Here is a 72,089-nt window from a genome sequence, read left to right as displayed (position 1 = left end):
TTTTCGAACCCATTCATAATATACACACTTCAGCGTTTCGAAAATGTATTCCCATAAATGATTTGGTATTTTTGACCAATGTAAATTAGACATTTTTCAACAATTTAGTTATTTTTGTCACACGAATCACTTATGTTAAGTAAGAGTTTAAAGAAACTTGATAAAATGGTCAAGAAACTTGAATTAAAAATCAGAGAGGGAGAAAAAAGAAAAACAAAATGGTCAAGAAACTTGATAAAGAAATAAAGAGTTTAAAGAAGGCAGTTGAATATGCCACCGCTGTTGAAACACGCATAGCGGCAAGCAACAAAAGATTTAGACATATTGACCCGGGATTTATCGTCCTCAGAGATGGAGAGATGCCATTCAACAGTTTCTACAATTTCGAGCTTGGATTTGAATAAAAAAAAAGATAAAAAGATATAAACAGGAAAAAATAAACACATTCTTAGAAGAGAAATAACTTATTAGGAATGTAAATATATTCACTCTTCACAAACATACACTTACCAACCTGTTATACTCAACCTACGATACTCATTTATGTTATCACGTATCTCTCACATAAGCGTCTATCTCTGGAGTACAAACGATATCATCTCACAACTAAGGTTATCTCTAACGCGAAGCTGCGAGAACATCTGTATTCTCGCGTTGGCGATCTCTCGCGCGCCGCTCAAACACGAAAGCATTACGTAAAGATACAAAAGGTGAATGCTATCTCTAAATCTATCTCTAGAATTCAGAACCAACAGATTATCATCCTAGATAAGGATTCAAGAAGTTTATCTCTAAAGCAACCAAAATCCCCAACATAGAGCAAAAATCCAGGATAACATCAACAAAGATATGTAAAGCAAGTTAAATATAACATTATAATCGGTAAATATACATAAGATTCGAGTAACTATACAAACAAACCCAACAAAGAGAATAAAAGAGATAAACCAAACATCTCGCGAGTTGTCAGCTCCGATTGATGAGAAATCCACCTCCGATCTTCCAAGTGCATGACCGGGTGTTGTTTTCTAAGCTAATCCTACTATAAGAATGAAGATGATGGAGTTGGGACCAAAAACTTTCCCAAAACCATAACCTAGAATGTGTCAAATGGAAGAATATAAAAGCAAAATCTGCTATGGTCGCTAAGCGCACTAACTCGTTTCGCTAAGCGGACCACCTTTATTCACAAATATCTGCAGCTGTACACGTAAGCTCGCTAAGCGGGGCTATCTCCGCTAAGCGGAACCAAAAATATGGTTCGTCTCTAGAAAGCACGCTGGACGGTCGCTTAGCGGACTGTTCTGCATAATTTTGCTTATTCAGCTCCAAAACTGCGCAATCGAAGCCGTGCCTTCGACCCTTTATTCCTCTAGGCTCCGATATGCATGAATACCTATAAAAACAAAGGAAAAACAATTAAACGATAAATAAAATAGTTGAAACCTAAAGTATGTGAATATATACACAAAAGTGGGAATTGTATGACAAAAACCATAGGAATAGAATTGTTTAGTGCCACAAATATATACTCAAAATAACGATATTTTGACACTTATCAACCAATACCATCAATAGGTTGAAGATGCATGTGAAGCAACATGCAGATTTGTTAGAGTCTGAACAAGGAAATTGAATATTCCACCACTATCATTATTAGTTTAAAGAGGCATGTGAAGAAGCATGCATATTTGTTGGAGAAGGCGAGGATGGAGACAGTTTTTGCTATGGAATAGGGCTTGATCATTAAAAAATTCAAGTGGAATTTTGTATCTTAAACTCTCTTTGATCGAGTTTTATTTTTTAACATGGTGGCTGTTTTGAAAGTATAATTCAAATTGTGTAACCCAACCCCAACCCCAAATCAATTATTTGGCTTGAAAGTTAGTTACTTATATATATATATATATATATATATATATATATATATATATATATATATATATTCAATAATAAACCCTATTTTTAAGACTTATACCCCATTCTTTTCTCACCCAAAGTGCCTCACGCACTAACAAATTGATATCTAGAGTTCCGGTTAAGTTCTTGATCGTGTTTTTAAGAAGCACACGTCGGTGATTATGTTTCCGAGATCGTGGATAGTTAATCAATTGCTACAGAGATGAATGACACCAATGACATTACAAATTCTCTTCTAATCCTCGATGGCAAAAATTGGAATCGATGAACCAAGCAAATTGTGTGAAAGATTCTAACCCGAATCTCGAGATACCTTAAGTATATGACAATAGACCAAGGAAACTGTACGGCATGTACCGATACGGTTGATCTGGTAGTCATCGTTAGTGCGATACTTTGGTTTATACTGATGTCCCTTGAAAACGATCAAGGAGTATATTAGGCTTCCGAAATGTCATTAAACACTAATTTGTCTTAGAACCTTTTTAGTTGAACTTGACTTATGGCCTATTAAGTGGCTAGCTTTGAAATTGATCGAAGTTAGTTATCCTTGAAGAATATTTTTGATCGGCCGCTCGAGCGCCGCATTGAGATGTTACTTCCAAGGATCATAGAACCCGAATACTATTCTAGGACAGGTTTTAACCAACTCAACTTCAGTGGGGAGGGTATCACCTATCAGCTCCATGCAAGCCTTTAAACCTAAGGCTATTGTTTGATTTGTTTTTGTGTGCCACATGTTTGCATCATAAGCATATCATTTTTGCACCAAACACTTCAAGGATCAAAGAGTTTACCTTTGTTTTTGCAGGTAATGGCTCCCGCCACCAAAGATTACATCCGAATCAACATCTCAACGGTACCATCTGAACTAAAAGACTTAGTGTCAGAATTCCCCAGGAATGTTCAATTCACCGAAAGGCATGGTCACCTACTCCATTTGGTTACCTCAAAATTTGAAGAAGACATGATACGGGTCCTGTTCCAGTTCTTTGACCCTGAACATCATTGCTTTACCTTTCCTGATTACCAGTTGGTACCCACTTTGGAAGAATTCTCTGAACTAATTGGATTGCCTGTTCGAAATCAATTACCTTTCACTGATTTAGAAAGGATTCCAAAACCTGAAGTCATTGCTGCTGCTTTACATCTGCGGAAATCAGAAATCGAGTCCAATTGGGAAACAAAGAGTGGAGTTAAGGGTTTGCTTGCCAAGTTCTTATTGGAAAAGGCTCGACTACTGCTAGAAAACAAAAGTTATCCAGCTTTTGAGGAAGTTATGGCACTTTTGATCTATGGGTTGGTTTTATTCCCTAATCCCGACCAGTTCATAAGTGTACACATCATCAACCTTTTCCTAATCCGTAACCCGGTACCAACCTTGCTGGGAGACATTCTACATTCTCTACACACTCGTACCATGAAGAAACGAGGAACTCTCATGTGCTGTATACCACTACTGGCTAGGTGGTTTACATTTCATCTTCCCCGATCAGTGTTGAGAAATGAACAAAGAATGCAATGGTCTCGCAGGATTATGTCTTTGTCTCATTCAGATATCCGGTGGAACAACTTCTTTCAAAGAGACATTACTATCATTGATCACTGTGGAGAGTACCCTAATGTGCCACTCCTTGGCATCAAAGGAGGCATCACTTACAATCCCTCTTTAGCTCTACGCCAATTCGGATATGCAAGGAGCAACGGTCCTCATGACATGATTATCCATGGCATTGTGTTTGATTACGAGAATGATTCTCATCGACACCGACGAAGGTTCATACATGCATGGGGCAGTGTCTATAGAATAGAAAGCAAAACTCTGGGGCAATGGAATTCTATTCCTATGGAACCCTACCTCAGATGGGTCCGCACTCATGCTCAGAAACTCCTTATGCCATATCCTGCTGTTCTACCTGTGACTATTGAACCAGAGGTCGAAGGATATGAACCTCAAGTTATTTTACACCCGGACATGCTAACTGACCTAGAAGAGTTGCAAAAATCTTGGGTTCAACTCAAAGAGGAAAGAGACACCTTCAAATCATACTGTCAAGACTATGAGAGAAGGATATTGGAGCTCACCGGACAGCTTCAAGAAGAACAGCAGATCAACACATTCCTGGGGGGCAAAGAGAAAGCGTCCACGGGAGACCTGAAGGATCATTTATTTTATTTCTGTCTTGTAAGCCCAAATGAGGCAAAGAAAAAAGAAGCAAAAAAAAAAGAAATGAATTGATTAACTAACGTTTGTTTCTTCTTTAACAAATCTAAACTCTAAGATCCTTGAAACATTGCACACACATTTCACTTCATGCATTGCATATACATTTCATACATTGCATTCATATACATTGCATATACATTTCATACATTGCATACACATGGCATCCAGTCATACACATTTCATAACAGGTTCTCATGACGGATTTCTCATCTCCTCGCTGTTTATTTCAGTCAGAAGAGATGGAATCCGAGGCAAGTATCAAGAATCTCGAAGCACAGAATGCCCAAGTGCAAGTGGCAATTCTGGAACTGGCAAAGGGGCAGCAAGAACTGAAAGCCCTGATAATCAAGAAGAAAAAGAAGCCCAAAGGATCTGTAGGTGTGAGTCACCTGAGAAGAAAGATCAAAATCCCAGTCAAAAAGTTCAAAAAGCCACCGATCCCTGAAACAGTCGGTGATGATGAACAAGAAGACAATCAAAGCAACCAGGGTTCTGCTAAACCCTCTCTCTCTTCAAATGAAGAAAATGATCATTCTTGGGACGAACCGGATGATGAAAAATACCAACAGCTGGAAGACCGTATGAAAGCTATGGAGATACAAAAAATACCTGGCTTAGATTTCAATGATCTAGGGCTCATCTCGGATGTTGTTATCCCTCCAAAATTCAAAGTTCCTGTCTTTGCAAAATATGATGGAGTTTCTTGCCCGAAACTACATCTGAGATCCTATGTGAGGAAGATACAACCTCATACAACAGATAACAAATTGTGGATTCACTTCTTCCAAGAAAGTCTGTCGGGTACACAACTCGAGTGGTACTATCAGCTGGAAAATACCAAGGTTCATACTTGGGAAGAATTAGCTGCTGCTTTTTACAAACAGTACCAATACAATGCTGATCTTGCGCCAACCCGTACTCAACTAAGGGGCATGTCTATGGGACCAAAAGAAAGTTTCAAAGGATATGCACAAAAGTGGAGAGATATGGCTGGAAGGGTTCAACCACCCTTATCTGATCGCGAACTAGTCGACATGTTCATGGGCACTTTAACTGGCCCTTTCTATAGCCATTTGCTGGGAAGCTCATCATCAGGTTTCACTGACCTGATACTGACCGGAGAACGTGTCGAAAGTGGCATTCAAAATGGAAAAATTCAAATAGGTTCCTCCTCTGGTACTACAAAAAGGCCCATCAGCGGGAGAAATGAGATCAATGCAACACAAATTCAGAAAAATCGCAAAAGTGAGCAGCATCAATCTGTAGGGGCAGTTCTGATCTCCACATCTGCACCTCAAAAAGATCAACAGCCAAAATATACGCATCGACCAGATGCACCAAGAAGAAATTTCACCAGAATCAACATGCCAATCTCTCAGGCATTGCAGCACTTGCTAAAAGCAGATCTGATCACATTAAAAGGTCCTCCAAAGAATGTCAACACTTCCTCTCCGAATTATCGTCCTGATGCGACATGTGCCTACCACTCAAACTTTCCAGGGCATGACGCAGATCACTGCTGGGCTTTGAAAAATAAAATACAAGATATGATAGATGCTGGTGAAATTGAGTTCGATCCTCCAGAAACTCCAAATGTCATCACAGCACCTATGCCAAAGCATGACAAAACTGTCAACGCTATCCTGGACACTGTTTACATCTATGATGTGAACGAATTATCAACTCCACTCTGCGAAGTCAAAGGAAAGCTAATCCGAGCTGGTTACTTTCCAGGGTGTGACCCCGACTGCTTTTATTGCTCATACCTGCCCAATGGTTGTGAAAATCTGAGGATGGGAATTCAAAAATGGATGGATCGCCGTATCATTATGTTTGAGAGGCTCCCTTCTATGGACGTGCTGTGCGAAGTCTTTACAAACGGGATGAGAATAGAGGATGCCTCAATGATCTCCAGCTTACCATTCAAAATCTCTGCCAAGGCTCCATTCAAAATTTCTGCTACACTCAAAGTGGCATCAGTAGTCATTGCTAGTCCAACTCCATTTCCATACTCCTCAGACAAAGCTGTCCCATGGGGATATGACACTAATGTTTATGTTCATGGATTTAAGCAGGGTACCTCGACTGAAGAGGCCGCAAAGTTAACTACTCCAACTGTGGGTAATATTGTGGGTACCAGCAAGATCACGAGAAGTGGAAGAATCTTTTCACCAGAAATTTCTCCAAATGTTGCTGCTGGTCCAGTCCGAGTCCCAGTTCCTAATCAAGATAACAACGCTCGAGGCAAAGAGCCACAAGTTGAACAAGTTCAAACCCCGGTGGAGATCACTGCTGAGGATCCATCAAAGCAAGAAATGGAGGAAATATTGAAAATCATCTGCAAGAGTGATTACAATATTGTTGAGCAACTGGGGCACACCGCTTCAAAAATCTCAATGCTATCTCTGCTAAAATATTCAGAAGCTCATGCCAAAGCTCTGATGAAGTTCCTTAAAGCTGCGCATGTGCCTCAAGAGATCTCAGTCGACCAATTTGAGAATTGTGTTGCCAATCTAACCGTGAGCAATGGTCTCGGTTTCTCCGATGTGGATCTAACCCCTGCTGGAAAAAATCACAACAAAGCCTTACATATCTCCATTGAATGTAATGGCACCACTCTATCTCATGTGCTAGTAGATAACGGTTCTTCTCTGAACGTGTTACCGAAAACAGTACTAGAAAAGCTTGACTTCGAAGGAATTGTGTTACAGCCAAGTGATGTTGTGGTAAGAGCCTTTGACGGGTCAACCAGAACGGTATACGGAAAAGTGAATCTCCCAATCAGAGTGGGTTCTCAGATCTTTGATTCTATCTTTTACGTAATGGAAATTCACCCAGCCTACTCCTGTTTACTTGGACGTCCTTGGATACATGGGGCAAACGCTGTAACTTCTACCCTGCATCAGAAGTTAAAGTATCCAGTAAAAGGAAAGATTGTCACAGTCTATGGCGAAGAGGAATATGTGGTTAGTCACCTAAGCAATTCCAAATATGTCGAGTTGGAGGACGAATTCATCGAAACTCCATGCCAATCATTTGAGGTGGTCTCCCCAGATGTCTCTACCACCAAGCATATTCCTGCCACTCCAACTACAACTATGGCTTCTCTCAAAGATGCCAAAGCCATGATTGAACAGGGTGATTGCACAGTATGGGGACAGCTTCCTGATATACCCTACAAATCTGACAAGCTAGGTCTGGGCTATGATAGTGAAAATCAAAAGAATGATCAAGGTCCTCGTTCTGAAGGATTGATGTCACACTTCGTCAGCCAAGAAGTAAACGCTATTGAAGATGAAGGAGTGTTCATGAACCATATCCTTCAGCCATATCCAGATGAAATTCCACCTATTTCCATGGGAATGTGGGATGATGTGGGAGAACCAAACGGCGGGTATAACTATAAGTATGCCGCACCTCAGAATTCTTATATTGCTATGGAAGACCTTACCCCGACTGGATGGGGTGATCAAATTGGAAATAACGAAAGTTTCACAAGTCCCGTCACTGAGCAATATCAAAATCCACCCAAAGAAGTATGGGACACGCTAGGAAAACCCAGCGGCAAATATGACTATATGGTGAAATACTCCGCTCCTCCGAGCTCACAAATTGCTATGGAGGACATTGTCCCAACTGGATGGGATGAACAGTACGATGACAATTTCGCTTTCGAAGAAGCCAGGGAAATACCAAATAACGAAGGTTGCTTTCTGTCAGAATACACTCCTTATCAGGATGCACAAGTCTCTATTCAAAACATCATCCCGACTGCATGGGACGGCCTTATCGAGCATCTCGCTCAGCCAACAGAGATATCTCAGCCTGGGCTCTCGTATCCAGCAGAGTATATCCCTTATCCCGAAGGATCACCGGCTCATTTTCCCACTAATGAAATCAATGCTGTGGAAGATGAAAAAGACAACTGCAACTGGAACAGCTGGGTACCCCCTGCTCACAACAGTGGATTGAACAACTGGAAAGCTGAGGATGTGATCTCCTTTGACCAGGAGTAAATGCCATTTCCTGTTTTCTTTGTGTATATTGTGCAAAGATAAAAGTGGTTCCTGAACAATCGAACCATGAGCTTGAAAGCCGTGTGCCTTAGCACACCGGTCCTTCTACAAGGGCTTATCATATCATGATCATGTGCATTCAATAAAATCATGGGACGCTTGCATATTTAAATTTTGTGATCCTTTTTCCTTCTTTCTTCGCTTTCAAATAGCTATGTTTTTTCTTCACACATACTCACATAACTAACATGCAAATTCACATACACTCTGGATCCAGTCAACAACGATTCTGCTATTGCCCGTCATGACTTTGAAAATCCGATCTACCAAACTGAGGACGAAAGTGAGGAAGATTGTGAAGTGCCAAGAGAACTTGCAAGGCTGCTAGAACAAGAAGACAAGGCCATACAGCCTCACGAGGAGCCAATTGAGGTCATCAACTTGGGCAGCAACGAAGAAATGAAAGAAGTCAAAATAGGGGCTGATTTAGAACACAGCGTCAAGCAAAGACTGATTCAAATGCTGCGAGACTACGCCGAGATATTCGCCTGGTCCTATGAAGATATGCCAGGCCTTGACACGGACATTGTAGTTTATCGCCTGCCAATCAAAGAAGGTAGCACTCCAGTCAAACAGAAACTACGAAGGAGTAGGCCTGATATGTCAAAAAAGATCAAAGACGAGGTTGAAAAACAGTTCAATGCCGGATTCCTAAAAGTTGTAAGTTATCCTCCTTGGATAGCTAACATCGTGCCTGTACCAAAAAAAGACGGGAAAGTCAGAATGTGCGTGGACTACAGAGATCTGAACCGGGCAAGCCCCAAAGATGATTTCCCTTTACCACACATCGATGTACTGGTTGACAATACCGCACAATGCAAGGTATTCTCCTTTATGGACGGATTCTCAGGGTACAATCAAATCAAGATGGCACCCGAAGACATGGAAAAAACAACCTTCACAACACCCTGGGGAACCTTTTGTTACAAAGTAATGCCCTTTGGTCTGAAAAACGCAGGAGCAACCTATCAACGTGCAATGGTAGCGCTATTTCATGATATGATTCATCAAGAAATAGAGGTGTATGTCGATGACATGATTGCAAAATCCAACACCGAGGAAGAACATTTGGGTCATTTACACAAGTTGTTTGACAGACTCAAGAAATACAAGTTGCGACTGAACCCAAATAAGTGTACCTTTGGAGTAAGATCCGGCAAACTCTTAGGTTTCATCGTCAGCAGCAAAGGTATTGAGGTTGATCCCGCCAAGGTTAAAGCCATTCAAGAAATGCCTATACCTCGTACCGAGAAACAAGTCAGAGGATTCTTGAGACGTCTAAATTACATCGCCCGATTTATTGCCCACATGACTACTACTTGTGTGCCGATCTTCAAACTGTTGAAGAAAGATCAAGTGGAAAGGTGGAATGACAAATGCCAGTTAGCCTTTGATAAAATCAAAGAATATCTCCAAAAACCTCCAATCTTGTTGCCACCTGTGGAAAGCAGACCTCTGATAATGTACCTAACTGTGTTAGAGGACTCAATGGGGTGTGTACTAGGACAACATGACGAATCCGGCCGAAAGGAGCACGCAATCTACTATCTTAGCAAAAAGTTTACCGATTGTGAAACAAGATACTCACTACTCAAAAAAACTTGTTGTGCCTTAGCTTGGGCAGCTCGCCGGCTAAGACAGTACATGCTAAATCACACCACTTTCCTAATCTCCAAGATGGATCCCATCAAATACGTGTTCGAAAAACCTGCTCTCTCTGGAAGAATAGCGAGATGGCAAATGATCTTAACAGAATATGACATTCAATACACTTCACAAAAAGCAATCAAAGGAAGTGTGGTAGCTGATCATCTGGCTCATCAAGCAGTGGATGATTATCAAGCATTGAACTTTGACTTCCCAGACGAAGACATTATGCTAGTCAATGACTACAAACAACCAGGACCAGAAGAAGGACCCGAGCCAGGATCCCGGTGGACTATGGTTTTTGACGGAGCTTCTAATGCACTTGGCAATGGCATCGGAGCTGTGATCATTTCCCCCGCAGGAGGTTATACACCATTCACTGCCAGATTATGCTTCAATTGCACTAACAATATAGCCGAATACGAAGCATGTATTCTGGGTCTTAAAGCTGCAATCGATCTAAGAATCAAATTCCTGGAAGTCTACGGAGACTCGGCCTTGGTAATCTACCAAGTCAAAGGGGAATGGGACACGAAGCACCCAAATCTAATTCCTTACAAAGAATATGTGCTGAGTTTGATTCTTTACTTCGAAGAAATCACTTTCGAACACATCCCACGCGAGGAAAATCAACTAGCTGATGCTTTAGCTACCATGTCATCCATGTTCAAAGTCAGGTGGGACAACAAGGCGCCTATGATCACCATTTACAGGCAAGATGAACCATCCTATTGCAATGAGATCAATACCGAAGGAACCGAGGAAAAACCATGGTTCCATGAAGTAAAAAGATATCTCGAAGCTCAGGAGTACCCTGAAGGGGCATCCATTAATGACAGAAAGTTTCTAAGGAGGTTTGCTGCCAAATTCTTCCTAAGCAATGGAACCCTATACAAACGCAACCATGACTCGACTTTACTTCGCTGTGTAAACAAGAAGGAAGCAGAACAGATCATGGAAGAAATACACAATGGAACCTTCGGTACTCATTCCAGTGGACATACAATGGCTAAAAAGATCCCGAGAGCAGGTTATTACTGGTCTACCATGGAAACAGACTGCCATCATCACTCCCGAACATGTCACAAATGCCAGATATACGCTGACAAAGTACATGTACCTCCAGTTCCATTAAGCGTCCTGACGGCTCCTTGGCCTTTTGCAATATGGGGTATTGATATGATTGGAGAAATCAAACCTACTGCCTCCAACGGACATCGCTTTATCCTGGTCGCTATTGACTACTTCACAAAGTGGGTAGAAGCAGCTTCATTTGCTTCTGTCACCAAAAATGTGGTGGCCCGGTTCATCAAATACAATCTCATTTGTCGGTACGGCATCCCTGAACGGATTATCACGGCCAATGGCACAAATCTAAACAACAGAATGATTACTGAACTTTGCACACAGTTCAAGATCAAGCATCATAATTCCTCTCCATATCGACCAAAGATGAACGGCGCGGTGGAAGCTGCCAACAAGAACATCAAGAAAATCATACAAAAAATGACAGTAACCTACAAAGACTGGCATGAGATGTTGCCTTTTGCTCTTCATGGTTATCGCACATCTGCGCGTACTTCAACAGGGGCAACTCCATTCTCCTTAGTCTATGGTATGGAGGCAGTTCTTCCAATTGAAATTCAGATTCCTTCCCTAAGGATTATGAAAGAAGCCAATCTAGACGAAGACGATTGGATTCAAACACGGTTGGACCAGATAAACTTGATTGATGAGAAAAGGCTCGCAGCTATTTGTCATGGACAGCTATACCAAAAGCGTATGATCAAAGCCTTCAACAAAAAAGTCAAAAGTCAAGCATACCAAACTAGTGGCTCTGTTGTCAAACGCATCATCTTACCACAAGGTGATCCCAGAGGCAAATGGACTCCCACCTACGAGGGACCATTCATAATCAAGAAAATATTCTCCGGCGGCGCCATGTTGCTTACCACCATGGATGGCGAGGATTTCCCACACCCTGTGAATGCGGACATAGTCAAAAAATACTTCTCTTAAAAAGAAAAAAAACAACTCGCTAAGTTGAAAACCTGAAAGGGCAACTTAGGCAAAAAAATGAGCGTCTCGGTGGATTGAAAACCCGAAAGGGCGGTCCAGGCAAAAGTTAGAGACTAAACAAATACTATCCCGGTAGGCTGAAAACCTGAAAGGGCAGCCTAGGCAAAAGTTAGGGAATGAATCATACAACTGTGTTCCGTTCAGCTGCCTACTCGCCATCAAGATTCAACACCTCAAAGACACCGATCAGTCCAATCACTTTCTTCCAACAAGTGAGGGATGAGATGCTCGAAGACAGATTGGCAATAGCAGAGTTGAAACTTGACTGGGATCGTTTTCACATAGCTATTTATCTTCATAAATATTTTCCAAAACTTTCTGACAATTTCCTACTTCTAGGATTGTTGTCTCCCTGTGCTAACCAGCCTATCATGGCTCTTTTTCAAAAATCAATGCAGCTTAGGCTCAAAAATCACTATTTTCACTTTTTTCTGTTTTAAATACGTAAACGTCCCAATGATAATTTTGAATGAACATGTGCATTTGAATATGATTGATGTTTACCAGGAAAAACAGGAATAGCATTCAGGAAATGTCCCAATTATCTGGACATTATTCCATCAGAAGAAAATCCCCAAGAGGAGCGCATTTCTCAGCAAATTCCTCAAAAAGATTTTCTCTTCAAAAGAAGTCTTATCCCCCAGCAGGGTTGTTCCAGATTACTATCTTCAGAAGGTGTGATCCCCGCACCCGGACTTGGTCAGATAGTGCATCGGAGGATTATGCATCTTCCTCATTCCCATTTGAAAGGGCATCAGAAATTCCAGCTACCTTTCATTCTCAAGAGATATTCAAAGATCCTTCAACAGAATACCAGGGTTCTCAAAGAATTTCCCCAGCCAAGGGTACTCAAACAAGACAAAAGATCATCAACGATCACAATATAGTCATATCCAGATGACTGGCGGAAATTTATTTTCCCAAATAGAAGCTCGACATCACATATTCATACATCACACATTCATATTCACATTCATACATCATGCATCATGCGCATATTCATACGCATATTCATACACAACATAACATGCATATTTCTTCGGGAATATCTCACATTACATGCATCATAAACATTGCATATCACTAACTTGATTTTTCAGGCAGACGGATATCTTCAACAAAGATGTTCTCAATCACATGCAGTGTTCACCTGAATTCCATGAACAGTTCTCTCAGATATAATCAAGCCGAAGATTCATTCTGATCACTTACCAACTCAAAAACAGACATTGTAGATCTAAGTCGATACCTCAGACGGTTCCAAAACAATCTAACATTGCAGATCTAAAGTGATACCTCAGACGGTTCCAAAACGATCAGGCATTACAGATCTAAAGCGATACCTCAAACAGTTCCAGAACGATCTAGCATTACAGATCTAAAGCGATACCTCAGACGGTTCCAGAACGATCTAACATTGCAGATCTAAAGCGATACCTCAGACGGTTCCAAAACGATCTAACATTGCAGATCTAAAGCGATACCTCAGACGGTTCCAGAACGATTTAACATTGCAGATCTAAAGTTGATACCTCAGACGGTTCCAGAACGATCTAGCATCACAGATCTAAAGCGATACCTCAGACGGTTCCAAAACGATCTAACATTGCAGATCTAAAGTTGATACCTCAGACGGTTCCAGAACGATCTAACATTGCAGATCTAAAGTTGATACCTCAGACGGTTCCAAAACGATCTAGCATTGCAGATCTAAAGCGATACCTCAGACGGTTCCAGAACGATCTAACATTGCAGATCTAAAGCGATACCTCAGACGGTTCCAGAACGATCTAACATTGCAGATCTAAAGCGATACCTCAGACGGTTCCACAATGATCAACTTCCAAAATCTAAATCGGAAAAACTTTGGATAAGTTCCGTAACGATTATCTTCCAAGACTTAAAGCGGTAACCTTGGACGGTTCCGAAACAGCCAACACAAAGACTTTCAAATCCTTCATCAAGATATAATCAATGAATTCATTCTGATGAACAAACCATCAACACATTCACCAGGTGGCATCTGAAAGCCCATCTCAGGTAATGTTTCAATCTGCCAACAACATTTCGCAGACGACATTCAAATGCAACTTCCAACATCTCTTCTGATCAAGGTAAGTGCAAATTTTCAGGGCATCTAAATATTCAATCATCTTCTACCTTCAGATTTCAGACAATCTCTTCAGGTTTAAGAAGATTGAATAGGGGCAACTGTTGTACCCCAAAATTTGCCCACATCTTTTTTCAAGAAAACTCCAATCTGAAAATTAAGAGTCTCATATAATTATGGATCATTTCAACAAATATCCTAACATATGAAACACTTAGTTTTTAGAATTTTTCTTATACAGTGATTTGGCCTGCAGTTGAATTTATTCTTACGCAAACGCCAAATACTGTTTATTACTCACACATGCTATTTATTTATTTACAGATAAATAGTACTGACACAATTGGTACAGAGTTAAATCTTTTTGCAGGCGCAGAATCAGGAAACTCAGACTGTACTGGTAACAAGTAGATTATTATTATCTTTTGTTTCCCACTAATTTTTGTACTATATTCCATTATTTTCAAAAATCTTTTCAAATCTCTTTTTCAAAAATCAAATCTCTCTTTTTCCAACACTATCTCCACTTTCTTTCAAATCTTACTTCCACTCAAATTTTCCTTTTGTACGGAATCACATCATTCCCCAACGTCTCTATCCTTCTTTCCATTCTATAAATACCTCCCATTTTCTTCCATAAAATCTCACATCAAATTCTAACTCATCTTTCAAATTCCTACCTCATATCTATTTTCTCTTCTTCCCTGACAAGAATGGCAAAGTGGATAGAGACACTGTTTCTTACAGTCATCACCATTGCTACGGTGATCATGACTTTCTTCTGCCTACATAGTCCTGAAGAGTGTGGACCTGCAATGGTTGCACTCCCAATCATCTACATGTTATTGTTCATAGCATGGGTCATTAACCGTCATTCCTAAAATTTGCCGTATTTCTTATTTCTTAAATGTACCGTTTATTCGTCGTACTGTTCAATATAGTATGTAATATTTGTACTGTCAGTATTAAATGTTGTACTATTTGTCATAATATTGCTTAATTACTAAGATAATATTTTGTGTGTTTTCTGCCAGTCAAATATTCCTATTTCTGTGCATTAAATGATTTTCAGGGTTATTATCGGTAATTTTGCCCGCATACAGTAAATATTAAGTTATTTATTATGTCTGTGTTTTTAACAATTCATGTAAATAAACTTTCATTTTTTACATAAAACAAAAACAAAAACAACAAAAAAGAAAATTAACTTTGACTGTTGATTTTTCACTCTAACTGCTACGTCAATACCTGGACAGTCAAATGACAGCCAAACTGCTGGCAATACAATTCTCAGTGTTTTGTACCATCAATCAAATCAATCTTTCACAATTCAAAATTCCAAGATCTTTTGTGCTAGAAGTCTTCTGAATATCACGCGATTAGCAGAAACTCAACACTGCACAAAAATCAGGTACGCTTAACTGTCTCCTACATAAACAATCCCTAATCAGGGTTTTTCTTGTTTTTACAGGAGCAACAAGTTTTTGAGAGCTCAAATGGATTTCATACACATCCATATATCTCAAAGTACGATCATACAAATTTTCAAACTTCAATTCACTCAGACGCACCGTCAGCAGCTCAAACAGTCAACAGACGACCCGTTTGACCAAAAAAGTCAACAGACAGTCAAAAATGAAATTTTTTGTCAAAGTCCATATTTTGTCAAAGGATTCATCATTTTATCATTGGATGATCATAATTCATCAAGGAAAGATAAAAAATCAACAAAACCCTAAGATTCAAAATTAGGGTTTTTGCCTGAAAAGTCAACTCAACTTTGACTGATCATAACTCTCTCATCCTTCATCCAAAAAATTCAAACCAAAGCTCATCTTGAAGGAAATTCAATTATCTTTCAAATTACATTGATCCCATGGTCATTGGATTCACCATTTGAAAAATATGATCAAAGACATTACAGGTCATTTTCAAAGTCAACAAAAAGACACTTTTTTCAAAAGGACACACAAGGAGCATCAAAAATCATTTTGACATGAGACCAAAGACATTGGTTAGAGGACTCTTTGAGGTTTCTAAAAAGTGCAAGATCTCCTTCATATGACAAAAATTGAAGGATTTACACCTTGTTAAAGTTGGCTAAATTTTGGGAAAATACATGAAATCAACATTGCTCAAAAATGTATTTTTTCCAAATGGGGCCAAGTTTTCAGCATTCAAACATCATTTCCATGATGATATGGGCCTCCCACGACCAAGACTAAGCCCACACCTTTTTTTATCCATTTTTGGCATAATTTTGTCTTATTTTAAGATTAAATTAAAAGAAAAATGGATGGATAAATGGTAGCTTAACTTCCAAGCATGACTCACCCAAGGAATCTCTACCTTTCTGCAGAGAATTGAAGAGCAAGGCAGGTGCATTGAAGGCAAGGGGACTTGGTCAAGAATTCAAAGCTTTTTTAATATTAAAAAATGCAAGATTTCAACAAAGGCAACTAGTTGCATATTAGCTTCAATTCTAAGCACTCAATGCTTATAAATAAGCTATCATAGTTCAGTAACAAAAAGGGGGCAAGTTCAGAAGCAAAGCTTAGCTCATACACACTTGTAATCACTTGAAAAGTTTCAAAGAAAATTCAAATTCGAATTTGTAATTTCAGTCCATTTCAATACAAACTAAGCATTCAGACACCTTCCTTGAACATCACTGAAACTATCCCAATCAATTACAAGCCTTGAAGCTCACTGAATCGAGCTATACAGGTCCAAATTTGTTCAAACTAAAATCAATTCGTATCTGTTTATTCACACATGCTTAACAAGATGTAGACATACTATTAAGTTTGGTTTGAGGTGTAGATCATTTCTGGAAACTTAATTGAAGTTTGAACACGTATAAACGAAACTACCATTTTAGGGTTCATAGCTTCAAAATTAGGGCTTTCCAAATTAGGCAAAATTAGAGGTTCTAAATAGTACCATTAGATTCGTATGGACAAAACGAGTTGAATGGTACCATCGCGCCAAATTTATGTGCTTGTTTACCCCTATTCGTTATTTTGCAGAATTAGGGCTCACTTACTATAGCGCTTTTTTACAAAAGCGTTGTTAAAGGCCTTGTCTGAAGGTTGAAGACGAAGACGTGTCTTCCTCCTATTGGTTCAGCAGCGCGCGTACTTTTTTAAACTTTCCACTAATCCAGTGTTTTGCAGGTGTAACGTATACCACGTGCCTCAATTTCTGGACCACCTGATCTTGCTTAACAGCTCATCCAACGCTTCAGAACGCGCGTGCACATCATACTCCCTCAAGCAAACCACACAGGATCAGTATCCTTTTATTTTCTATTTTATTTTCTATTTTATTTTAATTTCTTTGTTAAATTAATTAAAAATAGTTTTAAAAATCCAAAAAATACACAAAAAATATTTTTAGACTTCTAAAATAATATATTATTTTCTGAAATAAAAATATTTTATTTTTCTTTAAAATTTCAATATTTTGCATAATTAATTAGTATATATTTATATATTTGCTTTTTAATTATTCTAACCAATCAAAAAATCATAAAAAAATTTGTTCTTTATATAAAATATTGTTTATATATTATAAACTAATTTTGTACATATTTTGAATAATTTTCTTTTTAAGTTTTAATTATTTGTATAATTATTTACATAATTATGTTTTAATTAACTTAAATCAATTCCAAAAAATTCCAAAAAAAATTAGTTTTGTTTAAAATTAATTAACAAATATTTTGTACATATTTTAAACTTAATTTCTAGGTTTAAATCTATTTTCATCTTTTTCTTTATTTTAATTTAATTAATCATGCATTAATTATAATTAAAATCAATCATAAAAATCCAAAAACAGGCCTTTTATTTTCCTTGCAATTTAAATTCCTAGATAAATGTATAGGATGTCAAATTCATGTAAATAGGCTAGTTTACATTTCCTGCACAATCGATGTAATAGCGTAGATTTACTTTCCGCACTTTACATTTCCGCATTTTAATTTCCAGCAAATATAAACTGCGTGTATGTCAAAGATAAAATTGAACCGTTAGATCACTAACTTCAAAGATAAAATATCTGAATCCAATCACAATCACACTTGCACCTCTTAAGGTAAATCCCTTCTCATTCTTTTCAAAATCAAAGTCAAAATTCTACTATTTTGAGTACAAAATCGAACCTTGCGTTTATATCCGGTGAAAGGATAGATTTTTAAAGGAAATAGGATAAAGACCTTACAACTCAGGGTAGACCTCCTAGTTTGCTTGCTCAAATCAAAACAAACAAAATTCTCATACACTGTTGTTTTTCAAAACAAAACTTTCCAAAAAGACAATACTTTGTATACATCCAAACACGGATTATTACAAAGTTAACGTTCTTTTCAAAACATCTTTCGAAAGATAAACAAGCATTTTGTATACATCCACATACAGATCATTACAAAATTCAATTTACAAAAGTATTTGAAACCACATATGAGCATTCTAAAGCAATTGAAAAGTGATTGAAAAACAAGTGAGCTAAGCAAACTTAAGAGCCCATGGATAACCATGGATACAAAGGGTGCTAACACCTTCCCTTTGTATAACCTACCCCCTTACCCAGAATTTCTTAAAGGTCTTTTTTCTGTTTCTTTTATAAACCTTTCCTTAATTGGATAAAATAAAAGGTCGGTGGCGACTCTGTGAATTTTCAAAATGCGAAAGCATTAAGCGATAAAAAAGAGTCAGTTCACGTATCTCTACAGAACAGAGGTATGGCCCGGGATTAAAAAATCGGAGGTCCACACTATGGAATAGGGTTCGAACATTAAAAAATTCAAGTGGAATTTTTGTATCCTAAACTCTCTTTGATCGAGTTTCTTTTTCAAGATGGTGGTTGTGTTGAGAGTATAATCCAAATTGTGTAACCTAAGCCCAAATGAGTTACTTGGTTTGAAAGTTAGTTACTTATATATACATTCAATAATAAATTCTATTTTCAATACTTCTATCTCACACCCAAAGTGCCTCACGCACTAACAAATTGGTATCTAGAGCTCCAGTTAAGTTCTTGATCGTGTTTTTAAGAATCACACGTCGGTGACCGTGTTTCTGGAATCGTGGGTAGTTAATCAATTGCTACGTAGATGAATGACACCAATGGCATTTCAAATTCTCTTCTAATCCTTGACGGAAAAAATTGGAACTGATGGAGTAAGCATATGAAGTCTTTGTTCGATTTTCATGAAACCCTTGAAGTGGTCAACAATTGCATCCTTGAGCTTTCTAATAATGCAACCGATGTTTAGAGAGTCAGTCACAAAAATGCGAAGAAGAAAGATTGCAAGGCTGTGTATTGAAGGTTGTGTTCATTTTGTCTTGATAGTGTTATCGCGATACATTTGATGTGGAGCTGGTTTTAGTGGTCTTTGAGTAACCATTGCATATTTGTAGATGCAGCATGTATTGGACCATGCCTACCATGACAGAATGAATCAAATGAATAATTTATGTTTCAGAAGGTGTCAGTGTTGAAGTTGGTCCCGAATTTACTCAATATGTACTTTAATACTAGCGGAAATGGTCGTTGTGAGAATGACAAATGAGCTCAGAGTGGTTCTTAGCCGTGCATAGGTTTTCTGCTACAAGTTATAGAAAATGGTTTGTAAATAACTATTGTCATTCATGGACAATTGTTCTTTTTTACCATGTTCCATAATGTATTTATTATTTTGATCTTCTACTAGTAACAATGACTGGTTAACCCTAACCCCAACACCTCTTCCTTCCTTTAAAACTCTTCTTCATATTTACATATATAAGATTTCTACCGAATGATGAATACATGATGAAAAACGCAGAATAATGTTGTTTTAAAACCATATATTCCCTTAATTTCCAAGCTGTAAGCAACAATATCTGGATTAATAGAGGAAAAAGCAATCATTCATCATACATATAGTTGTTAGTTAGGTGAGATTATTGCAAAGTCAATTATCAATGAGTCATATATTTTGAATCTTTTGATTAATTATTAGTCATCTATGGAATGTATTTATTAGAGTATCCATGATTCATAGTTTTGAGCTAATCTCATTGTTTTAATGACAAAAAAACCACAAGTAAATGTAGCTTTAAAGCCATATTTTCTCTTTATTTCCAAGTTATAAACAAGTTCATATCAAAGTAAAAAATAAGCCCACATCGAATATTTACTACTAACGTAAAAGGTTTATAAACTATTGAGGCAGAGAGTTGATTGGCCAAATTCAAAAGATTCAAAACTCAAACAAACTCTAAACTTGAAACTATTGAGTCTGGCTTTTTGATTTTCACAAACTATTCATTTTTTTTAACAAAATTGTATTCAAATATTATGTTTTAGTTTTACTTAATTACAATTTTTATTTTGATGTTACTTTATTTATGAAACTAATTTTCTTTTTTTAATTTGAATTTTTTTGACATTCTTCTTATATGATAATTTGTCATATTTTATGTTATTAAAAAAATGAATATATAAATTATTTTAAGCGTGAAAATATGATAGAAGATCAAATTATTTGAATGTGAAATATAATAATTAATTATTTAAATGCTTTAAAGTAAGAAACCTAAAATTGTAATTAAAACTTATTTTATTTTTTAAAATAAACTGTACTTGCAATATTGAAGGAAAATAACTAAATTTATTTTGCCGGCTTTGTAACATAACATTTTTCTGTACATATATTAATTCATATATAATATGCAAAAATAATGAAAGAAAATAATAATATTTTTATTATAAGTGTAATATTTTTCTTTATATAATAAAAAATAAAAAAACTTCTGGTGCAATTGTGTATTTTATGAATTGCTATATGAAATATTAAATTTGTATTAGAAACTTTTTTATTGTAGATTTACATTTGAAACTTAAAATAACAATTTATATTCCTAGCTATTACAATTTCTCATAAATATAAATTTCACCTAACCCGAAATTGCATATTTGCAGATGCCACATGAGGCAAATCTTTTGATTAATTGTTGTTAGTCATCAAGGCCATTTTTCTAAAAGAGATAGAAGTCTGTTATATGTGTGAGGCACATGACAAGGTCGTCGAGTGACTGCAGCTACGGTAAATATGGTTCCAATTCCAACATATTCAGAACATTGAAGGCTAGGTTTGAGTCCCACATCGAATAATTACTATTATTATAACATGTTTATAAATGATTGAGGCAATTAATTGGTTGGCCAAGTTTAAGAGATTCAAACTTGAAAGACTCTCTTACAAAGAGTCAATTGGATTTGGCCTTTTGTTTTGTATCATTAATAATTATTTTTTTTTTGTTTTGCATCATTATTGTGAAAATATAAAAATATATTTTCGAACCCATTCATAATATACACACTTCAGCGTTTCGAAAATGTATTCCCATAAATGATTTGGTATTTTTGACCAATGTAAATTAGACATTTTTCAACAATTTAGTTATTTTTGTCACACGAATCACTTATGTTAAGTAAGAGTTTAAAGAAACTTGATAAAATGGTCAAGAAACTTGAATTAAAAATCAGAGAGGGAGAAAAAAGAAAAACAAAATGGTCAAGAAACTTGATAAAGAAATAAAGAGTTTAAAGAAGGCAGTTGAATATGCCACCGCTGTTGAAACACGCATAGCGGCAAGCAACAAAAGATTTAGACATATTGATCCGGGATTTATCGTCCTCAGAGATGGAGAGATGCCATTCAATAGTTTCTACAATTTCGAGCTTGGATTTGAATAAAAAAAAAGATAAAAAGATATATACAGGAAAAAATAAACACATTCTTAGAAGAGAAATAACTTATTAGGAATGTAAATATATTCACTCTTCACAAACATACACTTACCAACCTGTTATACTCAACCTACGATACTCATTTATGTTATCACGTATCTCTCACATAAGCGTCCATCTCTGGAGTACAAACGATATCATCTCACAACTAAGGTTATCTCTAACGCGAAGCTGCGAGAACATCCGTATTCTCGCGTTGGCGATCTCTCGCGCGCCGCTCAAACACGAAAGCATTACGTAAAGATACAAAAGGTGAATGCTATCTCTAAATCTATCTCTAGAATTCAGAACCAACAGATTATCATCCTAGATAAGGATTCAAGAAGTTTATCTCTAAAGCAACCAAAATCCCCAACATAGAGCAAAAATCCAGGATAACATCAACAAAGATATGTAAAGCAAGTTAAATATAACATTATAATCGGTAAATATACATAAGATTCGAGTAACTATACAAACAAACCCAACAAAGAGAATAAAAGAGATAAACCAAACATCTTGCGAGTTGTCAGCTCCGATTGATGAGAAATCCACCTCCGATCTTCCAAGTGCATGACCGGGTGTTGTTTTCTAAGCTAATCCTACTATAAGAATGAAGATGATGGAGTTGGGACCAAAAACTTTCCCAAAACCATAACCTAGAATGTGTCAAATGAAAGAATATAAAAGCAAAATCTGCTATGGTCGCTAAGCGCACTAACTCGTTTCGCTAAGCGGACCACCTTTATTCACAAATATCTGCAGCTGTACACGTAAGCTCGCTAAGCGGGGCTATCTCCGCTAAGCGGAACCAAAAATATGGTTCGTCTCTAGAAAGCACGCTGGACGGTCGCTTAGCGGACTGTTCTGCATAATTTTGCTTATTCAGCTCCAAAACTGCGCAATCGAAGCCGTGCCTTCGACCCTTTATTCCTCTAGGCTCCGATATGCATGAATACCTATAAAAACAAAGGAAAAACAATTAAACGATAAATAAAATAGTTGAAACCTAAAGTATGTGAATATATACACAAAAGTGGGAATTGTATGACAAAAACCATAGGAATAGAATTGTTTAGTGCCACAAATATATACTCAAAATAACGATATTTTGACACTTATCAACCAATACCATCAATAGGTTGAAGATGCATGTGAAGCAACATGCAGATTTGTTAGAGTCTGAACAAGGAAATTGAATATTCCACCACTATCATTATTAGTTTAAAGAGGCATGTGAAGAAGCATGCATATTTGTTGGAGAAGGCGAGGATGGAGACAGTTTTTGCTATGGAATAGGGCTTGATCATTAAAAAATTCAAGTGGAATTTTGTATCTTAAACTCTCTTTGATCGAGTTTTATTTTTTAACATGGTGGCTGTTTTGAAAGTATAATTCAAATTGTGTAACCCAACCCCAACCCCAAATCAATTATTTGGCTTGAAAGTTAGTTACTTATATATATATATATATATATATATATATATATATATATATATATATATATTCAATAATAAACCCTATTTTTAAGACTTATACCCCATTCTTTTCTCACCCAAAGTGCCTCACGCACTAACAAATTGATATCTAGAGTTCCGGTTAAGTTCTTGATCGTGTTTTTAAGAAGCACACGTCGGTGATTATGTTTCCGAGATCGTGGATAGTTAATCAATTGCTACAGAGATGAATGACACCAATGACATTACAAATTCTCTTCTAATCCTCGATGGCAAAAATTGGAATCGATGAATCAAGCAGATGAAGTCATTGTTCGATTTTCATGAAACTCTTGAAGTGGTCAACAATGGCGTCCCCGAGCTTGCTAATAGTGCAACCGATGCTCAGAGAGTCAATCACAAGAATGCAAAGAAGAAAGATTGTAAGGCTGCATATTTTATTTAATATGCAGTAGATGCAGTGAACCTTGATCAGATTTCTCATGCTAAATTGGGGAAAGAGGCATGTGATATTCTTTTCAAGTATTTCGAAGAAGGCGGGAAGGTTATAGTCATCAAATTACAAACGCTGCGAAGGTAGTATGAATTACTACAAATGGGAGAAGAAGAAAAGATTGCAGGATATGTATATAAGGTGCAAAATCTTGTCCATATCATGAAAGATTGTGGTGAAACCCTAACTAATAAGATGATAGTTGAGAAGTTCAAGCGTACTTTGAACTCTCACTTTGATCATATTATCGTATCTATTCAAGAATCCATCAATCTTAAAACCCTAAAACTAAAAGATTTGGTTGGTTCGTTGGAGGAACATGAGATGAGGATTGTTAAAAGGAAAAGTTTTCAAGATTCAGTACAAACACTACAGACTCAGACGTGGAAGAAACATGGTGGTTCCAACAAGTTCAAGGGAAAAAGAGATAAGAATCAGAGCAAGAAGTCTTGGTCAATTTGTCAAAAGCATAAGGTCGATGATAGGTCTTCTGAATCCTTGAAAATAGGAGAAGGAAACTCCTATCAGAAAGATAAAGAAGAAAAAAAAGGTGTGGAGTGCTATAACTGTGAAAAGTGGGGTAATTTGGCCCAGAGTTGTTGCTACAAAAAAAAGACAAGGAAGCAACAAAAGGTAAGGATGAAGGAGAAAACCATGCACGACAAGATTCATATGATCATGAAGATTTGGTGCGCATGACTACAATTACAAATGAGCATGTCGATTCTAAGATCTGGTTCCTCGACATAGGCTGCTCGAATCACATGACTGGTAAAAGAGTGTGGTTAGCAGATTTCGTTGTGTCGAAGAAAAGCATGGTCAAACTTTCTAATAATAGCTTGTTGCAAGAAGAAGATACTGGCGACATAGTTATTCAAAGGAGCAAAAGCTATGATCAACGATGTATTATATGCACCTGGAATGAAGTGCAATCCTCGAAGTATTGAACAATTAGTCGAAAAATGTTTCCTAGTTGTTATGAAAGATGGAGCCTTGGAGCTGTTCGAAACTCAAAATAATTTGGTCTTGAAATCTCCCATGTCAAAGAATAGAACATTTAAGACCATGATCAGTTTGACTGAGGTACAATACCTGAAAACTTAAGTCTTTGATCGGTTATGGAATTTGAGGTTTGGCCATATGAACTTTAGGTCACTCAATCAACTGATCAATCAAGATATGGTAAATGGTATACAAAGTCTTATGATTCCCGACAAACTTTATGAAAATTGCTTGGTAAGGAAGCAGTCCATAAAGTATTTGGTTTTGATTATGCCGATGATATCCTCTTGTATATTAGTAGTACATTCATATGTATGTGTCCCCTTTGAGGATCATACCATTGTTAGAAACGTGTATTTTGTCTCAATTTTTTATGAGTATAGTCTAAAAAGTTGGATATATGTGATCAATAAAAAACAAAAATTATTTGAAATATTTAAGGGATTTAATATTCTTGCCACAAACTAGAGTGAAAAGAAGATTAAGGTTCTGCGAACAGATGGAGGTACCGAATACAAATCCAATATATTTGACGAGTTATGTGCAAAATATGGTATTGATCACGAGGTAACTGCTCCTTATACTCCTCAACATAATGTAATAACATAAATAAGAAACAAGACATATTAGATATGGAAAGATTCATGCTGAAGTAGAAGAATCTGCCAAAATCCTTATGGGGTGAAGCACTCACCCCTACTGTCTATATATTGAAGATGTGTCCTACAAAGAAACTGAAGAACAAGGTTCTTGAAAAAGTTTGGAGTGGAAAAATACCATCACTGAGACATATGAAGGTGTTTGGCTCTATTTGTTACAAGCATATCCCTGATGCAAGAAGAAGAAAGCTTCATGACAAACATGAACCTATGATTCTGGTAGGATATCAAAAAACTGGAGCATATAAGTTATTCAATCTAATTAATGAGAAGATCTTAATGAGTCAAGATATTATGATTGATGAGAATTCTACATGCGATTGGAATTCTAGTGATGCAATTAACAAGCCTTTGATGAGTTATGGCATCAACAAAGAAATTTTAGTCGATGACACTCATGTCGAAGTGGAAGTCAAAGAATTTGTTAACATTCCTAACACAGTCGAAGTCAAAGGGAAAGAGTCAAAGGGGACAAAGTCAAAGGGGAAATAGTCAAAGTCAAAGAGGGTGTAGCTATAGCATAAACCAAAAATCTTAAAGAACTAGAGTTCATCCAGCAAGACTTCAAGACTATGAAGTGGTTGGTGATGATGAAGTCGCACTAGATGGAGAATTAGTTCATTTTTCTTTACTTGCAGGTGCTGAACCAATCAACTATAGCGAGACTTTAAAGAATAAACAACAAAATTTATCTATGTTTGAAGCGTTACAAGAAATCAAAAAAACAAAACATGGGAGTTAGTCAAATTGCCATCACACACAAAAGTTATCAAAGTGAAGTGGGTGTTCAAGTTGAAGCATAATACTGATGGGTCGATAACAAGACATAAGGAAAGGTTTATAGATCAAGGATTTCTTCATAGAAGGATTACCCGACTACTCTGAAGTATATGCACCTGTTGCAAGATTGGAGACTGTCAGATTGGTGGTATTCTTGGCATGTGTGCAAGGTTGGTCGACATTTCACTTCGATGTAAAATCAACATTTTTGAATGATCATTTAAATAACGAGATATATGTCACATAACCTCCTGAATTTGTGATACAAGAGGATGCAAGGAAAGTGTACAAGTTGCATAAAGTCCTTATGGTCTCGAACAAGCACCTAGGGCATGAAACAAGAAGATTAACTCATACTTAGTTGAATTGGGATTTTTTAAATACAAGTATGAGTATGGTGTCTATGTTCAGGTTGTGGCACAAGATATAACTATCATCTACTTATATATCAATGACTTGCTGGTAATTGGAAATAGCATGGAGAAATTTCCGAAGTTCAAAGAGTTGATGATGACGAGTTTGAAATGTCGGATCTGAGAAACCTCATTATTTCCTAGGCATGTAATTTAAAATTACCAAGCAAGGTATGATGTTCCATCAAAGGAAGTATGTCTAAAAGATACCCAAGAGATTCAGAATAAATGTTTCGAATCCTGCATCTTCGCTTGTCGAACCATATTTGAAACAAGAGAAGCATGGAGAAGAGGACAAAATCGATGTAACTTTGTTCAAATAAATTGTCGGATTTATGAGATATGTGTACCAAAGTCGACCTGATATAGGTTTTTCTATTGAATATGTGAGCAAATACATGAGTGAACCAAAGATGTCACTCATGAAGGCTGCGAGAACAATCCTGGGATACTTAAAAGGATTAATAAACTGTAAAATTTTGTTTCCACAAGATTCTAAAAGCAAAGAAGCTATAACTAATTGCTATGTAGATGTTGATCGGTGTGAAGATAAGGAAGATAGAATAAGCATAACTGGTTACTTCTTTCATGTATGTGGTGCTACAATCCCATAGTGTTCGAGAAAGCAACCTGTGGTGGCATTATCATCATGTGAAACTAAATATATAGCAGGATTCTATGATGTGTGTCAAGCAATTTGGATCATATATGTGCTGGAAGAGATGGTGGAATGGATATGCTTAGACAGATTAAGGAGTTTTTTGTCAGGCCTCACCTTGTTATTGCTACTCCCGGGAGGATTAATGTCTTGCCTAAGGATAATCCGGAAATTGCTCCTGTTTTCTCCAGGACTAAGGTATTGCTCATGACGAATTTGGTGAATTGATGCAATTGATTTTAGGCCGATTTTAAATAAAAAAAGTTAGACTATGTTTGAATTGATGGAATTGAAAGAAGCAGAATGGAACAATTGGAACTGAGTTGAGCAGAGCGGAATGAAACTTAGATTCCATTCCATTGTTGTGTATTTTTTATAATTTAATTGAAGGGAACATAACAAATTAGTTCATTTTATTGCATAAATCCCAAATCAAATGGAGTGAAAATTGAAGGATTGGATGAAATAAGATAGAAGTGAATTTGATCACGTTCCGCTCCATCCATTATTTCCAAGTCTAAACAATATAATCTTATTATTTACCATTTCATTTCATTCCATACCACCAATTCAAACATACCTTAGTTGAACGTGTTTCGTAAACACTTATATATAGGCTAATTATTTTCATGTGATCATCAAGAGTTTATGGAGATAAACTTTAAAAACGTTTATGGACATGTTTATTTCAATAAGCTCTCTCAAATAGTCTCACCACAAGAGCTAACAACCTCTCACATGTGTTAGAATCTCTTTCACATGTGTTAGTAATCAAAATTGGATACTTTACTTGTATGATTAAATATTACAGATATTTATGCATTTATTTGTTTTAAAACATTCTAAGTAGATTAAAAATTGCTATGATTATGCTCTACTTGACACTTGCTTTTGTAGTTTCTTGTCTTGGATGAAGCAGATCGAGTCTTGGATGTTGGGTTTCAGGAGGAATTGAAATTTATTTTTCAGTGCTTACCAGAAAACCGGCAGAACCTATTCTTTCTGCACCCACAACTAGTAATTTGCAGAAGTTGCGTGAGCGTTATCAAGATAAGCTGTATGCGTTCCAGGCTTATGAAGGGTTTCAGAAAGTTGAAAAGCTTACTCAACAAGCTGCATTCATCCCTAAAAAGGTGAAGGATGTGTATTTGTTGCATATCTTGTCTAAAATGAAAGATATGGGAATTCAGTCTGCCATTGTCTTTTTGTCTCCACTTGCAGGTATCTCTCTAGATGTTGACTTTGTTATTAATTATGATGTTCCAAGGTTACTCATCTTTTCCAATTTTGCTATTTTTTTTTCATTTGTCTTTGAGGAATTTGATGAAATATATTTTAACTATTCACCTGCAGGATTCCACGAGATTATATCCATCGTGTTGGTCGTACTGCAAGAGCAGGAAGAGGGGGACTTGATCTTAGCCTTGTCACCCAGGTAAGCACATTTTATTTTTACGATATGATAATCATGTCGAGTCCTTGTGGCTATTTATCTTAGGCATTGTTTGGACAATGTCAATTGTGACCAAGGTGTTTCATATATTAAACAAGATCATTTTAGGACTTTGATATTTGTTTTGCATTGATTTTCTTTTGTCATCAAATGAATTTGACATTTGTTAAGAGTCCCACATCGGACAATATATGGTATGAACATGTCCTTATAAGTGGGGGTAATCCTCATCCTATAAGTCGGTTTTGTAGGGTTGAGTTAAGCCCAACCACATTTCTTAACAACATTTGCAGAATGATGTTGATCTCATTCTTGAAATAGAGGGGCAACTTGATTTGATTGAATACAAATAAAATGAGGTGCTTTCTCTCATGAGGTGCTTGTTTGTGGCTTGTCAATATTATAGGTTTTTTTTAAAATTATTTTAATTTTTTAATGACTTGTCTACTTTGATGCATTGTAGGTTTTCAGTGCTAAAAATGTCGCAAAAATCAAGATGATAGATGATGGTTTTGAAGAGAAAGCAAAAAGAGCGGAAAAATCAGAAACTGAAAAATGCTAGAAGAAAAAGGATTATTAAAGCAAAGAAGTAAGAGAAAAAGAAATAAATAATTTTTCAAAGAAAGGAAATAAACATGAAAAAGTGGAAGTCGATGCTTCAGCTGATATATCATCACTGAAGAAAAGGAGTAAGAAGAGATAGTAAATTATTATACCTAGGAATTAACTCATAGAATTATAATTTCTCTAAACACGGAAATGGATTTTGAAGAGTTCTTCTTAATACGAGGCAAAAATGGAAGATATGAGAAAGTTAGAGGTATATTTTCAAGAATTGGACAAAGATGGGCTAAATCATAGTAGTGTTGCATATACATTATGTATCTGTAAATTGGGTTTTTCTTATGCATCCCTGCAAGATAACTGCAAGTTTGGGATGCATTTTTTAGTTTCTTCGATGCTTGGTCAAGTTAACTTTGGTCTAAGCTCAAAAACACCAAAAGCACTCCAATCTCTGAGTGAGGATAATAAACGAGTGAGTATAAAAAATGAAGCCTTTAGTATATATGCTATTCACAATTGGTGATTCAATCTTTTATATAAATAACTTAAAAATGATAATTTATGGTATCTCCAATGTGTGTGAATTTGGTTGTTACTGTGATTTTAAATTTTTGTTACCAATATTTCTCAGTTTACTTTATTCACCCATCCCAAGGGGTGAAGGTGAACACACTAAAAATCTGATTTTATTTTTCTATATTTTGGATATACATCTCCGAATGCATCTAATACACACTAAAGTATTGAAAATAAGACAAATTCCATTTATACCAAAAATTGAACCGGAGATGAATCTCTGAAATAACCATTGATGGTGTATTTAGTTGATTGAGCTAGTTTCTTTAACAATTCAATGACAATTTTATAGATGCATCTCCGAAATATCAAAGCGGAAAACTGAAAACACCACTTTGCTCTCAAAACCTTTTAAAAACTTCCTTCCATTCTCAATCAACTTTTGCACCCCAAAATAACATTATTGTGTTTTATCACATCAAAAGAAGCAAAAAAACATGAAATTTAAGGTAATGTACATGTATTTGCTTTCTCATTGCTTGCATTAATCTAGTTTTTAATGTGTAAAAATGAACGCTACGTCCGGAGATGGATTTTTTAAGTAGGTTACATGTTATCCGAATATGCATATCCAAATCGTTTTAAAATCTTAATTTCAATATTAAATCTGCTTTTTTGTTAAGCTTGGTTGTATATATGGTCCACCCTGATACTTTTCACAAAGCTACCGTGTATATGGATGTTAAATTGGATGAAGTAGAAGATGGTGTTAAACTGAGTGATGTCGAAGATGATGTTAAACCGGTTGATATCGAAGATGATGTTAAACCGGTTGATGTCGAGGTGTGTGTTAAACAATTGTTGTCGAGGTAGATGTCCGTGAACAATTTACAACTAAATAAGTGTTTGATGATCATGAACATATGCTCTAATGAATCTCTATGGAGGCCGCCAAATTGGGGTTCAATGTTGTAATTGGGAGGTCTGATAATAGTTTTGATAGAAGACAGACATTTGTGACAAGGAGATGCGAAAGAAGTGGCACGTACACAAAACCTATTAGAAAGTTGAAACTTGATGACACCAGAATGAGAAAATATGAGTTTTCTTTTAAGGTGCAAGGATACCATAATGTGAATAATACATGAAAATTTAATGTCGTTTCTTGTATACATAATCATGACTTATGTTACAAGTTAGTTGACCATCCTATTGTAAGTCTCCTTAATATCGAGGAGAAGGAACTTGTTTTTGACATGACATTGAATATGGTGTAGCCGAAAAACATACCTGCAACTTTGAAACAAAAAAGACCTAAACATGTCTCAAATATTAATCAAATATACAATGTGTGTGTCGTAAACAACAAGGAGATAAGAGAACCAAGAAATGAAATGCCACAAATGTTGAAGCTTTTGGATGATGATCACAATATTTCTAGATACATAGTGTTTGAGGATGGAGTCACCGTTTGAGATATATTTTAGCCCACCTTGATTCCATCAAGTTGATCAACACATTTCTAATTGTGCTCATAAATGATTCAACATATAAGACCAATAAGTACAGGCTCCCACTTTTGAAAAATGTTGATGTTACTTCTACGAAGATGATTTTTTCAGTGAGTTTTTCATTTTTGAAAAGCTAAAAAGAGGATAATGTTATGTGATACGGTGAACTGACTTTTTTGAAATGTTGCGGATAGCAAGAGTCGCCACAGACTTTTATTTTATCCAAATTAAACGGAAAGGCTAAAAGAATAGGAAAAACCTTTTAAATAAAACACTGAGTTCGGGGGGTAATTTATGCAAAGGGAAGGTAAAAGGCACCCTTTGCATCCACGGTTTTCCATGGGCTCTTAATTGCTTTGCTCTTTAGTTTTGAGGTCAAATTTTTTAGAAAGGTAGAAGAAGAAGAAATAAGGACTTTAGCTCGTAAATGAGCGTAGCCTTATTGAAGTAATAAAAAGATTTTTAAACCAAAGCAAAGCAATTAGGGGCAAATTACCTGGTTAGATGAAAAATGTTCTTTTAGCCTTTCAGGGCAATCCATACCATAGGAGGGTAGGGAAGTCCTTTTATTTGGAGGTTGAAGGGTCGTCGAATTATCGTTCGCCACAAGACTGTCCCATGCCATATAGGGGCAGGTAGTATAAGGGAAGGATCAGAATAGCCTTTCGTTTAGGCAACTAGAGGATACCTCAGCACTTCGTAGGCAACTTCGAGGCAGCATCATTAGGGACTTATGATCTTTGAATAAACTGAGGGCAACATTGCTGAGGTATCCTCGTATTCAAGGGGCATGGCTATTCTGCAAAAAACACAAGGCAACAGACAAGAGGCAACAAGAAGGGTACCATAAAGGGTGCGTGGGTGCAACAATCACGTGATCGGATTCAATTATATTATCTTGTAATTAGGTGATTCTAATTCAATTCAGGGTTATCACTCCCTAGGATTACTAACCACACAATAATATAATATGGCAGATTTAAGTGCCTTCAAGACCACACAATACAACCTCGGAGCAGATACAAAAATATTATGGGAATTGGGGAAGAAAAGCAATAAAACCCCACAAGGCAGATAGTTCTGACATAAGCAATAATAAAAGGAAAACAAACTAAATTGAGTTTCAGAGTTACCGAACATTTGAGCTTTGACTGGTTTGTTAACCCTGAAAATTGGAAAAGGAAAAATAGACAGAAAAGGTGTGAGTGTATTGCTAGTTCATTGATCAAAAGGATACAATTAAATAATTGAAATTAAAAGGAAAAAAATAATTAAATTAAATTTAAAGACAAAAATAATTATTTAAAATGAAATAGAATCGGAGACTTAGCTTTGATCTGATATGGTTCGTAGTCGGAGGAAACCCTAGTGCTAACCCTGAAACTGCACAAAGAAACAGAAAATTCTTAGTGTAGGTGTGATCTTCGTAAACCCTGATTTAGGGCATAAGTTAACCATGGTTAATCGAATAAATAAAATCAATTTAATTAATTATTGGTTTTCAACCTAATTAATTAAATCGGTAAAAAAATAAGGTTTCGATTAAATATCCTAACCCTAATACGTAATTTAATCAATTAAATAAAAATCTTTATAATTAATTAAATTATTTAAATAATTTAAATCGAATAATCATGTACATCAAAAGAATAAAAATTATTTAATAAATAAACTTTTTACTATTTATATGTTTTTTGTGAGAAAGGAAAAAAATTTAGAATGATTTTTATTAAAACGAATTTTGGAAAAAAATGGAATATATAAACCAAATAAAATAAGTGAACAAAATAATGTTGTACAATTAAAATAAAAAAATAGAAATACTCAGCTTAAAATTCAGTGTGGCAGGCTCATGAAGGTTCACAGTGGATCTGATGGCATGATTTTTTTTAAAAAATTGTTGTGTCCTGGGGGATTCGAACCCAGGCTCCTCCTCTCCCGAGCGAATACCTCTTGCCACTTGAGCTTCCTTGTTAATCTGTTTAATATACACCAACATCAATATATAAAATAACATGTCGTATATAAATTCAAACAAGAAATACGCGCGCCCAACTTCATCTTCTCCATTCGTCCTGCTGCGAATCAGCTACGGATCTCCTACGACTCAGTCTCATAGCCAAACCTGCAAATTGTAAACTCACAAAATATATAGCATAAATTCATGAGGGAGACATGGACCTATTAGAAATTGTCCTCTGAATTCAATGGTATCAATAATTTTGCCTAATTTTGTCTCTAACTATGATTCCCCAATTTAGAGCTTAGGAACCCTAACAATGGCAACACCCTTAATCTGCAGCCAAACTCAAATTAAACAAACCAGAAAGCATCGTGGCATCATTATGAACATGGATACACCATTAAAACACATTCATAACGCGTAAACATTCATAATCGAGATTAAAAAATAACAACCAACCGGAGACGATATAGGTCGCGATTCTTGAGGCTGCGATCGAAGGAGAAGTTGCCAATGGCTTCGGAAAGTACCGAGGATTCTTTATGGATACGTGGGAGAACCTAAATCAGACTCAAAGTCCGTTTGCCATGGCCCCCTGCGTTCTTGTTTTTTAAAGCTCAAAATAGGATTTTCTCTGTATCCAAAATCCTCTTTAATGCCTTGTATTCCCTAAGTACTTATAGGACCTTGATTTAGGTTAACAAAATTGATCCATATCTTTTGATTTTGCAACATTGGATGCCATGGAATATTGAGAAAATTTTGATCAAGATTTGAACCCAATTTTACTAAAATTGGCCGACCCTCCCTTTTGCACACTCTTTTGAATCATTATGGACCATTGGATTGGATTTGGAGTTATGGAATTGATGGTGGAAATTGTCTTTCAAATATATCCTATTTTCATAACTTTTATTCACATTATTTGATTTTTTTAAAAAAATCAAATAAATAGGATATTATTATAAAAATAGATTTTAGTAAGCTCCTGTGCCTCCCTTAGTCGTGGGAAATAGGATTTAGCAAGCCCATTACTCGAAAATACTCTTTTGGCCAATTAAAGTTTTGTGCATTTTCACTAATTTTTCCACAACTTGCGCAGGTCATAACTCTTTAAAAAATTATCATATGGAGGCGTTATAGGACTTTCTGGAAACCTCAGGATGTCCTCTACAAGCCACTTTGGGTGCTTTTTTCCATTTGAAAATTTTATCTTGATGATATTGGCTTTGACAAAATACTGCTTTTGGTCGACCTTCAAAAAGGGCCTATAATCTTTTGATCCATATCTCTCAAATGAAGCATTTTTAGACTTGGCTTGTGAGATACAAAATTGTAGGGAATTCAATTTCCTTTAAAATGAGCTTTGGATGGAAAATTTCTGATATTCCATGTGGGAGTTATGGTCGGTCAAAGTTTAGTTGACTTTCTCCTACGAAAACCCTAATTTAGAAACTTTTGAATTTGTTGATTTCTGATCTTTCCTTGATGAAACATGATCAATTCTTGATCAAATGGTGAATTATATTTCATAATAAGGATGTTGACAAAAAGTCAAGAGTTTTGACTGTATTTTGACCACAGTTGACTTTTAGGTCAAACCAGTCGACTGTTGACTTTCTAAGCAATTGAGTGATCAATCATTTGAATTGAGACCTGAAATTTGTCATGGAGGTAGTGTGGAGTATCATATACCATATGGGATGCCTTGGAGCTTTTGGTTAATTGATTTTCTTCAGGAGACCATAACCCCTAGTTCTTTGAGCCTTTGCTTAGGAGGAGGTGTCTTTGAGCATTGTACCTTGGTATGAGTTTGAATGAGATGGGCAAATTTTGGGGTATGACAGCTGCCCCTGTTCAATTTCTTATATCTGAATATGTAGACTGGCATATGTGCCTGTCGGAATCTGAAGGTAGAAGAGGATTAAACACTAGAATACCCAGGAATTTGCCCTAGCTGAAGTAGGGGCTTTTGTCGGAGATGGGCTTAAAGATGCCATCCAGGCCTTGAGAGAAAGTTTATTGGAGATGGGCTTAAAGATGCCATTCAGGGGTATGGAAAAGATGTATGATTGAGATTAGCTTAAAGATGCCATCCAGCTCGATAGACTTGAGGGTCAGAATACGTCGTACGTTAGACCGTATAGACTTATTTAGAACGAGTCGTACGTTAGACTAGGTCTAGTTCGCATCAGCAGATGTCTGGAAAACCGTGCGTTAGGCTGAAGGATGTGTCGTGTGTTAGATCAGATCCAATTTGTATCCGTAGATGTCTGGAAAACCGTGTGTTAGGTTGAAGGATGAGTCGTGCGTTAGACTAAATCCAATTTGCATCTGTAGATGTCTGGAAAACCGTGAGTTAGGTTGAAGGATGAGTCGTGCGTTAGACTAAATCCAATTTGCATCCGCAGATGTATGGAAAACCGTGCGTTAGGTTAAAGGATGAGTCGTGCGTTAGAATAAATCCAATTTGCATCCATAGATGTCTGGAAAACCGTGCGTTAGGTTGAAGGATGAGTCGTGCGTTAGACTAAATCCAATTTGCATCCGTAGACGTCTGGAAAACCGTGCGTTAGGTTGAAGGATGAGTCGTGCGTTAGACTAAATCCAATTTGCATCTATAGATGTCTGGAAAACCGCGCGTTAGGTTGAAGGATGAGTCGTGCGTTAAACTAAATCCAATTTGCATCGGTAGATGTCTGGAAAGCCGTGCGTTAGGCTGAAGGATGGGTCGTGCGTTAGAACGGATCCAATTTGCATCCGTAGATGTCTGGAAATCCGTGCGTTAAGCTGAAGGATGAGTCGTGCGTTAGACCAGGTGCCATGTTTTTTAGAAGTATCAGAATGAGCCATACGTTAGGCTGCATCTGAGCTTAGAAGTGTCTGTTGGAGATTGGCTTACAGATGCCATCTGGATGTTGAGAGTATGAAGTGGGCTTTAAGATGCCACCTGTCTTGATGAGTTTTTGAAAGTCGGAATGAGTCGCACATTTAGACTATATCTGAACTTGAAGTGTTGAGAAGTGGTTGTTGAATGTTGATCGTGTCATCACCGTTCGTGGAGAATGAGATCTTGGAAGGTCGATCATGTCAGCACTGTTCGTAGTAATTGAATTAGATCTTGGAAAGATGATCGTGTCTACACCGTTCGTGATGATAGAATTAGATCCTTGTAGGTTGATCGTGTCAGCACCGTTCGTAGTAACTGAATTAGATCTTGGAAAGATGATCGTGTCTACACCGTTCGTGATGATGGAATTAGATCCTTAAAGGTTGATCGTGTCAGTACCGTTCGTAGCAACTGAATTAGATCTTGGAAAGATGATCATGTCTACACCGTTCGTGATGATAGAATTAGATCTCTTGTCGTGTCAGTACCGTTCGTAGTAACTGAATTAGACTGAGGAGGTAATTGATCGTGTCCACACCGCTCGTGATGATGGAATTAGATCTCTGAGAGCTGACCGAGTCAGTACCGTTCGTAGTAACTGAATTAGATCTTCGAAAATGATCGTGTCCACACCGTTCGTGATGATGGAATAAGATCTCTGAGAGTCGATCGTGTCAGTACCATTCGTAGTAACTGAATTGGACTTTGGAAAAGTTGATCGTGTCTACACCGTTCGTGATGATAGAATTAGATCTCTGAGTGTTGACCGTGTCAGTACCGTTCGTATTAATTGAATTAGATCTTTGAAAATTAGAGATTTTGTTCATCTGCTTGTACTTGTATCCTGAAAAAGTAAAATTAGTCATTATGCAATGTCATGATGCATGTATTATGTAATGAGTCCCTCAAAATAAATGAGAAACTTTGTATGTTATGCATGAGTTTATCATGAGATACTATATGTAATGTATGGATATGTATGCGATGTATGGTCATGATTCATATCATATGAAGTATCTTGATCGGGACCCTGATGTCTTTATCTTGTCTGGAAGATATACAACTGGGGATTTATGATTTCTGCTTAGGGATAGCCATTTAAATGATTGATCTTGATGTACCCTGACTAGGGATAAGAGAGATGAATAACCCTGTTTGGAGAAGAGAAAAGTGTCGGGGAACCGGCAGTGTCGAAGATGTAAACTCTGTTGAGGAACTAAGTTTTTGTGGGACGAGAACATTTGGAGATGATCACTCTGTGGGGATATGATCCAGTGAAACTGACTTTGTGGGAAAGCATGGATGTCTTTAATGTTGCCCCCAGTAATATAGTAACTGCCATTCCTAGATTTGTATTGATTAGGACACACCACTGAGTATTGATCAGGATGTCAAGTTGGACTCGCATAGATTTTCCCCTGCTAGTAGGGACTTTGGAAAGATTCGCCTCGCGAGGACTTTATGAGATGTGCACTATGGGCGACATGCCCTTAGTAATCATAGTCCCAGGACAACATCCCATGTTGATTGGGAAGTAGCTTCAGATCTACTTGGATGCATGCCCCTGATTGTTTTGGCACCCTTGAGAGATTCTCAGAATCTTGACTTGATTGCCCCAGATTGATCGGGAACTAGTTTGAAATCCACTTGGGATGTATGCCTTTGACTGTTTGGCATTTGAGAGATTCTTCGAATCTTGACCTGATTGCCCCAGATTGTTTGGACAAAGCGTGCCATGCCCCTTGTATACGTAGGAGACGTTGCTTCTCGAAGTAATCTTGTCTGTCGGGATAACTTTCAGTCATTAGTTGTACCCTGTGCAAATTCTTTCTGTTGCTAACATTTGAAATTATGTAGCAGAATATGTTTGATAATGAATTCATGAGATGCAACGCATACGTCTGTCTTGAGTTTTTTTTGAAAAAAATTAAAACATGAGATGTAAAAGCGTGATATTTGTAAAACGTGATGTTTGTAAAAGGAGATATCAACTCAGATTTTATGGCAAACCTTGAGGAGTTAGAATACCTTTTTGGTGACAGTATGCTTTCGAACTAACCATGCTTTAGTTAGGACTTTCAAGGGTTGTAACGTGGCTTGGTTCACGGTTTAAGAAATAAAGGATAACGGCTCAAAGTTTATTTGTACCCATCCCAATCTTCGTGATGTTCTTCGATCCTATGCTCAGTTAACTTTGCATTTAAGTCTTAGCAAAGCTTTGAAGTCGTAACATTGACATTTGATGATGGTTTCAGCACCGACAGTTTATTTGGACAGGCAGTCCTCCTTTTTTGTAATTCTTTTTTCTTTTTTTTCGAGGATTTGTAGTGACCTCTCTTTTGACATTGATTTTGTTATCCCTAACTTTTGCCTGAACTGTTTATTTTGAGGTTACAGTCAGCGGGATGTTTCGATTTTTGATAAGTCTCCTTCATAAGTTTTGACTTAATAGCTTTTTCTCTTTGGTGGATATTGACTGCCTGACCTAATGGTTGCGGGAACCCATCATTATTTGTGTAGACAACAACTAAGATAATTGAGTTAACTGAGTAACTACCCTGCCCCAGGTTACGATTAAGGGTTTTAAATTGTACAAGAAAGAAAACTTCTACTCCTTAGGCTCAAAGGGGTTGACGAGGGATTAACATCCTTATATCTCCACTGTTTAGGAATTGAAACAATGCATGTACATCGTCAGCATAGTCTGTTCAAAAGCATACTGTACGAGGTTGCGGTACCATTTTCGTCATCCTCCCTCAAAAGGCATACAGCTTTAGTAGGAGTTGAGTATCACAAAACATATGCAAAGTAAAGACGCAATTTAAAATGAGTGATAGCGAAATGATTTGTTCAAGACAAACATATGCAATGCACTGATGATGATTATTAAAACAGATGATATCTATCATGAGTCAAATGTTTAAACAAACAGAAAAAGAAACTTGCAAATGAAAGTAGATCTAATGATCCAAAAGTTCGTCCGTCTAGACGTCAGTCAGTCTTGTCATGACTAGGCATAGGAGCAGTGATCATCCCAGGAGTTTTCAGGATAGTTGAATTTGATTTCCCTATCATCGATTAGATCTTGAATCTTATTCTTCAATGTCCGACAATTTTTTGTGTAATGTCCAGGACTATCGAAATGGTATGCGCATCTCGCATTGGGTTTATAGCCAGGAGTGGAGGTGTTAGCATTCTTAGGAGGGTCCCTCAGAGTAATCAATTCAATCTTCAACAGATGTTGTAATGCTTAAGCTAATGACATATTGATCTTGGTGAATTGACGCTTAGGTACGTCTGGCTTTCGTCGTTATTGTAGAACTGGTGTAGAGATCATAATTGTCCCCACGGATTGGTTGCGTTCATTACGACTCTTCTTATTATGCACAGCATTAGTTATATGAGGTTCCTCATGTGAATTGAAATCAGTGATCTTGTCATCGATCAAATCTTGAATCCTATGCTTCAATGGTCTACAATCTTCGGTGTCATGATCCAGACTATTCGAATGATAAGAACATATTATATTGTACTTGTACCCTGGAGCCGGATTGGCAGGACTGAATACGGAGGCAATATAGTTATCAAGCTCCGACTGAGCAATTGTTGTAGAACTTGAAACAACGACATGTGCAATGGAGTAAACTTTGCCGCATATGCTGATCCTTTTTCTTCTGGGTTAACCAGGTTTTTCAACTCGTCTTGCCCCTTGTCCAAGTTCAGAATCAAAACTTGGAACCGGATATTCTGAGCCTGAAGATTTTTGACTGATTGCTCGAGGTCCATTTGTGCTGAAATAAACAGCGAGAGAGAATGAGAAGTCTATTGCGGGAACCTGTTATGCAATGTTTTCAAGGATCTTTAGGAAATTTAGTTTGCGACATTAGGAAATGATTGGTCACCGCTTCGTCTGAAGAATCTTGGTCTTTGTCTTTGAATGTCCTTCTTTGAGAATCAAGCTCACCATATCGAGTGGGTCATCGCCTCTGATTCGGGATACTTCTGAATTTGAAGGTACATGGTTAGAGGAAAATAAATCCTCTTGCCCCTTGATAGGTATGATGTCTCTGAACTGGAAGGCATATGGCAAGAGGAAAATAAATCCTCTTGCCCCTTTATAGGTGTAGAGTCTCTGAATTGGAAGACATACGGCCAGAGGAAAATAAATCCTCTTGCCCCTTGATGAGAATTTTGTCCTTTGATAAGGACACCTGAAACTGTGCGTCCTAAATTCCTAAGATCCTTGAAAGGGTTAGTTGACATGTGATTTTATGATGTCATGCGAATGCAATACAATAGGTAAAGCATAAGGTAATAAGGACGAAGTGCCCTACAAGCAGATCCTGTAGGGAAATAGAAGGGTTAGTAGTACACACAAACAAGTCACACAAATGTCCTTAGGTTTAAAGGCTTGCATGGAGTTTGACTAGGTAACTACCCTTCCCCAAAGGTACTTCTAAGGATAAGGATGATATCAGCAACGGGTTCTATGAGTTATTCAGAATTATCAGCCCTTCTAAAGTACCCTCGGACATGATGCATTTGCACCATGCAATGATACTTTGAGAGAGAACCTATCTGAATTGTAGCATCGGGTAGCGACTAGTTCTCAACATTTGTCAAAAGTAGTCCCCCTACTACGTGAAGGATAGAAAAACACTTAGAAAGGGGGGGGTTTGAATAAGTGTAGCTTTAAAAACTTGACAGATAAAAATAAATTGCACAGTTATTTTTATCCTGGTTTGTTGTTAACTAAACTACTCCAGTCCACCCCCGCAGAGATGATTTACCTCAACTGAGGATTTAATCCACTAATCGCACGGATTACAATGGTTCTCCACTTAGTCAGCAACTAAGTCTTCCAGAGTCTTCTGATCACACACTGATCACTCCAGGAACAACTGCTTAGATACCCTCTAAGACTTTCTAGAGTATACTGATCCACACGATCACTCTAGTTACAACCTGCTTAGATAACCTCTAAGACTTCCTAGAGTATTCTGATCCACACGATCACTCTAGTTCCTTACAACTTAATGTAATCAATTCTAAGAGTATTACAATTGCTTCTTAAAAGCTATAATCACAAACTGTGATATTTCTCTTAACGTTTAAGCTTAATCTCACTAATATATTACAACAGCAATGTAGTGAGCTTTGATGAAGATGAAGATTCTGAGCTTTGAATAGAACAGAGTTTCAGCAAGTTAATAGGAGTTGTTTTGTGCAGAATCGTTAACCTTGCTTCTCATCAGAACTTCATATTTATAGGCGTTGGAGAAGATGACCGTTGAGTCCATTTAATGCTTTGCGTGTTCCGTACAGCATCGCATTTAATGTTATACGCTTTTGTCAACTACCTCGAGCCTTGTTCACGCTGTGTCTACTGACGTAGCCTATAATAGCTTTTAACGTTCCTTTTGTCAGTCAGCGTAGCTTGCCACTTGTACTTCCTTCTGATCTGATGTTTGTGAATACAACGTTTGAATATCATCAGAGTCAAACAGCTTGGTGCAAAGCATCTTCTGATCTTCTGACCTTGAAGTGCTTCTGAGCGTGATACCATCAGAACTTTAGTGCTTCTGATCTCATGTTCTTCTGATGCTTCCATAGACCCATGTTCTGATTCTGCTTCGACCATCTTCTGATGTCTTGCCAGACCATGTTCTGATGTTGCATGCTGAACCCTTTGAGACAAAGCTTCTGAGCGCTGAATTATGCATACTCTTTATATATTTCCTGAAAAGGAAATTGCATTGGATTAGAGTACCATATTATCTTAAGCAAAATTCATATTATTGTTATCATCAAAACTAAGATAATTGATCAGAACAAATCTTGTTCTAACAATCTCCCCCTTTTTGATGATGACAAAAACATATATAAATGATATGAATTTGCGATCAGAAAGAACAGACGGCAAAAGACAAATTACACAGCTATAGCATAAGCATATGAATATGTCTCCCCCTGAGATTAACAATCTCCCCCTGAGATAAATAATCTCCCCCTGAAATAAATACTCGAAGAACTTTAATAAAAGACTTCCCTGATTATTTCGGTAGAGACGATCACATAAGCTTCTGTCTTCAGAGAATTCATAGCTTCTGACTTCTGCTTCCATTGGACAGCTTCAGAACTAGAATTTCTTTAGATCCCTAGAACACTCACAGCTTCTGATTCCTGCTTCCATCTAGGACAGCTTCAGAACTTGAGTTTCTTTGATCTTCAGAACATTCACAGCTTCTGATTTCTGCTTCCATCTAGGACAGCTTCAGAACTTGAATTTCTGGATCTTTAGAACATTCACAGCTTCTGATTTCTGCTTCCCTCGGATAGCTTCAGAGCTTTGAATTTCTACCAACATCACTTCATGCTAGATTTGTATCAGAACATTGTTGAATGTACCAGAGCATCATCAGAGCATCTCTACATCCTGAAATGTTACAGAACAAAAACTAAACGACAAAAGTCAGCATGAACGAGTCAGAACATAAAATGTATATTAGAACACATGATATGTATCAGAGCCATATAGGCTAAAATAATGTATCAGAGCAAATAGAATTTTGTCAGATCAAATAGACAAATATGGATCAAATTCTATTATCAGTGCTTCTGATTCTGAAGCTTGACAGCACTCAGCTTGCTTCAGTTTCCATGAGTTTATTCTTTTTACAGAATAACACTTCTTATAGTTTTGCTTCTGGTGTTTGCTTTGAAGATTCTCTTTACTTCTTTATACCTGCAAAACACTCTAAACCATATAGAACTTGCAGTTCTTGTTAGTAAATGTGTGGGAGCTCTACCCAGCAACTGATAGATTAATCAAATCATTTATCATTTATCTTCTCCCCCTTTTTGTCATAACATCAAAAAGAATATATCAAAAGATTCAGATGAATAAAACGACAAATAAAAATCCATGAAATGTAAAACAAGGAAACTTTTCATTTATAATCAAAAAAGATTACAAGAGAGGAATGCAGGAAAACAGATGCAACAAGGAAAGAAAACTACAAAGACCAAAGGACTAAGATCCTAGCCTACGCAAAATCCGCGCCAGAACATCATGAATCCCGTCGGTGCTTGTAGCTTGCCTTGCCATGAAGGAGCGAAACTCAGCAATGGCTACTTCTTGCGCGTCCAAACGAGAAGCCAGCATAGCTTGATTCTGATGAAGGGCTTCCAAGGTCTCCATCAGAGCTGAGGTTTCACCAGAAGAAGAGGCACCTGAATTTCTGCCAAAAGAGACAGCAATCTCAGCAGGGTGATCTTCTGAGAGATCTCCAGCTTGTGCATCTTCCATTTCCTTATCTGAGTCTGACTCGGAAGTAGCCTTAGCATATTCTGGTTCAGGCAGCTCAGAAGTTCCATCTTCCAACGCTTGAAGAATAGCTGCAAGGTTTGTTGGAGGAGTAGGACCAGCAACTTCAGCAGGATAAACCACTACTGGAAAGACCATGTGAGGTGCTTTTTCAGACGGGTTCATTCTGAACCAGTTAAACAGCCACTGAAAATCTCCAGTCAGCACAGGAAACCATGGTTTCCACACCACGATGTCTCTGCAGAGATTTTCTTCTTCCAACTCATCTGCAGGTATCTTCTTCTCAAGAACACTTCTGTTCCTGATGAGATGGTGATAGCTGCTTTCACCAACTTCCAACCGAAGACCACGAATACCAGGAGCTTCAGACATGATCCTTCTCTGAGTTTCTGTAGCCCTAACCAGAAAATCCTGACGAAAGGTATCCCAAAGGTTGCTTGTAGCATACTCATCCAGATGGTTAAGGTGAGCAGCACCCAGAATCTCCAACCAGCCATTTACATCAGAATGTAAAAGCTCCAGATATGATTGAGTGGTAGGGGTTGGAGGATTGACAGTAAACCTGGAGTCGGGAAGAACAACACTATAGGGATTAGGTGTTCTGGTGGGAAAAGGGTGTGAGAGAGATGACGAAATAACTGATGGATGGGTTGAAGGAGAGGAGATATCAGATGGTGAAGAAGGTGGTTCCGAGAGGATGAATGAGGAGGAAGAGGTGATCCTTACTCTTTTTGGCTTGGTTTCTGGTTCAGCAGTCGCCTTTCTCTTTTGTTTCCGATCATTATCTTGATTCCCAGAGCTTGACGATGGATTCATGATGAAGTTTGCAGATATTGGAAACTGCTAGGGTTTATAATATGAATGTAAAGAGAGAGAACGAAAAAGAAACTGAATGCAAAGTGAGAGAAATATAAGAGGGAAAAGAAACGTTTGAAGAATATAAAAAGAAAACTGAAAGAGAGTAAATGATGAAAAGCATTTAATGTTACGTGACGTGAGGAGAGATAATAATGACAAAAGACGTGATTTGCACAGTTACCTAAGTAGACGTCCCCTCAACTGCACGCACGCTTGTCCAGGAATAGTGAACACGTGTTTACCATCTGGATAGCCAGTTACAGCTGTTTTGCTTTTAAAGAGATTCTGAATCAACTTAGACAATGAAACGTTAGTAATAACTGAATCACAATTTCTAATTGATTTCAATCAGAACTTCTTAAAAGAAATTTCATTTCAGAAGATACTCATACATACGAACTTCTCATCTTCTCATTCTGGGCTTGTTTCTGAAGACCCATTTTGTACCTATTATATTGACTCCATCTGGTCTAGGAACAAGATCCCAAACATCATTCCTTGTAAACTGATTCAGTTCTTCTTGCATAGCAATTATCCAGTCTGGATCTTCTAGAGCATGATCAACAGAAGTTGGCTCGATCAAAGACACAAGACCTAATTGACAGACTGCATTGTTCTTAAGGAATGCTCTTGTTCTGATTGGATCATCCTTCTTTCCAAGAATGACATCTTCTGAATGATCAGAGATGAGTCTGGATGATCTTCTGACAGATGGTTCTTCAGAAATGCTTAGATTCTCCAGAGAAGCTGATACTTGATCTTCAGATTCTTTGCTTCTGAGAGGCTCTGCTTCTGATGCGTTGCTTCTTGGCTCAACAACTTCTGATATATCGATATCACAATCTGCAAAATTATCAAACTGCTTTGGTTTTTCAGAACCAAGCTTATCATCAAACCTGATATTGATTGATTCTTCTACAATCAATGTTTCAGTATTGTATACTCTGTAGCCTTTTGAGCGTTCAGAATATCCAAGAAGGAAACATTTTTGTGCTTTGGAATCAAACTTACCAAGATGATCTTTAGTGTTCAGAATAAAGCATACACATCCAAAAGGATGGAAATATGAAATGTTGGGCTTTCTATTCTTCCACAATTCATAAGGAGTCTTATTTAGAATAGGTCTGATAGAGATTCTATTCTGAATATAGCATGCAGTGTTTATTGCTTCTGCCCAGAAATGCTTAGCCATATTGGTTTCATTGATCATGGTTCTGGCCATTTCTTGCAGAGTCCTATTCTTTCGTTCTACAACTCCATTTTGCTGTGGAGTTCTCGGACAAGAGAAATCATGGGCAATACCATTTTCTTTGAAGAATTCTTCAAAGGATCTGTTCTCAAATTCACCACCATGATCACTTCTGACCTTTATGATTTTACACTCTTTTTCAGATTGAATCTGAATGCAGAAATCAAAGAACACTGAATGAGACTCATCCTTGTGTTTCAAGAATTTTACCCATGTCCAGCGGCTATAATCATCTACGATGACTAATCCATATTTCTTCCCTCTGACAGATGCTGTTTTGACTGGGCCAAACAGATCAATGTGCAAGAGTTCTAATGGCCTTGAGGTAGAAACAACATTCTTGGACTTGAATGCAGGTTTGGAGAACTTGCCCTTCTGACATGCTTCACAAAGAGCATCTGATTTGAATTTCAGATTAGGGAGTCCTCTGACAAGATCCAGTTTGTTAATCTAAGAAATCTTTCTCAAACTAGCATGACCTAATCTTCTGTGCCAGACCCACTGCTCTTCAGAAACAGACATAAGACAAGTCACCTTCTGACTCATAAGATCTTGCAGATCTGTCTTATAAATGTTGTTCTTCCTCTTGCCTGTAAATAGGATTGAGCCATCCTTCTGATTTACAGCCTTGCAAGACTCTTGATTAAAGATTATATCATAACCATTGTCACTCAATTGACTGATAGATAAGAGGTTATGTGTTAATCCTTCTACAAGAAGTACATTAGAAATGGAAGGAGAGTTACCAGACTTTATAGTTCCAGAGCCAATTATCTTGCCCTTCTGATCTCCTCCAAACTTGACTTCCCCTCCAGACTTAAGCACCAGGTCTTGGAACATAGACCTTCTTCCTGTCATGTGTCGTGAGCATCCAGAGTCCAGGTACCACGACATGTTGTGCTTTGTCCTTTTTGCAGCCAAGGATATCTGCAATAGGAATAATCTTATCCTTAGGTACCCACATCTTTTTGGGTCCTTTCTTGTTAGATTTTCTCAAGTTCTGATTGAACTTGGGTTTAACATTGTAAGCAATAGGAGGAACAGCATGATAATTTTTAATGTGAGTTTCATGATATTTCCTAGGTTGTGTCACATGCTTTTTGGTGTGTGTTATGTGAAAACTTTGAGCATGTGAAGTGTGCCTAATATCATGGGAGTGGCCATACTTGAACTGATCATACAATGGCTTGTATGTGAATTTCATTTCATCAACAGGTTCAAGTTTGTATGGGGTTTTACCCTCAAAACCAATGCCGACTCTTTTGTTTCCAGACACAGCATATATCATAGAAGCTAGCTGACTTCTGCCAATACTTCTAGATAAGAACTTCCTGAAACTTAAATCATATTCTTTCAGAATATGGTTTAGACTGGGAGTGGATTTTCTGAATCAGAAGGAGATCCAACATTATTGGATAATTTTAAAAGTTTTTCTTTTAATTCAGAATTCTCCAACTCAAGCTTCTTTGTTTCAAATTCAAATAGCTTTTTCAGCTTTTTGTATTTGAGACTGATCTGAGACTTGAGTTCCAGAAGTTCAGTTAGACCGGAAACTAACTCATCTCTAGTAAGTTCAGAAAATACCTCTTCAGAATCTGATTCTGATGTAGATTCTGATCCGTCATCTTCTGTCGCCATCAGCGCACAGTTAGCCTGCTCATCTTCAGAGTCTGAATCATCTTCTGACTCATCCCAGGTTGCCATAAGACCTTTCTTCTTATGAAACTTCTTCTTGGGATTTTCCTTCTGAAGTTTTGGACATTCATTCTTGAAGTGTCCAGGCTCATTGCATTCATAGCACATGACCTTCTTCTTGTCAAATCTTCTGTCATCAGAAGATTCTCCACGTTCAAATTTCTTTGAACTTCTGACGCCTCTGAACTTCCTTTGCTTGTTCTTCCAGAGTTGATTCAGCCTTCTGGAGATCAAGGACAGTTCATCTTCTTCTTCAGATTCTGATTCTTCAGGATCTTCTACTCTAGCCTGAAAAGCGTTAGTGCATTTCTTGATATTGGATTTTAATGCAATAGACTTACCTTTCTTTTGAGGCTCATTTGCGTCCAGCTCTATTTCATGACTTCTCAAGGCACTGATAAGCTCTTCCAGAGAAACTTCATTCAGATTCTTTGCAATCTTGAATGCAGTCACCATAGGACCCCATCTTCTGGGTAAGCTTCTGATGATCTTCTTTACGTGATCAGCCTTGGTGTATCCCTTGTCAAGAACTCTCAATCCAGCAGTAAGAGTTTGAAATCTTGAAAACATCTTTTCAATGTCTTCATCATCCTCCATCTTGAAGGCTTCATACTTCTGGATTAAAGCGAGAGCTTTAGTCTCCTTGACTTGAGCATTTCCTTCATGAGTCATTTTCAAGGACTCATATATGTCATAGGCCGTTTCCCTGTTAGATATCTTCTCATACTCAGCATGAGAGATAGCATTCAGCAAAACAGTTCTGCATTTATGATGATTCCTGAAAAGCTTCTTCTGATCATCGTTCATTTCTTGCCTTGTCAGCTTTACGCCACTGGCATTTACTGGATGTTTGTAACCATCCATCAGAAGATCCCATAGATCACCATCTAGACCAAGAAAGTAACTTTCCAGTTTATCTTTCCAGTATTCAAAGTTTTCACCATCAAATACCGGCGGTCTAGTATAACCATTGTTACCGTTGTATTGCTCAGCAGAGCCAGATGTAGATGCAGGTGTAGACTTTCCAGTTTCATCAGCCATCTTTTACTGAAGCGTTTTTCTCTTCCTGAATCTTTTCTAAACACGGTTAAGTGCTTGCACCTTAGAACCGGCGCTCTGATGCCAATTGAAGGATAGAAAAACACTTAGAAAGGGGGGGGTTTGAATAAGTGTAGCTTTAAAAACTTGACAGATAAAAATAAATTGCACAGTTATTTTTATCCTGGTTCGTTGTTAACTAAACTACTCCAGTCCACCCCCGCAGAGATGATTTACCTCAACTGAGGATTTAATCCACTAATCGCACGGATTACAATGGTTCTCCACTTAGTCAGCAACTAAGTCTTCCAGAGTCTTCTGATCACACACTGATCACTCCAGGAACAACTGCTTAGATACCCTCTAAGACTTTCTAGAGTATACTGATCCACACGATCACTCTAGTTACAACCTGCTTAGATAACCTCTAAGACTTCCTAGAGTATTCTGATCCACACGATCACTCTAGTTCCTTACAACTTAATGTAATCAATTCTAAGAGTATTACAATTGCTTCTTAAAAGCTATAATCACAAACTGTGATATTTCTCTTAACGTTTAAGCTTAATCTCACTAATATATTACAACAGCAATGTAGTGAGCTTTGATGAAGATGAAGATTCTGAGCTTTGAATAGAACAGAGTTTCAGCAAGTTAATAGGAGTTGTTTTGTGCAGAATCGTTAACCTTGCTTCTCATCAGAACTTCATATTTATAGGCGTTGAAGAAGATGACCGTTGAGTCCATTTAATGCTTTGCGTGTTCCGTACAGCATCACATTTAATGTTATACGCTTTTGTCAACTACCTCGAGCCTTGTTCACGCTGTGTCTACTGACGTAGCCTATAATAGCTTTTAACGTTCCTTTTGTCAGTCAGCGTAGCTTGCCACTTGTACTTCCTTCTGATCTGATGTTTGTGAATACAACGTTTGAATATCATCAGAGTCAAACAGCTTGGTGCAAAGCATCTTCTGATCTTCTGACCTTGAAGTGCTTCTGAGCGTGATACCATCAGAACTTTAGTGCTTCTGATCTCATGTTCTTCTGATGCTTCCATAGACCCATGTTCTGATTCTGCTTCGACCATCTTCTGATGTCTTGCCAGACCATGTTCTGATGTTGCATGCTGAACCCTTTGAGACAAAGCTTCTGAGCGCTGAATTATGCATACTCTTTATATATTTCCTGAAAAGGAAATTGCATTGGATTAGAGTACCATATTATCTTAAGCAAAATTCATATTATTGTTATCATCAAAACTAAGATAATTGATCAGAACAAATCTTGTTCTAACACTACGTTCCTAAAAGCCAAGATGGGTTAAAGGTGACTAAAGGTCCTTGAGCTCCGACGCACCCACAGGCGCATACATATACCTCCCTCATTTGAGAAAGGTGTGCATATAGCTATGAAGTCCTAACTAACTCAAGCGTGAACTTCATATTGACTCATCTCCCACATATGTGAAAGAGGTCGCCATGACTATGCCACTCCTATCTTAAGTGTACTTGAATCCGGGTATAGGATTCGTCCTTCATTTAATTCCCGAAACAGCCCTGAAAAATAAAGCAAGCAAAACAAACATTAAGTGATCTTAAGCTTTAAGGTAACCCCTCTTTTATTCGAAAAAATCCCCAGCAGAGTCGCCAGTTTTGTGATACGGTGAACTGACTTTTTTGAAATGTTGCGGATAGCAAGAGTCGCCACCGACTTTTATTTTATCCAAATTAAACGGAAAGGCTAAAAGAACATGAAAAACCTTTTAAATAAAACACTGAGTTCGGGGGATAATTTATGCAAAGGGAAGGTGTAAGGCACCCTTTGCATCCATGGTTTTCCATGGGCTCTTAATTGCTTTGCTCTTTAGTTTTGAGGCCAAAGTTTTTAGAAAGGTGGAAGAAGAAGAAATAAGGACTTTAGCTCGTAAATGAGCGTAGCCTTATTGAAGTTTTTAAGATGAAGTGTAATAAAAAGATTTTTAAACCAGAGCAAAGCAATTAGGGGCAAATTACCTGGTTAGATGAAAAATGTTCTTTTAGCCTTTCAGGGCTATCCATACCATAGGAGGGTAGGGAAGTCCTTTTATTTGGAGGTTGAAGGGTCGTCGAATTATCGTTCGCCACAAGACTGTCCCATGCCATATAGGGGCAGGTAGTCTAAGGGAAGGATCAGAATAGCCTTTCGTTTAGGCAACCAGAGGATACCTCAGCACTTCGTAGGCAACTTCGAGGGACGAGATCATATTTAGCGAATCGAAGGCAACATCATTAGGGACTTATGATCTTTGAATGAACTGAGGGCAACATTGCTGAGGTATCCTCGTATTCGAGGGGCATGGCTATTCTGCAAAAAACAGAAGGCAACAGGCAACATGCAACAAGAAGGGTACCATAAAAGGTGCGTGGGTGCAACAATCACGTGATCAGATTCAATTATATTATCTTGTAATTAGGTGATTCTAATTCAATTCAGGGTTATCACTCCCTAGGATTACTAACCACGCAATAATATAATATGGCAGATTTAAGTGCCTTCAAGGCCACACAATACAACCTCGGAGCAGATACAAAAATATTATGGGAATGGGGGAAGAAAAGCAATAAAACCCCACAAGGCAGATAGTTCTGACATAAGCAATAATAAAAGAAAAACAAACTAAATTGAGTTTCAGGGTTACCGAACATTTGAGCTTTGACTGGTTTGTTAACCCTGAAAATTGGAAAAGGAAAAATAGACAGAAAAGGGGTGAGTGTATTGCCAGTTCATTGATCAAAAGGATACAAATAAATAATTGAAATTAAAAGGAAAAAAATAATTAAATTAAATTTAAAGACAAAAATAATTATTTAAAATGAAATAGAATCGGAGACTTAGCTTTGATCTGATATGGTTCGTAGTCGGAGGAAACCCTAGTGCTAACCCTGAAACTGCACAAAGAAACAGAAAATTCTTAGTGTAGGTGTGATCTTCGTAAACCCTGATTTAGGGCATAAGTTAACCATGGTTAATCGAATAAATAAAATCAATTTAATTAATTATTGGTTTTCAACCTAATTAATTAAATCGGTAAAAAAATAAGGTTTCGATTAAATATCCTAACCCTAATACGTAATTTAATCAATTAAATAAAAATCTTTATAATTAATTAAATTATTTAAATAATTTAAATCGAATAATCATGTACATCAAAAGAATAAAAATTATTTAATAAATAAACTTTTTACTATATATATGTTTTTTGTGAGAAAGGAAAAAAATTTAGAATGCTTTTTATTAAAACGAATTTTGGAAAAAAATGGAATATATAAACCAAATAAAATAAGTGAACAAAATAATGTTGTACAATTAAAATAAAAAAAATAGAAATACTCAGCTTAAAATTCAGCGTGGCATGCTCATGAAGGTTCACAGTGGAGCAACATTCTTGAGGCATCAGATCACGTGTCCAGGAGATCCAACGGCTGATGGGATGGGGCGCGTGATACGATTGTCAGGCATGCACACACTGGATCTGATGGCATGATTTTTTTTTTAAAAATTGCTGTGTCTTGGGGGATTCGAACCCAGGCTCCTCCTCTCACGAGCGAATACCTCTTGCCACTTGAGCTTCCTTGCTAATCTGTTTAATATACACCAACAACAATATATAAAATGACATGTCATATATAAATTCAAACCAGAAAAACGCGCGCCCAGCTTCATCTTCTCCATTCGTCCTGCTGCGAATCAGCTACGGATCTCCTACGACTCAGTCTCATAGCCAAACCTGCAAATTGTAAACTCACAAAATATATAGCATAAATTAATGAGGGAGACATGGACCGATTAGAAATTGTCCTCTGAGTTCAATGGTATCAATAATTTTGCCTAATTTTGTCTCTAACTATGATTCCCCAATTTAGAGCTTAGGAACCCTAACAATGGCAACACCCTTAATCTGCAGCGAAACTCAAATTAAACAAACCAGAAAGCATCGTGGCATCATTATGAACATGGATACACCATCAAAACACATTCATAACGCGTAAACATTCATAATCGAGATTAAAAATAACAACCAACCGGAGACGATATAGGTCGCGATTCTTGAGGCTGCGATCGAAGGAGAAGTTGCCAATTGCTTCAGAAAGTACCGAGGATTCTTTATGGATATGTGTGAGAACCTAAATCGGACTCAAAGTCCGTTTGCCATGGCCCCCTGCGTTCTTGTTTTTTAAAGCTCAGAATAGGATTTTCTCTGTATCCAAAATCCTCTTTAATGCCTTGTATTCCCTTAGTACTTATAGAATCTTGATTTAGGTTAACAAAATTGATCCATATCTTTTGATTTTGCAACATTGGATGCCATGGAATATTGAGAAAATTTTGATCAAGATTTGAACCCAATTTTACTAAAATTGGCCGACCCTCCCTTTTGCACACTCTTTTGAATCATTATGGACCATTGGATTGGATTTGGAGTTATGGAATTGATGGTGGAAATTGTCTTTCAAATATATCCTATTTTCATAACTTTTATTCACATTATTTGATTTTTTCAAAAAAATCAAATAAATAAGATATTATTATAAAAATAGATTTTAGTAAGCTCCTGTGCCTCCCTTAGTCGTGGGAAATAGGATTTAGCAAGCCCATTACTCGAAAATACTCTTTTGGCCAATTAAAGTTTTGTGCATTTTCACTAATTTTTCCACAACTTGCGCAGGTCATAACTCTTTAAAAAATTATCATATGGAGGCGTTATAGGACTTTCTGGAAACCTCAGGATGTCCTCTACAAGCCACTTTGGGTGCTTTTTTCCATTTGAAAATTTTATCTTGATGATATTGGCTTTGACAAAATACTGCTTTTGGTCGACCTTCAAAAAGGGCCTATAATCTTTTGATCCATATCTCTCAAATGAAGCATTTTTAGACTTGGCTTGTGATATACAAAATTGTAGGGAATTCAATTTCCTTTAAAATGAGCTTTGGATGGAAAATTTCTGATGTTCCATGTGGGAGTTATGGTCGGTCAAAGTTTAGTTGACTTTCTCCTACGAAAACCCTAATTTAGAAACTTTTGAATTTGTTGATTTCTGATATGCAACAGTCTCCCCTAGAGATATGCAGCTTCAAACTTCTTCCAATCACAGTAACACCAAACTCTTCCATTAAAATCATGATATTCAAATATCCTCAATTAGAGCTCATTACATATCATAATCAAAGAGGTTAATACTTAAAAACAAATGAAAAATATTTAAAAGAAATGAACAAGAAAACGTACCATTGCATTTTCAAGCACATCTACGAATCAAATTTAATATAAAAACTCTAGTTGTTGGATCAGAGTCATTTTTAAAAATGTATCAAATATATTAACATATGTAGTTTGATTTGGTTTAGTTTGCAAAACAAAAACAGAACCACACCGTTTTGTTAAAATATTGCCTAAACACATCCGAAACAAATGCGATTTTTGCAGTTCTCACTTAGATTTGTTTCGGTTAGCAATTTTCTATTGGGTCATTTCCGTTATGAACACCCTTAATACCAATAGCAGTTAAAACTGTTCGTGAATGATGTGATGTGTTTTTCCAAACAACTGTTAGATTGCATTAGACAATAATTGGTACGCAGAAGGGCGTAATTGTCTGCTTCTAGTTAGAATGAAGGTCTACCTACTCTACGTCTTTCAACTCGAAATTCCCTCTTGAACTTATCTTATTATGAGACTTGCAAACAACAAAAGAAGAAACATAAAAAATAAATTTAATAATTATGTTAAATATAATAAAATTTATTGGGGATTGAGAAAAACATCTTTAAAAAAAAAAGAAAAGGGAGTAATTTTAAATAGGTTTATCATATTTATATATTTTTTATTTAGTAGGTACTTATAATTTGGTCAAAGAGAGTATCCGATAATCATTAAAAAAATTTATAAGACGTTACAAAAAATATTATTTAATTAATTTAAAAATAGAAACAAATAGTAAACTTAATCAGTAAGCATATCTTTTTGTTTTTAATCAATATTAGTATTATTATTATTATACAACAAAAATTCCTAAATAAACCTATGAATTTATATTTAACTTTTTTTTAGGGCCAATGGATTCCAACTAAGCACACCTATCTTTTCATGTCTATAAATACACTGTGTTATTAACCCTTAAATTCATAAATCCTTATTTTTACTCTTTGTCTCTTTTCTCTCTGTTTTTACCATCTCTCTGTTTTTATATCTTTCTGTTTTTTTCTTTGAAATCATGGCAGAAGAAATTTCATCAGAGTTGAACTCACTCTCAATCTCCGAAACTGCACCATCATCATCTGCAACGATCTCTCTCGTTTCCGCAGATGACATTGTTTTCAAAGTCCAGCCATCCATTGCAAAGGAGATGGAAACCGTCCAGTCCTTCATCGACGAAGCCGACGGCCAAATCACAACTATTCCTCTCCCCAACATCTCCAGCCACGACCTTCCCTACATAATCGAATACTGCGAGAAGAGTCTCGCCGGAAAAGTCACAAAGGAGTTCGAAGGCGAGTTCGTGAAGAAGCTGAATAATGAAGAGGTGAAAGAGCTTTTCCTTGCTGCAAATTATTTGAACATCAAAAAGCTTCTAGAGTTTCTGAGCCAGGTCATTGCTGATCGAATTGCGAACAAGAGTGTGGAATATGTTAGAAGGTATTTCGGAATTGAGAATGATTATACGCCGGAGGAAGAGGCTAAGCTTCGTGAAGAACTGGCCTGGACTTTTACCGGAGTTGATCCAGATGATGAAGATGATAATTAGGAATTAGGGTTTAGGGATTGGGATGAGAATTAGTAATTATGGTTTTGGGATTTATTTTGCAATGTTAAATTATGTAATTGAAATTACAAATTTTATTTTGCCTTAATAATATATAATCTGAGAGTTTGCTTTTTAGTCCATGACAGCAACAAAATTGCAACGAGTAATTTTCTGATAAAATATTTTAAAATAATAAAAATAAATTTTAATTTAAATAATTTTAATAAAATTTATAATTTTATAATTATGAAATTGAGAGCGAATTTGCATAATTGTGAAATTGAGTAGGTGGAAATTGTTGTTTTGTTTTAATGCTGTAACTTCTTTTGTTGTCAGTGTTCTCACAAAAGGGCATAATTTTTTGTTTTAGAAAAAGTAGAGATTAAATTGTAATTGGGTCATGCTAACGAGTGCCCTAGGGGCACTCTTTAAGCATTCTAAATAAAGAAAATATTCTTTCAAAAATTCACCATTTCAATTTTCGATGCATTAATTACGCATATTTCCAAGAAAAACTTACTTTTTAAAGCTATTAAAGAGTGCCCCTGGGGCACTTGTTAGCATTTCCCATTGTAATTTTAGAGCCGACAATCCAAGTCTCTTTCTCTATGTTATTATGGTTATATTGTTTTTCTCTACGTTATTATGATGGTTATATCGGTTGTGTTCAAGTTCGTTTCTTTTTCAACAAATTTTTTTTCCGATTATAAAATAGTTTTTTTTAATAGGCAATGAAATTTCATTCAAGGAGCACTAGGGGTGCTCAAACCCGATACAGAAAATTTCGAAAGACTTATAGCTGGATTAGAAAAGGGATAGCAAAGGTGCAACATGCCATTCGAAGTAGCTACAACAATATTTGGTGCTTATTTTTCCCAAATTTATCCATTTCCAAGAAACGAATTTGTCTTCAAAATTCACCGCTTCGTCTTTGAAAATTGCTGCATTCCTTGTGAGCCATAGAGTCCAAATAACACGATTATAAAATAATTTTGATGTGTGTTTGAGGTGAGAATGTTTTGTTGTGTTCGTTAAGATTCTAATTTTCTTTTTAACCTCCTAATGTCAAGTGTAAACTTTTATATATGATGTAACTTATTTCATGATGTAATGGAAAATTATGTCATTGTTTCACATGGATCAAGAAGAACCTGTAATTGTTAGAAGAAAAAAAATAGAGTATGAAATAAATTACATGAAATATATTATTTTAAAAATTAATAGCATAAAATACACCAAAAAAGTAAAATGTTTGGAAAAACAACTGTAAATCCATCAACCGAAACAAACCGGTTAGGTTGGTTCAATTCTATTTTTGAAAAAGGTTAAAAATCGAACCAAACCAAATTAATGGAGATATCATCAGTTCAGATTATTTTTTTATCAAAAATGGATTCAAATCGATCAAATACGCCTCTATCTTTTTTTGTTATTTAGATGATTATTATTTTGGTTTTTGCATTTTCACTTAATTTTCACTTACGGCTTGGATCAGTGTCATGTTTAATTAGAACTTTTAAATTTTTTATAATTTAATTTAATTTTTATTGGCTTAAAAAATTTGGAACCTAGTAATTTAAAGAAAAACAATTTTTAAGTTTTTTTCTTTCAATAAAACAGTATTTTAGGAATTTGTTTTTATATTTTTTCTAAACCTTTTCTCATTTTTAGAGAAAAATTAAATATGTTCTAAAAAATTTCAAAAGTTCTTTTACTTTTTTATTCTGGGAAAAATTTTAATTTTAATTTCTTTACCATAAATTTTTTTTCTCCGTTTAAAAAAAAATCAAATTTACTTAAATACATCGTAGTTTTATAAGTAAAATACAAATTTGAAGAAAATAAAATTCAACATCTTTTGTTACAAAGTTTTTCTTTTTTTTAAAATAGATTGAGCCATCTTACGTAGTCAAAAAAATAAAATTAACATTAGAGTGTTAAAGGCAAAAAAAATAAAAAATACATAACACTAAAATTGTTATCCTGAATATGACCTGGTTAAAATCCGGCAGGATAGAATAAGAAAATAATTTATTAATTTACTCTTATAAAATATAATTTAAAATAGAAAATTCAATATGAAAAATTTAAATAAAAATTAATTTGGTATTAAATTAAAAATAATAATAAATAATTTTTAAAAAATATATATGATTGTCATAAAGATAGCTTTTTAACTAAATAAAATATTAAAAATTAGAATTATTAAAATTATAAAAATATAAATACTAATATTATTTTTTATCAAATTAAATATATGTTTTTGCAAGGTAATTTTGTCATTTAGTTATTTTATATATATATATATATATATATATATATATATATATATATATATATATATATATATATATATATATATATATATATATATATATATATATATATATATACATGATAGGATAAGTCTTATCCTATCTTATCCTTATCCTGTTTGATATTCTATCATGTCTCTATCATATCTTGCGCACCAAACGGACCCTAAATAGACTAAATATAGTTTTGTAATTTAAAGATTTTTGTATATTAGTTGGAAAAATTAGTTATTTTAAAAAATTCTAATAGTTTATATTTTTATGATTAATAAAATAGTGAAAATGATTAATGTCATGATCATATATTTAAATTACAAAAATAATTCTCTATATTTTTTTAAAGCTATTTAAAAATTTAATTATGAAATTATTAAGAAAAAATATTGTTCACCGTATTCTTATGTCTTGTTTTAATGTCTCATTCAATGTCAATAACATTAATAAAAAATAAAAAATAAGATATCAGTTTTTCAAAACATGAAATAAGTTGAATATCCTTTTAAACATAAAAAAATAAATGAATTATGCTTATTATCCTTTAAACTCAATTCTTTCCATCCAATTTTTTTTATTTTTTTCAAAGTTCTTCCCTCCTTTTTAAATTCTCAAACATAGTCTAAGAGAACATTTTTGTCCCCTCCTCAATTTTCAATTAGGAGCAACCTCGTCTAATCTTGTTGAATTTGAAAATGGAGTACTACTCTTTGTCTTCAATGTGTCTTGTTTTATAGCCTCATACATTCCATTTATATAAAATAAAATAATTATTACTTTAAAAAAATTAAATTTATTTAAATTAAAATTTCCATTGTTAATAAATTAAACTTAATAATATTTAAATATATATATATATATATATATATATATATATATATATATATATATATATATATATATATATATATATATATATATATATATATATATATTTTGAATATTTTACGAGGGCCATAAACATATTTAATCCAAATATATAAGAGAATCTCAATTATTTATTTTTGTTTCGGTAAATTGATGGTGTAATTTTAACGTGTATTCATTTATTCGTGACGTTCTCTATTTATAAAAGTAATGTCTTTTCATCATAATACTCATTTGTCTTCATATCATTCTTGCATTCTCTCTCTAGCCACAATGGCCCAAGAAGCATCATCCTCAAAATCTTCACCATCTTCTAAGATGATCTCATTAACAACAGCTGACAATGTTGTGTTTGAGATAGATGGCACTATAGCAAAGCAGATGAAAGTTGTGCAAGCTTTCATCGAAGAAGATGATGGAGTTTCAACAATTCCCCTGCCAAATGTCTTCAGTAAAGATCTCTCTTTGACAGTCGAATTCTGTAAGAAGGACATCGCTGGAGAGATCACAAAGGATTTTGAAGCTAGCTTTGTAAAAGATCTTGACAACGAGGAGTTGAAGGTCCTCTTCCTTGCAGCAAACTACTTGAACGTGAATAGGCTTTTCGAATTTCTAAGTCTGACTATCGCAAAACGACTTGAGAATAAGAGCGTAGAGTACGCGCGTGAGTATTTTGGGATCGAAAATGATTTCACGCCCGAAGAAGAGGCTAGGGTCCGAGAAGAGCGTGCTTGGGCTTTTAAGGGACTTGATGAAGACGAGGTTTGAGTCAATAATAATTATGATGTATTAGATTATGAATAAGGAGTAGAAATTCTCCAATCTTATCTTCAGATCTATGAATTTAATATGCACTATTTTTCCTAATAGTATACCATTCATGTTTAACTGTGTTATTCTTGTTTTAATCAAATTTGATCAAATATATCTTATATAAGATTTCTTCTTGTTCGATAAGATTTTGGTCAAATTATTTTTTCTTGAGATTCATTCTTTGTTTTCCGTTGTTATTTGGCTTATGATTTAGTTTGAGTTAATAAAAATTTCAAATCTCATTCCATTGAAAGTGTTTGAAGACTTGTAATGGATTATGCTATTGATCTTGGTTTTAAAATCGTTTTTAATCTTGTTTGTTTTTTTATTTCTACCTTGAAAGGTCATTTTAACTATTTTCGAAATCCTAGGGTTCCATTATTCAAGATTCATTGACATTGATAATTTTAGATTTGTATTTCGAGAGCAAATCAATGTAGAATATATTGTTTCTCTTTTCAATGTGAATCACTCTCTTTCTTAATTTCAAGACAAATTTGTTTGATTATCTTCAAAGATTTTTGTAATTGATGATTTTAGCCGAACCACGATAAAAATCCTGTGACAATCTCTTCAAGATGTTTGGATGATCTCTTCACTAATTTCAGTATTCTTCATATACATTTGAGAATGTTGGGTAAATTCCTCATTTTTCTACTTGATTTTAGATGATTTGGGTGACATGGTTCAAGATCAGTTTAGATGAAACTTCGTTGATTTGCAACAAGAAACTTTTTTTCTTCTGAAAACGTTTCATTTATGCAGACCCGTGTTTGAATCACAATTCTACTACTTCATATTTTCTTCACTGGTTTAAAAGGTTTTTATCTTAATCACATTCGATTGCAGTTTACAACTGCTTCATATGAATCTCTCTCGTTTATATTTTCTACTTCATATGAATCTCTCTCGTTCATATTTTCAAGAACGTTTACAACTACTTCATATTCATTTAAAATGTTTTTATCTTAATCACATTCGATTGCAATTTATGCTTTGTTGAATCATTTGATTAAGTTCGATTTAGAGGGATATATGCCATCTATGCCAATGTAGATGAGAAATCAGTGTTTTGTGAACCTACCTTGGAGATTAGTTTTCTCATGTTGTTTTATATGGATATTATTTCTAATTGAACTTGGTTCAAAACATTCAATTGATTTATTTAAAATCAAACCTATGTTGGTAATATCTGTCAAATATCTACAGAGTCTCTTAACATCAGTTAAGTGTGATTCTCTAGAAACTGATTGGAATCTTTCACATAAGCACACAAAAAAATCAAGCCTTGAAGCAGACAAATAGAGTAGATAACAAATCATGCCTTTTCGTCTACCTTGTTGCTTGAATCATCTTTACAATATTTCAGATACAACTTCTTTAGAAGTTCCTTGGTGTATTTTTTATGAATATAAACACCATTAGAAAATTGATTGATTTGAAAGCCAATCCACTCTTCAAACTCATTTAAACTCATTTCAAGTTCATTCCTTAATAAGGTGGTGTCCAATTGGCTTATTATAAAATCATTTTCGAACTTTTTTGCTAAGTCTATTAAATCATTTTCTCAATGAGCTTGTTTATGAAGACTGTTGTTGTGTAGAAAAACTCATACTGGCCATCTCTATTGATATTATTACTCAAATTCTATTTTCTTCATACTACCTGATGTGGGACTTGGATGAATATACTATTTAACCCAACAAATCCTCCTTTCATCCAAATTCTCACATATATTCACTTTGTCTTCAACTTCATCTTCAAAGCGATCATTATAGTTATAATGATTAACTTGCTACATTTGTAAAAATTATTACTCTTCAATAGTTTTGTCTTCTTCATTCCTTGATCTGAATTTTTGTTAATCTTCCTTTTTGCTTGATCGGAATTTTTTGTAACTCTTGCTTCCTCCCTCGATCAAAATCTTAGCTCTGATACTAGTTGTTGGAAAAATAACAAAAAAAATAAATTTCTAAGCTCGCAAAAGCATACCCATAAAAGAAGAAAAGAAACAAAAAAAAAATTCAAAAATAAAACAAAAAAAATTATAATTCAACTTCTAATTTTACAATGACAAAATTACTATTTCTCTCATGTAATTATAATTTTAAAGGATAAAATTGCAAACCTTTCAAACTGCAACTTTTAAGGAGAAAATTGAAATCCCACTCTCAATTGCAACTTTCAAACGGAAAAATTGCAAACCCTCTCTCAATTGCAACTTTTGAACGAAAAAATTGCAAACTCTTTCTCAATTATAATTTTTTGACAGAAATGTTATATACCCTCCTCTCTCAATTGCAATTTATGGACGGAAAAATTACAAATCTTCTAAACAAACTATCTTTGAACGGAAAATAGAAAATCCTTTCAATACACTATTTTTTAAAGTCCCACATTGCTTCCCTTTAGGATATGGTATAAGATTTCAAGCATCACTACAAGATCTCAATAAGCCTTGGCTTTGTCAAGTGATCATGAAAATATTTTTTTTTAATAAATTCTAATACACTTAAGCATATTCAAACTCTTTTCAAAACTTCTAAAAAATACAAACCTTGTAACACCCTTCTAACCCAAACATATTTCGCATGTATTTTACGGAAATAAAATTCAATTAAAAAGAGTCTTGCTTCGTAACACGTGAAGATGGAGAAAAAAATAAGAAAGGGGGGATTGAATTGTGCTCTTTATCAATTAAAAATTCTCTTTCATATAATTCTTTTCCTTTTTTCGTATCTAATCTTCTGGATATGCTTTTATCATTGCGGAAGCATGTCTGGAATGGAGTTGCATAGCCTATGAGATATTCAATTTAACTTCTTTGTATCATCAGAACTTTTGACTTGTATCAGTACAGTTCTAAGGATATTATGCGTTAATGTTCAGAGTTAATTGAGTTGTGTAGAAAGTAAAAGACACATTTATTTTTATCCTGGTTCACCTTCTGAATAAGGCTACCTCCAGTCCACCCTCTTCAGGTGGTTTACCTCTCAACAGAGGTCTTAATCCACTATAAGCAAACTTGATTTCATCAGCACGATCCTCCATCGTGACAAACATGAAGGATAGAAAAACACTTAGAAAGGAGGGGTTTGAATAAGTGTATCTTTAAAAACTCTTAAGATAAAAACAATTTGCACAATGATTTTTATCCTGGTTTGTTGTTAACGAAACTACTCCAGTCCACCCGTTATAGTGATTTACCTCACCTGAGGATTTAATCCACCAATCAACCTTGATTACAATGATTTTCCACTTAGATACCTTCTAAGTCTTCTAGAGTATACTGATCACAACTTGATCACTCTAGGAACATAATGCTTAGATACCTTCTAAGACTTCCTAGAGAATCCGACCACAACTTGATCTTCTCTAGTTACCTTTACAAGTTAATGTAAACACGTTCTTATAAGAGTATTACAATGCTTCTTAAAAAGCTATAATCACGACTATGATATTTCTCTTAAGTTCTAAGCTTAAATCTCACTAAGATATTACAGTGAAGTGAGGTTGAAGATGAAGTTTGAGAGCTTTTGAATTTGATAGCGTTTATGTATTTTGTGCAAAGAGTTTGTATGTAGCTTCTCATCAGAACTTCTATTTATAGGCGTTTTGAGAAGATGACCGTTGGAAGCATTTAATGCGTTGCGTGATCCGTACAGCGTTGCATTTAATGTTTCACTCTTTTGTCAACTACCTCGAGCCTTGCTTTTCCTGCTTTTACTGACTTTGCCTTTAATAGCTTCTAACGTTCCTTTTGTCAGTCAGCGTAGCCTGTCATCTTGTACTTGCTTCTAATCTGATCTTTGTAGATACAACGTTTGAATATCAGAGTCTTTCAGCTTGGTGCAGAGCATCTTCTTGTCTTCTGACCTTCTTCTTGTCTTCTGACCTTGAAGTGCTTCTAGCGTGATACCATAAGAACATCAGTGCTTCTGCTTGTGATCTCAAGTTCTTCTAATGCTTCATAGACCATGTTCTTATTCTGCTTGACCATCTCCTGATGTCTTGCCAGTCCATGTTCTCATGTTGCATACTTGAACCTTCTGAGTCAGTGCTCCTTGCGCTAAATTGTGCATGCTCTTCATATATTTCCTGAAATGGAAAATGCATAGGATTAGAGTACCACATTGTCTTATACAAAATTCATATATAATGTTATCATCAAAACTAATAATATTGATCAGAACAATTCTTGTTCTAACAATCTCCCCCTTTTTGATGATGACAAAAACATATATAATTGATATGAATTTGCAATCAGAATATCAGATGACCAAAGACAATTACACAGTTATAGCATAAGCATATAAACATAGTGTGTGAATATGTCTCCCCCTGAGATTAACAATCTCCCCCTGAAATAAATACCAGAAGAACTTTACATAAAAGACTTCCCTGATTATTTTCCGTTTCAGTCGAGACGTTCACATTTGCCTAGAACTTCAGAACATTCAGAGCTTCTTCTTCTTGCTTCCATAGGACAGCTTCAGAGCTTTGTATTTCTCCTTGATTCCTAGCATGCTTGATTGCATCAGAACATTATTAAATGTATTAGAGCATCATCAGAGCATCTTTACATCCTGAAATGTTTCAAAACAAAACTAGACACAAACAGTCAGAGCATGTATGAATCAGAACATAAGATAGATAAGAATGTGTTAGAGTGTATTCTGCTACGAGAATATCAGAACATTCTTTCTTCTTGCTTCTTATCTTGAAGCCGTCGCTACCGCGAAAATTAACAGAGTCGCCACTAACATATTTATCCTGAAAAGGAAGGGAATGCCAGCAAACCACAAAACAAAACAACGGTCTCACGACCAGAGAAAAGGGAATCGGTTACGCGAGGGGAAGGTGTTAGCACCCCACACGCCCATCGTACCCGATGGTATCCACGCCTGTGTCTAAATCTATGGGTGTGTAAGCAAACTGCGCTAATCTGGACTAAAATGCATGCAAAATGTAGGGAAAAGAAAGAGTTGTACTCGCACGGGCCCTACCACGCTGCCTACGTATCCGTTTTGCGGAATCAGAGGTACCGTAGCTCGGCTAACTAATTTTTGTTTGTTTTGTGTTTTTTAGGTGAACGAGTTACATTCACACTCCGCTGCTCAACCTTTGGAGACTTATGCTTGGGAATGGAGCGGAAATAACAAGCTCTTAAGAAAAGAAAATCAAAGAGTGTGGTTTGTGTTTTAAAGAATGCATGAGGAAGACCTAAGCTAAGGGGGAAAGCTTGCTACCTAAATGTTATCATACAAAGGGTGCAAATCTAAACTAAGCTAACAACCTACGAGAAAAAGGGGAAGCACACAATAATATCACACAAACGAGCTCCGCTCGTGAAGCAAACAAACCAACGGTACTGACCGAATGGTAGAAAAGCGGTCCCGCCATAGCCAAGGGGAGCAACTCAACCCAAGTCAACCAAGCATTAGACCTCGCGAAAATGATCGGGCCATAGACAAGAGGGCGGACCCCTCTCAGCAACCAAGCCGTCACGGATCGTAAAGGAAAACGGTGCGCGCGTACACCGAGCATCAACGTCGAGCGACGCGAGCTATAAGAAAGGCGGGGATCCGGCTGCATGAACCCTTTTCCTGACATACTCGATAACAAGATCTTGTGTAGGTTCAGAAGCGAGCAACGCGTAGCGTTTGCATACCAAACAGACTCGATGAGACTGGGCGGGGGTTGATTGATAACCCTTTCCGCGTGTCTTCCATGAGGACTTAACGGAGTTCCATATAGGACTTATTACACCGTGACTCCCTGCCGCAAAGCACAAATATAAACACACCAACAAAAACAAAGCCTCTTTCGAGGGCTTGGCCAGATGAATGTCTAAGTCCTACTTCTCATGTTAAAGGATGATGCGGAAAGCAATAAAGTACAATAGAAATAAAATGAAACGGGATCAATACCAAACGGATGATGATCCGTAAACTAAAGCGAAGCAAAGCGAAGAAACTAAGAATCCCGCGAGCGAGCTAGCAAAGCAAAAGCAAACGGTCAGCACACCGATTAGCCATGAAAGCACACAAAGGTCGACATGCGCGTCGAGCACAATCACAATACACCTGCAAGAGGAACAAGCAAACCAAACAAGCAAGTATAAAGTAATAGGAACGTGTCTCCCGGATGAGAACACGATACAAGTGAATAGGGATCGTGTTCCGCAAGTAAAGCGGAACACTCAAGCAATAAGCGCCGGTCGGTGACTATCCAAGAGCCTTGCACACTAGCACACAAGTTAGAGATAACAAACACCGCAATCGGAATTGCGTTATTACTATAAAGCGAAAGGAAACGGACAAGTAATGTAAGCATGAAATGAATAATGAAACATCAAAGAGAAATCAAACATGGATGATCTACAAATTAATGAAAATTAAGCATCTAGTAAGATAGTACGTCTCATAAGCTTTCCGACGATATAAAGAACGTGCAAATCGGAGTTACGAGCAAAAAGTTATGCAAGATTGAAGTTAGAAAAGAAAAAAAACACAAAAATTACACACAGGAACCTGTTCCTGCATAGGACAACCCGGTTCCTGGTACTAAAAACAAGAGACAGAAAACTGGGAACCGGTTCCCACCTAGGGACAACCCGGTTCCTGGTACTAAATCACAGAAGCAGAAAACTGGGAACCAGTTCCCACCTAGGGACAACCCGGTTCCTGGCACACAAATCAGAGGGCAAAAACAACGCAGGAACCGGTTCCCACCTAGGGACAACCCGGTTCCTGGTACTAAAAACCAGAGAATCAACACTTTTGGATTGAGTGGGAACCGGTTCCCGCCTGGGACAACCCGGTTCCTGGCGTAGCAAAACCAATTTTTAAGCATTTTTAGGACCTCGGAGCCGTTCGCACTCAATCCAAAACCATTCCACTGTCAATCATCACAAGCAAACATCAAATCATGAATTAAGCACGAGTCTACAAGTCAAATGATCCTAATTATGGAAAGTGCGACGCGTCGAGCCAAGCAAATATCAAGCAAAAGTGCACCACGTGCATTTATACAAACACTTTGAGTGCGACACAAGTAACATACATGAGCATCAACAATTATGCATACGAAATCAACATCGAATCATAGATCCGAATACGAATATCACAATTTATCATCAACACACATCAATTATATGCAATAAACATCACATCTAACCACAATTCACATGAACATTATCGATTCGAGCAAAAACAAAGCAAATTCACCGATCGATCATCATCAACCATCCATAAGTCAAGAACAAGACATAGATCTAGATCCTAATTCACACAATACTCAACAATTAAGCACTTAATTCAAGATCCGAAAGCTTACCGGATGAAGATCTAACCGAAGCGCGAACACGACCACGACGCGAACGCGAACACGACACGGATGCGACACGAAAACAAAATCCAAGAGGAGAAGAGAGAGAGAGACGCGCGATCTCTTAGGAGAAGAGGAGATAAGCTTCGATCCGATCTTCACTTTTTAGTCCATGTTGTTCTTGAATCTTGAAGAAAATTGTTGAGTTTTGATGAAAGTTTTATGTGATTTGTAGTTTTGATTCAAGAGAATTGATAGAGAATTGAGAGAAAGTGTTTTTGAATTGTTGGTGAATTGAAATTATGAGAGTCCTCCCTTGATTTGTGAAGAGCAAAATGTTTATATATTGTCAACGCGAAATGTCCAAATTGTCCTCGGTGCGTCTTATTTTGGCTCGTTTTTAAGGAAACTCGGTTCGGCTCTGAATTCCTGGAACGAAACCAATGCCACTGCAAAGATGACCAAATTCTTGACTTGTCACCGCGAGAATCGTCTCAATCCGATAAGCGATGAAGAAATTACGCGAGTTTGAATGACGAGAAACGTTGATTCATCAGGCGCGACTGTGCAGAATTGTGTGCGCACCGCTCAAAGAACTCGATAAAACCCTACCTTCGGCTCAAAATCTGAACAGGCATGTGTGACGAAGAATCGAAGCTAACGAAATTTCTGAAAAAATTCCGCCGGAATGGACTTCATACGATAAAAATCGAAGAAGTTGTGAATTTTCGAACTCAGCGCGACATACTCGAAAACACACTTTTTACCGAAACAACGCGACGATCCTTAAAATTCTGGGAATTTTCCGTGCATAATTGGCCTTCGGTCCGAACATATGAAATCTTGGTAATGATGGTACGGAGCTCCAGTTAAAATTTCAAGCGAATCCGACGAGCGGATTAGGAGATATGAATTTTCCGAGGTCCGAAACCCTACATTCAGCACTGTTTTTCACTACGAAACCTCAGGTAATTTGCAAATCTGGCGACCTTCCTCAAAAAATTAGCTTCCGAGCCGAACACGAAAGATGTAGATATCGTCGAAACGGTCATATCGCCTTCCAAATATGACTTGCGAATTTTCTCGTATTTCCACTGTTTAAACCATTTTTCACGCCTTTCTTCTTAAACCCATGAAAACTCTTTGTTATATTTCTTCAATTTTCGAGTGACGAAATAAACGTCGTTAATAAATTATAGCTCAAATAAAAAGGGCAAATTTTGGGGTGCAACAGCTGCCCCTATTCAAACTTCTTGAACCCGACGAGTGAGAAACGTAGGTTTCGAACAGTTGAGGTGGAAGGAGCTTGAATACCAGAATGAACTCGAAAATTTGCGCTTTTGATCAATAGAAGATTCCGTCTTGTAAAAATAAAGAATGTACCACCCCGCAGGCGAGGAGAAAAAACTTCAATTGATCTGGATAATAAATATGCTCCAACTTGCGATAAGAAGGAACGAGCACCCACAGGCAGGGGAAACACTTCAAATGATATGGGCATCAAGAGAAGGAACATCTCGACTGATCTGAGTATCAGACGTAGCAGATGTCTCCGAACTTGCATCGGGATAGATGTCTTAAGTCGATCTGGGAATCGAGGGAGATACATCGGTTGAATCGGACATCAACGGGTAATAGGTATCTCTGATCTGGGAATCTGGGCAGACATCTCTTCTGATGCAATTAAATCATCAGGTAGATATTCCTACTAATCTGGGAATTAGCGGCTAGCTCCTTCGTAAGACCACAGGGATCCGGAGGCGGTTCCTTCAACTAATCTGATAATCAGGATAGGAACAATATCTCTTCCGAACTGTGTACGCCGGGGAAAGAATGCCTTTAAACTGATTTGGACATGATGCCAGAAAATAAGTAGGACAATCTTCATCTGAAAGACAAAGTCGATCAGGCAGACATCTCCATCTGATCTGATGATATTAGTGGCTTGCTCCTTCGTAAGATCTTGGGAGATCCGGAGGCGGTTCCTTCAACTAATCTGAATCTGAATATTAGGATAGGAACAGATATCTCTTCTGAACTGTGTACGCCGGGTAAAGAAAGCGTCTTCAACTGATGGTTAGGCATCAGGACTGGGCAGGCGAGTTTCTTCTTCTGAACGAACTAAATTGTCAGGGAGTAGATATTTCCAACTGATCTGATGTATCAGAGGGCTTGCTCCTTCGGAAGATCTATAGAGATCCGGAGGCGGTTTCTTCAACTGAGCTGGATATCAGGATAGGAACAAATATCTTCCACCGATATGGGGGCATCGGGAAGAGGAATGTCTTTGAACTGATCTGGACGTGATGCCAGAAAATAAGTAGAACAATCCTCTTCTGATTCAAAACATCAGGATAAGCGCCTGTAATGATTAGGCGAACATTGCTCTCTGAGGAGCATTTGAATCTGGATAACTTTCCTTCAGAAAGAGACAGATATGATATGATTAATGCATGATGCATGTATGAATGTGTATGGAATAACGCTCCCGAGAAGGAAGACGCTACACGCTTAGAGAATGCAATGCGAATGATGCATGATTCGAACGTTGCTTAGGGAAACAACGGATGAGCACTGAATTGCTGAAGAAGTCCTGGAGAGATTATGGAACTCTGCGGGGAGGACAAGATGAGTGACCAGAAGTCACAAACCGCGAGCTGGCAAAGATGGATCAGAAATCTGCTGGAGACGATCAAATCTAGACGCGAGCTCTGTCTGGGGAATGAACCCTGCTTGGGGATACGAACATCCCAATTAACTGTTTGGGGAAGTACCCTGGCAACTTCACTGGAGAAGCAAATTCTCGACACCCTGGGGATGTGGAGATAAGGGCAAGTCATGGAAACAACTCTGATGGGAAGTAACCAACTTGCTTGTGTAGAACGCATTCCGCTGGGCAAATCCTTGACGGACACAAATTATACTGAGGATGCATGTGAACCTCTACTGAGGAAAGACTCGGTGGGGAAGATGAATACTTCTGCTTAATGGTCCATTGAGAAGATAAGAGATCCGCTGGGGATAAGGAACTTAGCATAAGAACCTTTTGTTAAGACAACTCCACTGGGGAACAAGATGACTCTCTTGGGGACAACAGGTCAATCTGTTGGGGAGAGAAGAGCTCTACTGGGGAGAGTGAGGAATTCGGGCAAGGAACCTCATTAAGAGCTTGCTGGGGAATTAGATACCATTCAATCATGATTCAACTGGGGAGAAGGTATTCCGCCGGGGGAATAAAGCTTTTGGAGCATAGAGAATGCATTGAGATGTGCTTTGATGAGGAGATGAGAATCCTGGAACGAAGAAAATCTCATCTGAATGTACTCAGCTGGGGAGTGAGAATCTCTCATTGGGAAGCACTCGGCTGAGGAGTGAGAATCTCTCATTGTTAGGTCCGTCAATATGCTGATGCGAAGTACTTGCAAGGACGTACCTGCGAGACAAGCAAATGAAAAATGCCTCCGGGATATAGCATGGCATCTTGACCTGCCATCCTGGTTACACAAGACTTCGAAGCATATTCAAAGGTTTCATCATTTCTAATCATGTATCGTAAAAGCAATGCAGTTTTCATATGCAAAGTTTAACACAAATTCAGGACGCTTTATGCAAACAAAACAGTAAAAGAAAACAGTTGTTTAAGATAAAGAGATTTTTATTAATTGCGAACAGAATGCTCGTAAAAGAGCGAACACATTTCAGAAGTAGTTCCTAGTAAGAGGTAACCACGCATTTATTGAGTACAAGAGAAATGGCAATGTGAAACGGATATCCATTGGTTTCGGTCCCGCTATCACTTTTATAACTCCGACGTTCTCATCTCCTTGCTTTGGAAGACCGTACTCATTAGGATTGATCACTGCCCGATCTGATAATGTCACCAAACTTGTGGACCCGACGGGGTTTGGTAAGTGCTTTAGGGATTTGAGCTGCCAGGTGCCAACTCAAGAACACAGAGTCTTGCTTATCCCTCGATCGGGAGCCCTAAGCAAAGTGATTGGAATTTGTGAATGCTTTAGGGATTTGAGCTGCCAGGTGCAAACTCAAGAACACGGAGTCTTTCTTATCCCTCGGTCGGGAGCCCTAAGCATGTATGAAGAGTGATTGCCAAGGTGGCATGCGAGATGTAGTCATTCGCTTTTGTCCCTTTTTTGCCTAAGCTGCCCTTTCGGGTTTTCAACTTAGCGGGTATATTTGTTTCTTTTTCATTCTTTTGCCTGATTCATTTTCTTTTCTTTTTTCTCTTTTTTCTTTTTCTTCTTTTTTTTGATCAGGTCTATGCGAAGTATTTTTTGACTACATCTGCGTTCACAGGGTGCGGAAAGTTCTCGCCATCCATCGTTGCAAGCATCATGGCACCGCCAGAGAATACTTTCTGCACGACAAAGGGGCCTTCATACGTCGGAGTCCACTTGCCTCGAGGATCACCTTGAGGAAGGATAATTCTTTTGAGTACCAGGTCACCTGGTTTGTAGCTTTGGGGTCGCACCTGCTTGTCAAAAGCTTTTCTCATCTTCTTTTGGTACACTTGGCCATGTCCAATAGCCGCTAAGCGTTTCTCATCAATGAGGTTCAACTGGTCCATTCAATTCTGTACCCATTCTGACTCGTCAAGCTCGACGTCTTTCATAATCCTCAGGGAAGGAATCTCAACTTCAACTGGCAATACCACTTCCATACCATAAACAAGCGAGAAAGGAGTTGCCCCAGTCGATGTACGCACAGAGGTGCGATAACCATGCAAGGCAAAAGGCAACATCTCGTGCCAATCTCGGTAGGTCACTACCATCTTCTGCACAATCTTCTTAATGTTCTTATTAGCCGCTTCGACAGCGCCATTCATCTTTGGACGATACGGAGAAGAATTGTGATGCTTGATCTTGAAGGACTCACAAAGCTCCTTCATCAACTTGTTATTAAGATTCGATCCATTATCAGTAATGATCTTCTCAGGAATCCCATAACAACAGATTATGTTGTGCTTGATAAAACGGGTAATCACTTGCTTGGTTACATTCGCATAAGATGCGGCTTCAACCCACTTGGTGAAGTAATCGATGGCAACCAAAATGAAGCGATGTCCATTAGAAGCAGTAGGCTTAATCTCTCCAATCATGTCATGCCCCACATTGCAAAAGGCCACGGAGAAGTCAAGACATTCAAAGGCACAGGCGGCACGTGCACTTTGTCAGCATAGATCTGGCACTTGTGACAAATTCTGACATGGTTATGACAATCAGTTTCCATAGTGGACCAATAGTAACCAGCCCTCAAGATCTTCTTAGCCATTGTATGCCCACTAGAATGGGTACCAAACTCACCTTCGTGCATTTCTTCGATGATTTTCAAAGCTTCTTCTTTCACAACACATCGGAGCAACACACCGTCATGATGCCTCTTGTACAAGACCCCACCGTTGAGGTAGAACTTAGCTGCAAACCTTCTCAGAAACTTCTTATCGGTCACCGAAGCTTCGGGAGGATACTCTTAAGTTTCGAGGAGCTTTTTGATATCATGATACCAAGGATTTCCATCCAGGTCAACATCAGCCTCAAAGCAAAATGCTGGTTCATCCAACCTGTTAATGGTGATGTTAGGCGCTTCATTGGCCCATTTCACTTT

The 72,089-nt window shown here is 36.8% G+C and overlaps 2 protein-coding genes and 1 pseudogene across 2 annotated transcripts; all 3 read left to right on the top strand.

The window, feature by feature from the left end:
* The first annotated feature begins 27,040 nt into the window (after positions 1 to 27,040).
* LOC131596913 (DEAD-box ATP-dependent RNA helicase 36-like) lies at positions 27,041 to 29,456 on the top strand (annotated as a pseudogene).
* A 25,051-nt stretch (positions 29,457 to 54,507) lies between these two features.
* On the top strand, positions 54,508 to 55,284 carry LOC131598982 (SKP1-like protein 14). The gene has a single exon (XM_058871506.1). The coding sequence runs from the start codon at positions 54,619 to 54,621 to the stop codon at positions 55,147 to 55,149; it is 531 nt and encodes a 176-aa protein (XP_058727489.1). The 5' UTR covers positions 54,508 to 54,618; the 3' UTR covers positions 55,150 to 55,284.
* A 3,309-nt stretch (positions 55,285 to 58,593) lies between these two features.
* LOC131598981 (SKP1-like protein 14) lies at positions 58,594 to 59,172 on the top strand. Its single transcript, XM_058871505.1, has one exon. The coding sequence runs from the start codon at positions 58,599 to 58,601 to the stop codon at positions 59,091 to 59,093; it is 495 nt and encodes a 164-aa protein (XP_058727488.1). The 5' UTR covers positions 58,594 to 58,598; the 3' UTR covers positions 59,094 to 59,172.
* The last annotated feature ends 12,917 nt before the right edge of the window (positions 59,173 to 72,089 follow it).

Source organism: Vicia villosa, linkage group LG4 (genome assembly GCF_029867415.1).
Source record: "Vicia villosa cultivar HV-30 ecotype Madison, WI linkage group LG4, Vvil1.0, whole genome shotgun sequence".
NCBI classification, from domain to species: domain Eukaryota; kingdom Viridiplantae; phylum Streptophyta; class Magnoliopsida; order Fabales; family Fabaceae; genus Vicia; species Vicia villosa.
Note: the sequence above shows the minus strand (reverse complement) of the source record. Positions and strands in the feature narration are given on the sequence as shown.

Bases quoted from the DNA above. Each gene is read 5' to 3' on its own strand.
- LOC131598982 (XM_058871506.1), top strand. From the start codon at position 54,619: ATGGCAGAAGAAATTTCATCAGAGTTGAACTCACTCTCAATCTCCGAA.
- LOC131598981 (XM_058871505.1), top strand. From the start codon at position 58,599: ATGGCCCAAGAAGCATCATCCTCAAAATCTTCACCATCTTCTAAGATG.